The following is a 70,820-nucleotide window of genomic DNA, read 5'->3' as shown; positions in this document are numbered from 1 at the left end:
GTTTGTTTTGTTTTGAAAACCTTAAATAATGGCCTTAAAAGAACTGTATAACTGAGCAAAGCTCTGTCATTTTTTCATGGCACATTTGCCAATGGAAGGTTAGCCTGTCAATAAAAACTGCATTTCATGTGCATATAGGTAGCGTCAAATTTGCTACCCAACTCAAGGAGTCCCCCTGTAGCCCAGTGGTTACATTTCCGCGCTTCGGTTCGGAAGGGCATGGCGTTCAGCCGCAGAGGGACTCCAAATTTTTTTTTTTGTCCACTTTTTTTTTTTCTTAAACGTTATCAGTTTGTTTTGTTTTGAAAACCTTAAATAATGGCCTTAAAAGAACTGTATAACTGAGCAAAGCTCTGTCATTTTTTCATGGCACATTTGCCAATGGAAGGTTAGCCTGTCAATAAAAACTGCATTTCATGTGCATATAGGTAGCGTCAAATTTGCTACCCAACTCAAGGAGTCCCCCTGTAGCCCAGTGGTTACATTTCCGCGCTTCGGTTCGGAAGGGCATGGCGTTCAGCCGCAGAGGGACTCCAAATTTTTTTTTTTGTCCACTTTTTTTTTTTCTTAAACGTTATCAGTTTGTTTTGTTTTGAAAACCTTAAATAATGGCCTTAAAAGAACTGTATAACTGAGCAAAGCTCTGTCATTTTTTCATGGCACATTTGCCAATGGAAGGTTAGCCTGTCAATAAAAACTGCATTTCATGTGCATATAGGTAGCGTCAAATTTGCTACCCAACTCAAGGAGTCCCCCTGTAGCCCAGTGGTTACATTTCCGCGCTTCGGTTCGGAAGGGCATGGCGTTCAGCCGCAGAGGGACTCCAAATTTTTTTTTTTTGTCCACTTTTTTTTTTTCTTAAACGTTATCAGTTTGTTTTGTTTTGAAAACCTTAAATAATGGCCTTAAAAGAACTGTATAACTGAGCAAAGCTCTGTCATTTTTTCATGGCACATTTGTCAATGGAAGGTTAGCCTGTCAATAAAAACTGCATTTCATGTGCATATAGGTAGCGTCAAATTTGCTACCCAACTCAAGGAGTCCCCCTGTAGCCCAGTGGTTACATTTCCGCGCTTCGGTTCGGAAGGGCATGGCGTTCAGCCGCAGAGGGACTCCAAATTTTTTTTTTTGTCCACTTTTTTTTTTTCTTAAACGTTATCAGTTTGTTTTGTTTTGAAAACCTTAAATAATGGCCTTAAAAGAACTGTATAACTGAGCAAAGCTCTGTCATTTTTTCATGGCACATTTGCCAATGGAAGGTTAGCCTGTCAATAAAAACTGCATTTCATGTGCATATAGGTAGCGTCAAATTTGCTACCCAACTCAAGGAGTCCCCCTGTAGCCCAGTGGTTACATTTCCGCGCTTCGGTTCGGAAGGGCATGGCGTTCAGCCGCAGAGGGACTCCAAATTTTTTTTTTTGTCCACTTTTTTTTTTTCTTAAACGTTATCAGTTTGTTTTGTTTTGAAAACCTTAAATAATGGCCTTAAAAGAACTGTATAACTGAGCAAAGCTCTGTCATTTTTTCATGGCACATTTGCCAATGGAAGGTTAGCCTGTCAATAAAAACTGCATTTCATGTGCATATAGGTAGCGTCAAATTTGCTACCCAACTCAAGGAGTCCCCCTGTAGCCCAGTGGTTACATTTCCGCGCTTCGGTTCGGAAGGGCATGGCGTTCAGCCGCAGAGGGACTCCAAATTTTTTTTTTTGTCCACTTTTTTTTTTTCTTAAACGTTATCAGTTTGTTTTGTTTTGAAAACCTTAAATAATGGCCTTAAAAGAACTGTATAACTGAGCAAAGCTCTGTCATTTTTTCATGGCACATTTGCCAATGGAAGGTTAGCCTGTCAATAAAAACTGCATTTCATGTGCATATAGGTAGCGGCAAATTTGCTACCCAACTCAAGGAGTCCCCCTGTAGCCCAGTGGTTACATTTCCGCGCTTCGGTTCGGAAGGGCATGGCGTTCAGCCGCAGAGGGACTCCAAATTTTTTTTTTTGTCCACTTTTTTTTTTTCTTAAACGTTATCAGTTTGTTTTGTTTTGAAAACCTTAAATAATGGCCTTAAAAGAACTGTATAACTGAGCAAAGCTCTGTCATTTTTTCATGGCACATTTGCCAATGGAAGGTTAGCCTGTCAATAAAAACTGCATTTCATGTGCATATAGGTAGCGTCAAATTTGCTACCCAACTCAAGGAGTCCCCCTGTAGCCCAGTGGTTACATTTCCGCGCTTCGGTTCGGAAGGGCATGGCGTTCAGCCGCAGAGGGACTCCAAATTTTTTTTTTTGTCCACTTTTTTTTTTTCTTAAACGTTATCAGTTTGTTTTGTTTTGAAAACCTTAAATAATGGCCTTAAAAGAACTGTATAACTGAGCAAAGCTCTGTCATTTTTTCATGGCACATTTGCCAATGGAAGGTTAGCCTGTCAATAAAAACTGCATTTCATGTGCATATAGGTAGCGTCAAATTTGCTACCCAACTCAAGGAGTCCCCCTGTAGCCCAGTGGTTACATTTCCGCGCTTCGGTTCGGAAGGGCATGGCGTTCAGCCGCAGAGGGACTCCAAATTTTTTTTTTTGTCCACTTTTTTTTTTTCTTAAACGTTATCAGTTTGTTTTGTTTTGAAAACCTTAAATAATGGCCTTAAAAGAACTGTATAACTGAGCAAAGCTCTGTCATTTTTTCATGGCACATTTGCCAATGGAAGGTTAGCCTGTCAATAAAAACTGCATTTCATGTGCATATAGGTAGCGTCAAATTTGCTACCCAACTCAAGGAGTCCCCCTGTAGCCCAGTGGTTACATTTCCGCGCTTCGGTTCGGAAGGGCATGGCGTTCAGCCGCAGAGGGACTCCAAAGTTTTTTTTTTGTCCACTTTTTTTTTTTCTTAAACGTTATCAGTTTGTTTTGTTTTGAAAACCTTAAATAATGGCCTTAAAAGAACTGTATAACTGAGCAAAGCTCTGTCATTTTTTCATGGCACATTTGCCAATGGAAGGTTAGCCTGTCAATAAAAACTGCATTTCATGTGCATATAGGTAGCGTCAAATTTGCTACCCAACTCAAGGAGTCCCCCTGTAGCCCAGTGGTTACATTTCCGCGCTTCGGTTCGGAAGGGCATGGCGTTCAGCCGCAGAGGGACTCCAAATTTTTTTTTTTGTCCACTTTTTTTTTTTCTTAAACGTTATCAGTTTGTTTTGTTTTGAAAACCTTAAATAATGGCCTTAAAAGAACTGTATAACTGAGCAAAGCTCTGTCATTTTTTCATGGCACATTTGCCAATGGAAGGTTAGCCTGTCAATAAAAACTGCATTTCATGTGCATATAGGTAGCGGCAAATTTGCTACCCAACTCAAGGAGTCCCCCTGTAGCCCAGTGGTTACATTTCCGCGCTTCGGTTCGGAAGGGCATGGCGTTCAGCCGCAGAGGGACTCCAAATTTTTTTTTTTGTCCACTTTTTTTTTTTCTTAAACGTTATCAGTTTGTTTTGTTTTGAAAACCTTAAATAATGGCCTTAAAAGAACTGTATAACTGAGCAAAGCTCTGTCATTTTTTCATGGCACATTTGCCAATGGAAGGTTAGCCTGTCAATAAAAACTGCATTTCATGTGCATATAGGTAGCGTCAAATTTGCTACCCAACTCAAGGAGTCCCCCTGTAGCCCAGTGGTTACATTTCCGCGCTTCGGTTCGGAAGGGCATGGCGTTCAGCCGCAGAGGGACTCCAAATTTTTTTTTTTGTCCACTTTTTTTTTTTCTTAAACGTTATCAGTTTGTTTTGTTTTGAAAACCTTAAATAATGGCCTTAAAAGAACTGTATAACTGAGCAAAGCTCTGTCATTTTTTCATGGCACATTTGCCAATGGAAGGTTAGCCTGTCAATAAAAACTGCATTTCATGTGCATATAGGTAGCGGCAAATTTGCTACCCAACTCAAGGAGTCCCCCTGTAGCCCAGTGGTTACATTTCCGCGCTTCGGTTCGGAAGGGCATGGCGTTCAGCCGCAGAGGGACTCCAAATTTTTTTTTTTGTCCACTTTTTTTTTTTCTTAAACGTTATCAGTTTGTTTTGTTTTGAAAACCTTAAATAATGGCCTTAAAAGAACTGTATAACTGAGCAAAGCTCTGTCATTTTTTCATGGCACATTTGCCAATGGAAGGTTAGCCTGTCAATAAAAACTGCATTTCATGTGCATATAGGTAGCGGCAAATTTGCTACCCAACTCAAGGAGTCCCCCTGTAGCCCAGTGGTTACATTTCCGCGCTTCGGTTCGGAAGGGCATGGCGTTCAGCCGCAGAGGGACTCCAAATTTTTTTTTTTGTCCACTTTTTTTTTTTCTTAAACGTTATCAGTTTGTTTTGTTTTGAAAACCTTAAATAATGGCCTTAAAAGAACTGTATAACTGAGCAAAGCTCTGTCATTTTTTCATGGCACATTTGCCAATGGAAGGTTAGCCTGTCAATAAAAACTGCATTTCATGTGCATATAGGTAGCGTCAAATTTGCTACCCAACTCAAGGAGTCCCCCTGTAGCCCAGTGGTTACATTTCCGCGCTTCGGTTCGGAAGGGCATGGCGTTCAGCCGCAGAGGGACTCCAAATTTTTTTTTTTGTCCACTTTTTTTTTTTCTTAAACGTTATCAGTTTGTTTTGTTTTGAAAACCTTAAATAATGGCCTTAAAAGAACTGTATAACTGAGCAAAGCTCTGTCATTTTTTCATGGCACATTTGCCAATGGAAGGTTAGCCTGTCAATAAAAACTGCATTTCATGTGCATATAGGTAGCGTCAAATTTGCTACCCAACTCAAGGAGTCCCCCTGTAGCCCAGTGGTTACATTTCCGCGCTTCGGTTCGGAAGGGCATGGCGTTCAGCCGCAGAGGGACTCCAAATTTTTTTTTTTGTCCACTTTTTTTTTTTCTTAAACGTTATCAGTTTGTTTTGTTTTGAAAACCTTAAATAATGGCCTTAAAAGAACTGTATAACTGAGCAAAGCTCTGTCATTTTTTCATGGCACATTTGCCAATGGAAGGTTAGCCTGTCAATAAAAACTGCATTTCATGTGCATATAGGTAGCGTCAAATTTGCTACCCAACTCAAGGAGTCCCCCTGTAGCCCAGTGGTTACATTTCCGCGCTTCGGTTCGGAAGGGCATGGCGTTCAGCCGCAGAGGGACTCCAAATTTTTTTTTTTGTCCACTTTTTTTTTTTCTTAAACGTTATCAGTTTGTTTTGTTTTGAAAACCTTAAATAATGGCCTTAAAAGAACTGTATAACTGAGCAAAGCTCTGTCATTTTTTCATGGCACATTTGCCAATGGAAGGTTAGCCTGTCAATAAAAACTGCATTTCATGTGCATATAGGTAGCGTCAAATTTGCTACCCAACTCAAGGAGTCCCCCTGTAGCCCAGTGGTTACATTTCCGCGCTTCGGTTCGGAAGGGCATGGCGTTCAGCCGCAGAGGGACTCCAAATTTTTTTTTTTGTCCACTTTTTTTTTTTCTTAAACGTTATCAGTTTGTTTTGTTTTGAAAACCTTAAATAATGGCCTTAAAAGAACTGTATAACTGAGCAAAGCTCTGTCATTTTTTCATGGCACATTTGCCAATGGAAGGTTAGCCTGTCAATAAAAACTGCATTTCATGTGCATATAGGTAGCGTCAAATTTGCTACCCAACTCAAGGAGTCCCCCTGTAGCCCAGTGGTTACATTTCCGCGCTTCGGTTCGGAAGGGCATGGCGTTCAGCCGCAGAGGGACTCCAAATTTTTTTTTTTGTCCACTTTTTTTTTTTCTTAAACGTTATCAGTTTGTTTTGTTTTGAAAACCTCAAATAATGGCCTTAAAAGAACTGTATAACTGAGCAAAGCTCTGTCATTTTTTCATGGCACATTTGCCAATGGAAGGTTAGCCTGTCAATAAAAACTGCATTTCATGTGCATATAGGTAGCGTCAAATTTGCTACCCAACTCAAGGAGTCCCCCTGTAGCCCAGTGGTTACATTTCCGCGCTTCGGTTCGGAAGGGCATGGCGTTCAGCCGCAGAGGGACTCCAAATTTTTTTTTTTGTCCACTTTTTTTTTTTCTTAAACGTTATCAGTTTGTTTTGTTTTGAAAACCTTAAATAATGGCCTTAAAAGAACTGTATAACTGAGCAAAGCTCTGTCATTTTTTCATGGCACATTTGCCAATGGAAGGTTAGCCTGTCAATAAAAACTGCATTTCATGTGCATATAGGTAGCGTCAAATTTGCTACCCAACTCAAGGAGTCCCCCTGTAGCCCAGTGGTTACATTTCCGCGCTTCGGTTCGGAAGGGCATGGCGTTCAGCCGCAGAGGGACTCCAAATTTTTTTTTTTGTCCACTTTTTTTTTTTCTTAAACGTTATCAGTTTGTTTTGTTTTGAAAACCTTAAATAATGGCCTTAAAAGAACTGTATAACTGAGCAAAGCTCTGTCATTTTTTCATGGCACATTTGCCAATGGAAGGTTAGCCTGTCAATAAAAACTGCATTTCATGTGCATATAGGTAGCGTCAAATTTGCTACCCAACTCAAGGAGTCTCCCTGTAGCCCAGTGGTTACATTTCCGCGCTTCGGTTCGGAAGGGCATGGCGTTCAGCCGCAGAGGGACTCCAAATTTTTTTTTTTGTCCACTTTTTTTTTTTCTTAAACGTTATCAGTTTGTTTTGTTTTGAAAACCTTAAATAATGGCCTTAAAAGAACTGTATAACTGAGCAAAGCTCTGTCATTTTTTCATGGCACATTTGCCAATGGAAGGTTAGCCTGTCAATAAAAACTGCATTTCATGTGCATATAGGTAGCGTCAAATTTGCTACCCAACTCAAGGAGTCTCCCTGTAGCCCAGTGGTTACATTTCCGCGCTTCGGTTCGGAAGGGCATGGCGTTCAGCCGCAGAGGGACTCCAAATTTTTTTTTTTGTCCACTTTTTTTTTTTCTTAAACGTTATCAGTTTGTTTTGTTTTGAAAACCTTAAATAATGGCCTTAAAAGAACTGTATAACTGAGCAAAGCTCTGTCATTTTTTCATGGCACATTTGCCAATGGAAGGTTAGCCTGTCAATAAAAACTGCATTTCATGTGCATATAGGTAGCGTCAAATTTGCTACCCAACTCAAGGAGTCCCCCTGTAGCCCAGTGGTTACATTTCCGCGCTTCGGTTCGGAAGGGCATGGCGTTCAGCCGCAGAGGGACTCCAAATTTTTTTTTTTGTCCACTTTTTTTTTTTCTTAAACGTTATCAGTTTGTTTTGTTTTGAAAACCTTAAATAATGGCCTTAAAAGAACTGTATAACTGAGCAAAGCTCTGTCATTTTTTCATGGCACATTTGCCAATGGAAGGTTAGCCTGTCAATAAAAACTGCATTTCATGTGCATATAGGTAGCGTCAAATTTGCTACCCAACTCAAGGAGTCCCCCTGTAGCCCAGTGGTTACATTTCCGCGCTTCGGTTCGGAAGGGCATGGCGTTCAGCCGCAGAGGGACTCCAAATTTTTTTTTTTGTCCACTTTTTTTTTTTCTTAAACGTTATCAGTTTGTTTTGTTTTGAAAACCTTAAATAATGGCCTTAAAAGAACTGTATAACTGAGCAAAGCTCTGTCATTTTTTCATGGCACATTTGCCAATGGAAGGTTAGCCTGTCAATAAAAACTGCATTTCATGTGCATATAGGTAGGGTCAAATTTGCTACCCAACTCAAGGAGTCCCCCTGTAGCCCAGTGGTTACATTTCCGCGCTTCGGTTCGGAAGGGCATGGCGTTCAGCCGCAGAGGGACTCCAAATTTTTTTTTTTGTCCACTTTTTTTTTTTCTTAAACGTTATCAGTTTGTTTTGTTTTGAAAACCTTAAATAATGGCCTTAAAAGAACTGTATAACTGAGCAAAGCTCTGTCATTTTTTCATGGCACATTTGCCAATGGAAGGTTAGCCTGTCAATAAAAACTGCATTTCATGTGCATATAGGTAGCGTCAAATTTGCTACCCAACTCAAGGAGTCCCCCTGTAGCCCAGTGGTTACATTTCCGCGCTTCGGTTCGGAAGGGCATGGCGTTCAGCCGCAGAGGGACTCCAAATTTTTTTTTTTGTCCACTTTTTTTTTTTCTTAAACGTTATCAGTTTGTTTTGTTTTGAAAACCTTAAATAATGGCCTTAAAAGAACTGTATAACTGAGCAAAGCTCTGTCATTTTTTCATGGCACATTTGCCAATGGAAGGTTAGCCTGTCAATAAAAACTGCATTTCATGTGCATATAGGTAGCGTCAAATTTGCTACCCAACTCAAGGAGTCCCCCTGTAGCCCAGTGGTTACATTTCCGCGCTTCGGTTCGGAAGGGCATGGCGTTCAGCCGCAGAGGGACTCCAAATTTTTTTTTTTGTCCACTTTTTTTTTTTCTTAAACGTTATCAGTTTGTTTTGTTTTGAAAACCTTAAATAATGGCCTTAAAAGAACTGTATAACTGAGCAAAGCTCTGTCATTTTTTCATGGCACATTTGCCAATGGAAGGTTAGCCTGTCAATAAAAACTGCATTTCATGTGCATATAGGTAGCGTCAAATTTGCTACCCAACTCAAGGAGTCTCCCTGTAGCCCAGTGGTTACATTTCCGCGCTTCGGTTCGGAAGGGCATGGCGTTCAGCCGCAGAGGGACTCCAAATTTTTTTTTTTGTCCACTTTTTTTTTTTCTTAAACGTTATCAGTTTGTTTTGTTTTGAAAACCTTAAATAATGGCCTTAAAAGAACTGTATAACTGAGCAAAGCTCTGTCATTTTTTCATGGCACATTTGCCAATGGAAGGTTAGCCTGTCAATAAAAACTGCATTTCATGTGCATATAGGTAGCGTCAAATTTGCTACCCAACTCAAGGAGTCTCCCTGTAGCCCAGTGGTTACATTTCCGCGCTTCGGTTCGGAAGGGCATGGCGTTCAGCCGCAGAGGGACTCCAAATTTTTTTTTTTGTCCACTTTTTTTTTTTCTTAAACGTTATCAGTTTGTTTTGTTTTGAAAACCTTAAATAATGGCCTTAAAAGAACTGTATAACTGAGCAAAGCTCTGTCATTTTTTCATGGCACATTTGCCAATGGAAGGTTAGCCTGTCAATAAAAACTGCATTTCATGTGCATATAGGTAGCGTCAAATTTGCTACCCAACTCAAGGAGTCCCCCTGTAGCCCAGTGGTTACATTTCCGCGCTTCGGTTCGGAAGGGCATGGCGTTCAGCCGCAGAGGGACTCCAAATTTTTTTTTTTGTCCACTTTTTTTTTTTCTTAAACGTTATCAGTTTGTTTTGTTTTGAAAACCTTAAATAATGGCCTTAAAAGAACTGTATAACTGAGCAAAGCTCTGTCATTTTTTCATGGCACATTTGCCAATGGAAGGTTAGCCTGTCAATAAAAACTGCATTTCATGTGCATATAGGTAGCGTCAAATTTGCTACCCAACTCAAGGAGTCCCCCTGTAGCCCAGTGGTTACATTTCCGCGCTTCGGTTCGGAAGGGCATGGCGTTCAGCCGCAGAGGGACTCCAAATTTTTTTTTTTGTCCACTTTTTTTTTTTCTTAAACGTTATCAGTTTGTTTTGTTTTGAAAACCTTAAATAATGGCCTTAAAAGAACTGTATAACTGAGCAAAGCTCTGTCATTTTTTCATGGCACATTTGCCAATGGAAGGTTAGCCTGTCAATAAAAACTGCATTTCATGTGCATATAGGTAGCGTCAAATTTGCTACCCAACTCAAGGAGTCCCCCTGTAGCCCAGTGGTTACATTTCCGCGCTTCGGTTTGGAAGGGCATGGCGTTGATCCCCCGGTAGCGGGACTGGTTTTTTGTTTTTTGTTTTTTTTTTTGTTTTTTTTTTTTATTTTTATTTTTTGGTGAACGTTATTTTTGTTTTGTTTTGAAAAGATTAAATAATGGACTTAATTGGGCTATAATGGACTTAATTACTTGATTCGGGATTTGCAACCAGTATTAAATGAAAATGTTGGCTGTGAGAAAGTTCTTCTTAGCTAGGCAATTTTGTTTTTTTTTTTTTCAGGAGATTTTAAGTCTGTTTATTTCATTTATATCCATTGTCATTTCTTTCCTTATTAGGTATCGGTTTTCCTTATTAGGTACTAGTCTTCTCGTTTAAATTTTTGTGATGGAGGAAACCGTTTTATACTTCTGATGATGTATGTAGAAGGATACGAGACGTCAAGTTTTCAAATCAAGGTTTTTACAACATGTGTTGTTTTGTTACGTTTTTGACCGCAGTTTGTTTTTTATTATTCTTGAAAGTAAGCGGTATTTAGAAAAACGAACCCCAAAACCTTTTAAAACTCATAAATACCTCTCTATAAACTCGAAACAAAGGTAAGTTAAATTTTGACCGTGGCCACGCTTTGATTGACGTTTCTGGGCATTTCCTCTTAATGCGTCCCTCCACTACCCCCCCCCCCCCCCCACCTCTGCCGTCCTTTTGCGTAATTAAATAAACTGAACAGTCACGTAAAGCATTTTGGAGAAGTATGATCTTGATTAAACGCTAGGCACCGAATAACGCCAGGTCACTAAGGTAGAATTATAAATGGAGAGCCCGAAGTACTTATTCGAAGTGTAATTAACCCTAGGTGCATATGGTTGTCAAAATAATGAATTTTGAGATAAAGCTCTGCAGGAGTCCAATCAATGCCGGGTATACCAGGCTAAATTAAAGTTTTAACCAATAAAAGGCCGGAAGGTACGTTGTGATTAAAAAAGGTTCTAGTTCTTGACAGTGATGGCTGTGGCTGTAACTAATCGCATCCTATTTCTTTACATGTTCTTTTTTTCTTTTCACTGTTCTTTTTATTCTGCCGTTCGCATTTGTCACAGGAAAAGAAGAACATGACTGTGAATATTTCTTGGATGAAAGGTTGTTTTCACAAGCTGTTGAAAATAATAAAAAAATAATCAATAAAGTATAGCATACCGGTAAAAACGCTAAACATTCGCTGTGAGCGAAATCTTTTTTATCCTATTCTCCTTGTTGCAGAGACAGAAATAATCTTTCTTTCTTACCAAGTTCAATTCCGCGGAAACTTATTGCAGCTGCTTATTGATGTTGATTTTTGTATGGGTAATCTAATGTGAGGAGTGAAATAAGGAAATATTATCGCGCACGTTTTGTCATGATTCTGATAAATTCCCGAGGGCTTTCCGGAGCCGTTAGGCGAGATTTTGACAAAGTTGTCATTCGCTAGCGTACCGAGGATAAAGTCAACTCCTTGACCCCACCCTGGAAAGGAATAATTATGTTTGACGCGGTTCCTAAGCAACTTGGATACGTGAAGGAATATTGTCAAAAATACAACTTAAAAATCGCTTGTCGTTCTCTTCCTTCGCACACTATTTTGTCATTCCATTCAAATGAAGGATTTTATCTTGCTGCTAAGATAATAATTTATATAACCGCGGCAAACGGGATATAACCGCGACAACCGACTCAAACTATAAAAGAGTTGAACAGCAAACATCGAACATGGAGGAAAAACAAATGTTCGGCATAAACGGTATGGAACAAAATGATGCTGGAGCGTTAACACCAGAGCAACAGCAAAAGCTTAATGACTTTAAGGTAACCTTGTTGTCGTTCTTCGTTAGTGCGAAATAGGAGTGAACCGAGACGTATGTTAATAAGGCTACAATTTACACTACTGTAGTAGACCTAGCCTATCGATCAACATTGAGCCTAAGCTTAATAATTATTCTTTGACACCTTCTCAGATCAACACGAGATTTGCAAATGAAAAATACTTGAGAGGACACCCGGAGGTCTCCTGTCTTCTGACGGGGTTTTTAGGGTGAGTGCTTTTTAAAACTAATGGGGCGGTGGAAGTTAAGAAATTTTGATAATTTTTTAGTTTAACCTCATTCATATATAAACTCCCGGATAGACTGGGGAAAATCAGAGATGAAATAAGATCCTTGGGTCTCCTTATAACCCAGTTTAACTTCCTTACATTTCTTTGATAAACTTGTAAAAGCTCGAAGAAAATAAATGGCGCATCTACTTTCACCTGTGTGTAAAATAAGTCACAGTCACTCAACTAATACCCAACTATCAGACTCGGTATCAGGCTCGGCCCTTCCCTTGGCCGTTCTGTTTGAAAAGAGAGCTCTGTTTACTTGGGCTGATAGTTGGATTGCTGGTTGGGCTTTGCATGTATACAATAATATATGAAGACCCTAAAAATAGGGAGGCAAAGTGGCCTCGTGGTTAGTGTGCTCATCTCCGGATTGAGCGGCCTGGGTTTGAGCTTTGGCCATTGGGCAAGACACTTTACTCTCACAGTGCCTCTCTCCACTCAGGTGTATAAATGGGTAATGGCAAACTTAATGTTGGGAGTAGCCCTGCAATGGACTAGCATCCCGTCCAGGGGGGAGTAGAAATACTCCTAGTCACTTCACACTACAGAAACTGGGATAAGCTCCAGCCTGATGGGCCACTTGTCTCGTATACAGACTACCTCCCCCTTTAAAAATAGATGTAGATGGACATTCCCATGGGGCTGAGTCATTTACGTATTATTGTTTCTGACTGAATTTGATTCACAGGAGTATCTTGCGAGAGAGACCAGAAAATGTTAGAGAATTTGCATCAAGTAAGTGTCTGGGCTTGTACAGGAATTACTGTAGTATCTTTTACAATCCTTGTAAGTGACAACACTGGCTGTATAACGAGGGTTACTATAGACCTTCTGCAATCCCAAGACTTCTAGTCCCCAAGAAGGTGTCACAAAATACATTTGATGGAAATACCGGTAAAATTTGGTTCACATTTCTGTGAGACTGGTGTTTTTTGAAAGACTATTTGCCAACCTTTAAAAAACTGTAACTGCTAACAACATTTTTTACGTATTGTTATTACTTTTATAGAATACTTTTCAGATCCAGAATTGAACAGCAAGGTGGAAGCACAAGTTGCAGAGTTGAACAGCAGAATCAAAAAGACAAACAGACCATAAAGTTAGAATAATTTTACAGAAAACCCATGCATGCCAGAGCCTATAAGATAAGTTTTTAAGACTCACTGATGATAAGAAGTTGATAATATAATTTGTAGCCTGGTTGTTTGCAACTCTTCGGTCTGCAACTCTCAGGACATGATAGAAAACAAATAATTTCTTAGTTTTCTATTCTACCTGTTATACTATAAACTAGCTTTATTTATTTATTTGTTTTTGCATTCAGTTGTAAATATTAAATAAATAGATGTGACTCAGGCTGTACATGTATGAATAAAAAAATGAACAGTATTCATTTAGTTTTGTTACCACTGTATCTGTTGTAAATTATGTAGACAATGTGAAGTTGCTGTTCTAATAGTAGGGGTCAATGTCTCCCCATAATCATGTTAAGGATGATGCTTCCGTTTGTTAGTAAACACGCGTTTGGCAAAGCTATTTTTTAAGGGCAAGTTCCTGTGGGAAACCCTAGTCTGTCCACAGACCCTGTATCTTGTCTACAGTATGTCGAGATCACAAGAAAAATGATATATAGATTTAGCCAAGCCTAAAAGCAGAGCTCCTGATTAAATAATTAACCATAAATGAAAAGAGGACATTTTTTCCTGGGATCAGAAACTCAAAATATGATCAATTGTGAGCATATCATTGTTCAGTGTGAGGTTTCAGTATTTTTTCTAGTTACATTTTAACAAACGATACCTAATGAGTGTACCCAAGATTGTAGATGTATCAAGAGACGATTGTGCAAGGAATATATCGGAAGGAAATTCAACAATGTGTCAGAGTTTAATTTGCGCCAAAATTGCATGTACTCCCTCCCTCTTCCCCAGAGTAATAACTTGGCTTGAGCCTGTGACCCAATCGAAAACCCAGTACCTGGTCAGCGGTCAACAAAAACACACAACCTCGATGAGCTCTTGGTCAGCAGATACCTTGTTTTGACAGCTGTCAATTAACTATAACATGGATGTCCAGTATCAAAGATGTACCTATGGTAATGGTGCTACTCTCTTGTTTTTCAAGGTATGGGGCATTGGGGCTTGGCATATGGACGTACGTACGGACAGTTGCGTGACAACCAAAATTTCTGAGATTGATGGGTTACCAAATTTTGTAAGGTATGGGGCTCCGCTTGCATGGATTTGGCATGCAGGAGCTCAGCTATTTAACCATTGAGGATATGAATGAGTCAAACCCTAAGGCAGGTGTGTGTGTGTGTGTGTGTGTGTGAGGGGGGGGGGGGGGTGGCGTCCAGAGAAAGACAAAAGTAGACATTTTCTCCCATGCTTGAAGAAAAATAACAAGCAGAAAAAAAAAACGCTCTGGACAAACTAGGGAAAGTTGGGGTCTTACATTTAAAGTTTTCATGATGTAGTTCAGACTAAAAGCTGGGTTTATGCATCAGTCAATTTCAGCAGTGCCCATGCCCCCTCCCCGGGCTAACTCCCAGGCATTAGCATTTTTTTTTTTAAAAATTGGGTAAATTCCCCTAGGTGGGAACACATAAGCTGTCCAAATGCCCTGGGGCGGGGACGAAGAAAGAGGGCAAATGCCCCGCCCCCGGGATCGTCGCTTTCCAACACTGCAGTTTTTTTTTATTAATCAGTGAATAAAACGTTCAACTGTTCAGTATTTTAATGCAACGGTAAGACTTCAAGGACAACAATACGTGAATTCGTACTGCTCTAAAACCTATTTCAAAGTCTTTTAACGACGAAAAAGTCAGGAAGCTTTTGGACAATTTATTATAATATTATAAAACCGCGCTGAAATTCCGGCGGACGTGCCCCCAGCCGCGAGCCATGATAAGTGCCTGTATTCGCAGGCTACTTTTTCTGTGAAGAATCAACGCATTTTAGTGATCATGCATTGTATTTTAAGCTCGCAAGATCTGTCTTGAAGATCGCACCATTTGAATTCGCAAACCTTAACTCCACTTTTAACTCCACTTTCATGAATTTAAAAAATGCTAGGCTAGTTTTGAATGCGAAATGCAGCGAAATAGTCGTGTTCACGTCAGTGATTGTTTGTGATGAACAAAATATAGTTCACCTTGTACGTCATACACCTTGTCGCTTATATTTATATGCTTACAAGTAATGAAGAAAAATCTAAAATTGAGAAAACATACCTTTAAAAACATCTACAAGTTTCTCTAGTCCCTGACGGACAAGCTATTGTTCGACAAACTCCTCGTCTTTATCCAGGGCACTCTCGAAAACACGTGTGTCAAATGCCCGGGGCTCGCCCCGGGGTACGCAAATGCCCAGCCCCCGGGCCGCGATAAAATTGTGAATGCCCCACCCCCGGGACTGATAACGTGAGCAAATGCCCCGCGGTTGCCCGGGAGGGGATGGGCACTGCTGGAATTGACTCTGTGTTAAATTTGTGATGTCACTTCACTGTCAGAGATCGATCTAAGCGTCACACTTATTATCAGTCATGCAATGCTGTATTTTGAAACTTTTGACAGTTCAGTGAAGTCATAGTCTCCTCCATTACTATTACTAAGCTAAATAGAAAGATCAACATGGAGACATTCAGGAAATTTTAAAAACAAAAGAAAAAATGGGGGAAACCAGGGGCTCCCGCAGAAACAAAATGCTCAGTAGTTCAAACCAGGCAAAGAATTGTTATCTTCACACCACTGACAGAGTTTAACAGAAAAATTGTCTGATGATCTGGAACAGAACTTATTTTAGACAAAAAAAAAAAAAACCGTGACCCCACCCCTATACTTCTACACCCCAAAATGGATGAGAGGTGAAGAGAGACTGGGTCTAATGAAATGACCGCTTACCCGTAACAACACGTGCTCGGTCGAAGATGTTCAGCATTCGTGAAAACCAGTGAGAACTCGTGAGCGTAGCGAATCGTTGGAACCTTTGTGGGCACGCACTACAACAAAAGCTTGTGAATTTTTGTTATTTATTGAGAAAAAAAATATGTGGGAGAACGTCCCTGATTTTCTGGAGCTGTTCAGGAACTTTCCTGTCTCCTTATCAGTCCTGTTTGTGGTGCCAGTTGTTCTTCTTAGTGGGCCCTCATCACCTGTCATGGCGGCGCACGAGTTTCCCGTGTTTAGAATGCAGCAATTTGACCTACACCAGACTCAAAGTGGTGAGTTATTCACCATAGAATGATAAAGTTATTTTTAGTGCATTTAATAACTAGTCATAGAGTGCCTGAATTTTGCTCAAAGACGCACTTCTCCTTTAATAGTACGTAAGTCTGAGTGAATGTCACATTATATGGCAGTAATTGCCATGAAATAAATAAACAATAGCCTCCATTTGGCTCGAAAATATGTTAGGATATTTGTCCGTGGACATCATCTGTTCTGAGAATCAAACATTTTTGCGAGAGTGTAGCTTGAGGAAAACTATGAGCTTTGAGGAACAGATAATGTCCAAGGACAAATATCCGAGCATATTTTCGCCCCAAATGGAGGCTATTGTGTTTATTATTCTTCAAATCTTTTTCGCAACGCATGCAGTTTTGAAAATTGGGGAATATTCTTGAATATTCCCCAGTTTTAGCTGTGGAAGATTCAGTCACTTGACGTGTTTAGACTAATCAGGCGTGAGAAAAATATTTGATGGATTGTAATTATTATTAGCCCCCTAGTTCAAACAGTGGTGGTGTTCCAGTAAAACCTCCCGGTATGGCCAAAGAGATGCCAACAAAAAAATAATTGAAATCTGGGAGATGGCCAATTTTACCTTTTCCACCCTAAAAACAGTTGTTCAAAGCAGAGCTCCATAAATTCAAACCCAAAAATGCGTCGAAATATCGCAAAGCTTCCCAAAAAACTGGCCAAAATATACGTGAAAAATTATTTTATGCTTGCTTGGGACACTTGTTGAGTGGTACACAAGACTGAGAGCTTACATACATGTAGGTCTATATCCAGGAGACTTGGCATAGATGTAGTACCCACCTCTCCTGTGTGACTACATCCCGTAAATGACCACTTTCTCAAAGTCCTGTAAATGACCGCTTTTCACAAATTATGCTAAATTTTGTCAAATCACTGTAGTTAGAACCTCTCATTGACAACCACACTGCAGCTAATGTTAGGGCTGATGATTTGAGGTGAATTGGGCCTTGGAAATGACTACATGCTATGACCCAAAATTTAAAGCCCCTATTGTCGTACTTGTCGTAAGAAACCATTTACTATGAGTGACCCTACAGCATTTGGGATGGTAACTTGCAAAGGGTTGTCTCTGTTTTATTTTATAGGGGAAATTTTTTGAAAACCAGAACTTGTCAAAACTCAATTTTGAAACTTGCTAACTTACTCTAGAAAAATTTAATGGAAGGATAAAAGCGGCTTCAAGTAAACTGTCTATCAATATGAGAACATTGTTGCACAAATTTGCAGAGTTCCCTTCAAAACAACAGCTGGGTTGACTGAATTCATAAACTATCAATTATTATACTAAATCGATTGACATGGATTTCTCTTCCAGGCTCTCGTAGTTCATTGGTGAACATGGAGGCACGACCCATGACCTCTGACATGTTAACAAGACGCTGTGTGGTGACAAGGTTGTCAGACCTAACTATTGAGAGATTTAAAGAAGCTGTTCAATCCTTAGGGGCAGGAGCCATGCTAATACTGCTTCCAAAGAACACATCTGTTGCTTCCCTCGAACAAATGGAGGTAAAAAACACTTTTAAAGATGCAACAATTGGTTTATAAACAGAATTGCTGTACCGAAGTTGGCAACAGTGCTAAGTTTTGTAATGTACTGATTCAAACTTGAGGAAAAAGATAAGAGTTTGAATTTCATGTTATCAACCTGAATTCCTTTCTCCATGAATTGCACTCAGTTCGGTAACACTGTACCTTACTAGAGCCGAGAGGAGAAAGGAGACTAACAGCTTTGTCAAAAGCCACTCTTGATTGCAGATTTGTTGCCTTGAGTGGAAGAGAACGTTGCTACAATTTTATCACATTATATATGTACATGCAGTTAGAAAATGGCATGATTTGTTACATTTTTAAAGGCCTTGTCTATAATGTGATCTCTAGTTAGGTAGATCTCTGTGATGATATACTGTAATAATCTTAACACTTCTGATTCAGTAGGTGGCTATTTACATGCGACTTGCCATATCAGCTACACTTTTTTAATTGAGCAATTTGACCAAATCTGCCACAATGGCAGAAATATAATCCGAAAAGTGGACCTTCCATTTTTTTTTTAATAAAATGGAAGGCCTAGCCTCGACCCTGCACCCCCCCCCCCCCACCCCTTCCCGGTTACAGACATCTGTCCTTAATAACCCAGAGAAATCATAAATGTTTATTATGAGTTCTCTTTTGTTTGGATCTGTTATCGCTCTTTATAAAAGTCAAGGTACCGGTATATTTTTGCAATTCTCTCAGTACTCAGTACTGTTACAGTGCATGTACATGTACCTGTAGGTTGTGGTTATTACTTGGCTTACATGTCTGTCCTGGATAAATACAAACAGTCTTTGTCAACATGTAATGTTGGTATTGTATAGGAGTGGCAGCAGCTGGAGAGAGATCTTTTAACTGTTGAGGTGCCTGTAGCTGTATATTTTGCTTATGAAGACAAAGAGCTAACTGAAATTTATGATGATATCAAAACAGCTGTCACTAGTGACCAGGCTGGGTCAGCATTTGAAGGTATGCACAAATATTTAGCATGCTCATTTTACGGTGTGTTTCATTCAGAGGAGATGCTTATCATTTAAAGGATGACAGTTTGTGTCACGATAGCACTTTGCAAGAGCTTAATTAATTTGCAACATAAGTTACATGTAGTCTGTTACAGTTATTATTATGACTGTACATGTAGCTGTGAAACAATTGGAATTATCATTTGATGTATTTTTTTCTTCCTTTTCATTGACCAAGAGCTCACCACATGATTTGTCAGTGTCTCTCTCACAGATCAATTATTTGCCTTGGCCTTTGGCTTTGGCAAATAATTATTAATCTGCTCACCACTTCCAAATCACAATGTTTTGCTCAACTTTGTCCAGTGATATTGGTAAATTCATTCACAAATTAAGAGCAGCTTCGCCTAAATATCAACTACACTCGGAAATAGCGAAAAAATCGAATTTCTTCAAACTCGCCCAGAATGAAGCCCTACGGGCACTAGTTACAAAAATATCGTTTTAAGTTCGATAAATCAAAAATTATTTTTTTCCACAATTTTTTCGTTTCGATGCCCCAAATCGGCCGAAATCCATCGAAAATGAACGGCATATTCAGAGGCTCGTAAACTCAAAAGCAAAAATCTTCATTACAAACTGTTTGCACGTCGTATTTGTACTTCCTTTCTTGTCTATTTAGAGCTAAATAGATCGTGATTTGATTTGCACTTAAATATTTGACGAATTTTTTAAGTTAACGACCCAAGACAGCTTTACAAGAGGTCTACATTTAGCCTATTTTCAAATGCTAAAAAGGCGTTCTGGTACACGGCTTTTCCCAAAACGACTAGTTTGGTCTGAAAGAGCATTGTTTCTTCTTCAAATTAGTGAAATAAAATTTTTGGGTAAATAAAATCGCGAGCGCTGAGATAGCGAACTAAATGCAGCACTTCGTCCTGAAAACGTGACCTTTGACCCGAGGGTAATGAAACCGATTACTGCAAGAAAACCCGGAAGAAAAGCAAACGCTTCGTTATTTTGAAACAATTTCTAGTGATATCTCTCCAAAACCATGATTGCAAGAAACTATTTCCAGATATGAAATCTTGCAGGGTCAAAGACGGGGCTAAAGGGCGCATTTTGACACAATAACTTTGTTTGCTGAGAATTGAATTGCAGTCAATTCCAGTGAAATTTGCAAACTTGACGCATGTTAGCCGATACTTACCTGAATATTTATATTAATAGAAGAGTCGTCTTCTTGGATTAACCTTCAAAAGAAGCTGGATCCAGATTTGGAAACCTCTAAAAGAAGAAATGGTTAATGTTCCGTGACCTGCCCGCTGCTATAAATTAGCTTAAATTCCATGCACATGCCGACCGCATGTTTGTCGTAAAACTCACTTAACTCCACTGACAGTTTCCATGGGTAACCCCACAATAAACAATCCCCAAAAATGTAAAGTGAAATTGGCTGTCTTCATGAACAGTTGAAACCTAGAGTCAAGTTCCATTACCCTTTAAAAGTGCTTGATTCTACTTTGTTCACTCAGTAGTTACTGTCACGTTCGAATACCGCATAGTATCGGTCATGCCAAAACACTGCAGACCGTACAGACTGAGTAAGTTTCCCATACAAAGTCTTGTACGCATTTGTCTATTGAATCAAAAGTCAAATACTGCGCTTGTGCAGACTGTGGCTAAATGACACACTTTCAGATATATTTAACACTATTTTGTAACTAGACCCAAAAAAAGGAGTCACAATGAAAAGCCCAAACAAGTGTCTGCAGTCTGCACGGTCTGCACCGTTTTGGCGTGACCGATTCGCGGCATTCGAATGTGAGAGTAGTGAACAAAGTCGACGCAAACAAATAAAATCAAGCACTTTTTAAAGGTAATGGAACTTGACTCTAGCTTCTAACTGTTCATCAAGACAGCCAATTTCACTTTACATTTTTGGGGATTGTTTATTTTGGGGTTGCCCATGGAAACTGTCAGTGGAGTTCAGTTGATTTTACGACAAACATGCGGTTGGCATGTGCATGGAATCTATAGCATCGGGTAGGTTACGGAATATTACACATTTCTTCTTTTAGAGGTTTCCCAATCGGGGTCCAGCTTCTTTTGAAGGTTAATCCTAGAAGACGACTCTTCTATAAATATAAATATAAATATTCAGGTAAGTATCGGCTAACATGCGTCAAGTTTGCAAATTTCACTGGAATTGACTGCAATTCAATTCTCAGCAAACAAAGTTATTGTGTCAAAATGCGCCCTTTAGCCCCATCTTTGACCCTGCAAGATTTCATATCTGGAAATAGTTTCTTGCAATCATGGTTTCGGAGAGATATCACTAGAAATTGTTTCAAAATAACGAAGCGTTTATTTCACTAATTTGAAGAAGAAACAATGCTCTTTCAGACCAAACTAGTCGTTTTGGGAAAAGCCGTGTACCAGAACGCCTTTTTAGCATTTGAAAATAGGCTAAATGTAGACCTCTTGTAAAGCTGTCTTGGGTCGTTAACTTAAAAAATTCGTCAAATATTTAAGTGCAAATCAAATCACGATCTATTTAGCTTTAAATAGACAAGAAAGGAAGTACAAATACGACGTGCAATCAGTTTGTAATGAAGATTTTTGCTTTTGAGTTTACAAGCCTCTGAATATGCCGCTCATTTTCGATGGATTTTGGCCGATTTGGGGCATCGAAACGAAAAAATTGTGGAAAAAAATAATTTTTGATTTATCGAACTCAAAACGATCTTTTTGTAACTAGTGCCCATAGGGCTTCATTCTGGGCGAGTTTGAAGAAATTCGATTTTTTCGCTATTTCCAAGTCTAGTTGATATTTAGGCGAAGCTGCTCTTAATCATTTTGATCAGTGTTTCAACAAGTTTAACTGTCATTATTTTATAACTTCCTGACATTAAAGGTGTAACCACACCCTGTCAAAAATACACCTCCCCTGTGTTTACTGTTACAAGAGTTATGCTACTTTTAATTCTTTTTTTTAATCTAGCTTTACTTGGAGTGGCTTCTGCAAGTGGTTATCAAATGGTTGTGAGTGTGGGAGAAGCCAAACAGATTAAAGATATGGCTATTACAAGTCTACAGGTATTGATAATGTCTGCAGTTTTTGATGTGATATTATTGTATGTATTGGTATGGGTTAGAGAAGTGCATGAGACCCCCACATAAGTGTAGCCATGTGCCATCCATAGAGTTTTCATGTAGTTTACAAGCATTTTAGGCCATAACAGACATGTACATGCATACACATATTTATATAGTAGTTTGGGTTTTTATTTTGGTCTGTTTACCCTTGTATGTGTACCTGTCAAGAGACTTATTAATTAAAGATAATTATTAATTAAAGATAATTTCTGAGGAGAAGGGTAGATTGTTGCAAACAAGGTTGCCCACTACCAGAGTGAAGTCCTTAATGAAACCCCTGGTCCTGTGCTTGGGAAGTGGTTCTTTTTTAACCTTGTTTTGGTCTGACCAGAAGTTCTTTTCCATCAAAGTGTCAGTCACATCTGCAGGAATTTTGTAATTTACCCATAAGAATATGTTATTAAATCCCTTTCTCCATGAATCACACTCAGTTTGGTTACACTGTACCTCACCTGAGCCGAGAGTAGAAAGGAGATTAACAGCTCTGTCAAAAAGCCACTCTTTCAGATTTGTTGCATAGAGTGGAAGAGAACTTTGCAACATTTTTTCACTGTACAACATACTTTTGGTATAGTGCATCTCACCCTCTGAGGAAAATTCTGATCCACAATCCAGGTCAAAAGTCCTCGGGCACGCATTATTTTGAAGTGGGAAGTCATTATTTAATTTGCCAACCGCCCCCCCCCCCCCCACCCCCCCACCAAATGTTGGATTAGTGGGTCTAATATGGATGAATCAACATCAACATTGTGTTGGGGGGTGGGAGAGAGAGGTGGACAGAAAGACCATACATTGGCAAAAGTGCAAACTGTCCCAATACTTTTAACCAGGGCTGTAGTCCATTGAACACAATTCACTCTGATGAAACTTATGAAAGTATGAAACTAGGGAGTGCTCTTATAAGAAGCTGAATAAAAGTAAAAGACCAAATGACATATTCAATAGGAAGTCTGTGCTACCTGGTAGGTGACTGTATACATGTAGTGTGTAGCCACAGTGTTTACTTGTAAATTCCGTCTTTTTTTTAGGGGAAGTTGTCTGGAATTGGAATCGACGAGCAGCTTCCGACCATTGCCATTGTCACTCATTATGATGCGTTTGGGATGGCACCAGTAAGTGGAAACACAAGTCGTAATACCTGTATATATACTGGCTGTTTTTGTTAAATTTTGTTGAAATGACAAACAGTTTTCTTGCAAACAACAAAATAAAGATGGAGATTATAGATGTAAGGAGGAACAATGTGACCATAAAAAATTACATCAAGGGCCATAAAACTCGGCAAACTACAAGGCTGATTTAGCATCTGCCATGTTGGCCCCCTCTTGTAAGAGCAACGTAAGTACTATAGTAGCAGTCATGGGTTCCAGATAAGTTTTCAAGGCAGGGCGTCAATAACGAATTCCAACTGGTCAATTCCCACTGCTCCCCCAAATCATTATGAACTTTCTGTTAATTTGTTGAGTCACATAGCTGACCTTGTCAGGTTTTTGACCTGAGACCCTCACTCATCTGGAACACTGAATAAAGCAGACCTTTCAGTCTATACATTACAACTCCACGCTGCTGTAAGTGTGTCTTTCTCAAATGGCTTAAACTGCCAGATGTTGTACAGTAGCTTGAAGGCTTAGTTTATTCCTTTGGGCATTGCTTTTGGTAGTGTCCAAAAGTGTCTTGAATACGTTTGGTTTTATTCAGTTTTTAAAAAGGTGAGATATTTTGGAAGGAAACCTCAACAATGCTCAAGCAACTTCAAAAGACTTCACTAATAGCACAATTAGAGTGACCATGAGTGAACGACTTGTGAACGTATCCTTTTGTTCGTGATGTGTGAATGAACTCAAAGTAGTCATTGAAGTCATTTTATGGATTCAGTTTCTTTGCACTGTATGTAACTTAAGCTTATGTAACTGAGAATACAGATCATATTGAGAGCTTTAAAAAGAGATCTTGAAGGAGCTGTTTTGTTCACGGGACGCTAGCGGCAGCCATTGTTAATTCAAATGGGACCACATTTGGAATCATGCATCAGGATTGTTTTTCAATGCATGGTGAATGTCCAGGTCACTTAATGGATTTGAAATTTTCCTTTAACTACTGCTGGTAGTTAAGCACGATGCTTGTAAGCTATTTAAAACTTTTAAAAGACTTCATTGAGAGCATAGATATTGACCAATGTTTCTGGTCATTCTGTGGTGAAAATCCACTGAAACAAAATCTCTCTCTATCGATAAAAATATCTGGTTTGTTTCTGTATTCAATTTATTTTAACACACTTGTAATGTGTTGCAAAGCTGTTTTTAAATAATTTTCCCTGCCGTCAGGCAAGCTTCCTTTGGGAGCTTATGCGAAAAGGCAGTCTGCTGTTTTGGCAAAAATGGTGGCACCAGCTGTGGCGCACATCCTATGAATTTAAAATCTATCAAGCAGACATTATCATATGTAGTCCTTAGGGTTTTATTTCTTCTCTGTGAAATAAAAGAAAATGTCTCACCTACATCAAAGAGTTCGCAGTCTTCGGAAACATGCCATGTTTTTGGCAGAACTTCGTTATGAATAAGTGATGAGTAAGAACAATAGACGGATTATATGAATACTCAACGACCGCAGAATTTGCAGTACACACTTAAAGCAGTGTGAAGTTGTCATTATTTATAGATTTCTCTCATGAAATTATTAACATACAGTTTCTGTTACATGTATGTTATTACATGTAAACATCACATTTAGCAAGGTCTGAAATGCAAGTTACACCACCTCCTCTCTAAGTTTTGTCCATAATAGCTGGCAGTACATCATCAGAAAGAAGATTAATTTAAGCATGTAAATGTTACATTCTCACTCCTTGTGTAACCTGTATGCAAACTTATTATATTTTTGTAGAGTCTTTCATTTGGATCAGATGACAATGGTAGTGGAGTTGTTGCTCTTCTGGAATTAGCAAGATTGTTTTCAAGGTCAATGAGAAATTTCAATCATGACAAGTAGTCAAGAATGTTTTATTCAACTTATCACTATAGTGCACAATCTTTCTCCATGAACTGTGCTCAGTTTAGTAACACTGTACCTCACTTGAGCCAAGTGGAGAAGGGAGATTAAACAGCTTTGTCAAAAGCCACTCTTGTGCCATGTGTTGTCTTGAGTGGAAGAGAACTTTGCAAAATTAACTGCAAAAGATAGAATGGTTTTCAAAGGGAAATCTTTGTTTGGAATATTTTCCTCATTAGTAGAAGCAATTCAGTCTGTTCAAGCTAGAGAAATTAAATCAGTTCTGAGTACTGAAGGACTTGGCATGTTTAACTGTTTCAAAGAATTTTGTGTTGGCTGTATTAGATACTTTTGGTGGCATGCAGGTTTAAAAACTGAAACTGTTACCCAGGTATGGGCTCATTAGTGCTTTTGACACCCCAAAAGTGCCATTTTTGAGGGGTAATATCTCCTACAATGTGACATTTGAAGAGTTAAAACGTTCACTTATCACTAAGTTTAACAAGCTCTTTATAAAATAACTGTTTGGAGTCAATATATGCTGTATATTTCATGATGCCCTTTGTACACACAGTTATATGCTAATCAGGCAAAATGTAGATAGTGATGTCAGCAACGATTGCCATATAATTGTTTTAATTTTTGTGGTGTTGCACATATACACTGTACATGTACATGTATTTCTAATCCAATCTGTCAAATTCAGCTGAACTCCATAGAGTGATTGATATTTAAATCTCTTCCAATATCAGTGTTTTTAACGTCAGTGCAGTTGGTAACAAATAAACAAACAATACGGACTTTCTGAACTTATCCTGTCCACTGTCCATAAAATATGATTGTGACGTAGTTAGTATTATCATCTAATCCTCTTTGTCCCATTGGTGACATTTCTGCATAACAAGATAAGTTTGGAAAATAACTAATGTAGAAAGGATGGATAATCTGAAAACAAAGCTGCGTTAAAGTTTTTGACATTGCCTTTTGTTTGTAGGTCTTGTTTCCTTGAAATTCTTGCATTTGTTAATGACCTTTACTTTCAATTTTCAGATTGTACTCAGATCCTAGAATGCAAGCAAGGTATCCTTTTTAAGGACACATTTAATTCGTACATGTAATACATTATTTATTCGTGCTTGATACTTTTTCATACTTAATCAGATAACTGTTGTGAACAGAAATGTTAATTTAATGTAGGATTTCTGGAATACAGTCAGTGAAAATCCAGGGCTGTTGATAAGGGCCGTAACCTTTAACAGCTGCTACAGCTGAGTATGTTTGATGGGCCCTTGATGTTAAGGGTGAACTTGCTGGTAGTGTATACAATTCACCCAAAAGAAACAAGTTTGCTATGGGTGTGAAGATCAAGGCTACAGGTGAATTGAAAGTTAATGGCAATCCTGAAAATCTTTTTTAATACCAAAGTGGTGCTTACTACATGTAGGTACCAGAGCTTTTTCCACTGTCTGTGCCATAATGTGACCATGCAGGAGTATGAGAACCTTCCTAAGTGGGACCCCAGTCTATCATTGGTTATCCATCAACAGAATTTTATCACAAGTATAATATAGTTATTTCTGTTTTGTATTTATTAATTCAATCTTGACAACAAACAGATACAATTTGGTGTTCTTTCTTTCTGGTGGTGGAAAATTTAATTACCAAGGTACTAAGAGATGGCTTGAAGACAATCTGGACAATCCTGGTTAGTGCACTAGTTTACTTTCTCCCACCTTGTAGTTTGTAACATTCTCTAATACTTTATTTCCCACTTTTGTAGATGCAAAGTAGCATTGCTTAGACCCATAAGGTGATAAACTATTTTTTTTTACTAACTACTAATCCATGTTAAAAGAAGCAATGATACAAATAAATACTGGTAAATCATCTCAAGAGAATTTTTTAATATTCATCTGTGCTTCCATTTAGCACATGTATGTCTACTTGTAAAGCCTGGGCCAAAATATGAACAACACTTGTCATGAGTTCATACTCTCACTCTCAGGTGGCTTGATGCTCTCTTGGGGTCACAGCTTCTCTTTTTGAATCCAGTGTGTTATCATCAAATGTAAACCTTCTATTGACAAACATTTTCTTTAGAGTTGTAAAGAGCGTGCACTCATTTGATCCACTTTTTTGTGAGCAACTGCAAGAAGTGAAGGTGACATGGCTGAGTACATGTAGTTTGGAGTGTTGGATTTGAAAGCTGGAGGTTCCTGGTTCAAATCCTCCACCCTACCACTATAAGAATTCATTTCTCAGTAGCCCTGAGTTCAACTCCTTGACTGCATCATGTAAATAGCCAAATAGTCAGCCTCCCTTCAGTTAGGATTCATAATATTATGTTCTATTTGTAATGTTTGTGTATTTATATTTTACATGGTCCCCAGTTAGTACACCAGTGCTAAATACAGTTAACTTTAAGTAAAGAAATTTATATATTTTAATTAACCTTTGTCCTTAAACCCTTGACTCAAGCTCATTCTCATTTTGCCAGTAAATGCTCAACTTCAATACATGTACATGTAAGTACAAATCAATGAGCAAAACAAACAGTGCAACACTCAAAGGAATAGCAACGTACCGATCACTGAGCTAAGCCTTGCCCTACAAAGAGTTAACATGTTGTGAAAAGGAGCACTCAGACACCTTTTCAAAATTATCTGGCACTTCAAGCATTAGGTAACTTACAAAGGCACAAACAAAGTTGTTTGCTTTCTTAGTCAAGTGTCTAGATAATGCTTGTTGTCAGTAGCTGTGATAGCCCTAACCTGTTTATATTCTTGTTTCTCAACAGAGACAAGTGTGCTCAGTGATGTGGACTATGTGTTATGTCTGGATAGTATTGCAAACACAGATCAGTTGTTTCTGCATGTCTCCAAACCTCCAAAGGAAGGAACTCCTGCATTTGCCTTAGTTGAGGTACAGTGTAAACTTGTGAAGATACATGTATGATTGATCATTGCAGTTATGCACACAACTCAAGCAGTTGTGAAATTAAAGCCTGAATGAGATTTGAACCCATGACCTCTGTGATATCCGTGCAGTGCTCTACCAATTGAGCTATCAAGCTAACTGGGAGCTGGCCACTTTGTGAGTTTGTAATATACCCGTAGAAGGTGAAGAATACAAGTGAATATATGAAAGTTCATATATTTGAACTACAGAGAATGATAAGAAGATACAGTTGTGTAAACTTATATTGAACATACTAGCTACACTACGTGTTGTCTGTTGCATTATCATTTTGGCGCATATTGAAGTGGTCCTTTATGATGCAGGTGGAGATGCATTGGCCTCATGGCTAGTACGCTTGACTTCAGATTGAATGGTCCAGGTTCAAGCCCTGGCCAGGGACACTGTGTTGCATTCCTGAGCAAGACACTTAACACTCACAGTGCCTCTCTCCACCCAGGTGTATTAATGGGGACCAGCGAATTTAATGCTGCCCAGGGTAACCCTGCGATGGCCTAGGACCCCATCCAGGGGGGAGTAGAAATACCCTTAGTTGCTTTATGCTACAGAAACTAGGATAAGTTGTGGCCTGGTGGGCGACTTGGCTCATGTGCAGACATAACCTTTATGATGCAGAACAAAGCTTTTAAAAATGGCATTGCTTTTACTAATAAGGCATTACTCTTATTCATTTCACAGGAATTCAAAACGGTAAGAGAGACTGATGCAGATGCTGTGATTTATTGTGTTAATACCGGCATATTTTTAAAGAAATCTCTGTTGTTGCTTTTTTATGTGACTGTGTAGAGTTTACAGTGTAAATATTTAAAATGAAACTTTCTAATTTCATTACTAGGTAGCAGAAGCTATTTTCAAAGAAGTAAACTTTACTATGATACACAAGAAAATCAATTTGGCTGAAGAAACATTGTCATGGGAGCATGAGAGGTTTTCACTTCACACGCAGCGTCTTCCTGCTGGAACTCTGTCTCACTTTGAAGACCCTCAAGTCTTAGGAAGATCATCAATCTTTGATGTTAGGTGGGGTTTATTGACATGGCCTCTTGCCTACATTTAATTTCTAAAGTTCATAATTGGAGAACATCACCCAATTTCATTTTCAAAATATTAAAAAGAGAAAACTCAAAATGACCTTCCTGCTAAGTACATGAAACTTTCATTTGAATGTGACATACTGAACCAGGATTTTAATCATTTTGGCATACAGAATAATACCACATGAAACTATGGTGGAATCCTGATTTCTTGAACCCTCCATTTCTCAAACCTCATAGTGGCTCAAACCTACATGTAGTTTGTCCACACACCCTCTTTTTTGTCTTTAGTTTGTCAGGATTGCAAACAGAAGTATCAACTGCAGGGGATTTGAAAAAGTCTGAATGCAAGGGGTGGCCCTAGAGTTTAAATTTTTTGCATCTGCTTGGTGGCTGCCTTCGCATTTTGCGCTCGATCTTGCACACTTGAAGAAAAATAACTTGTAGCCAAAATAAAGTCTGTGGACAGACTACCAACCTACAGTTGTTTCCCCTGGATTTGTTTTGACAAGATTTTACTTCCATTTTCCTGTGGGCTTCACTTTCTACATAGTAGTATAATAAACAGTACCTCATACATTGTAAGGCTACTGCTCTGTGGGTTTTGTGTGCTCACACACTGAGAATTTAAGAACAGACTGAAAAGTAACAATCATCTTCACAGTACAATAAAGAGTAACATGTGAACATGAAAGCATGGTCACACAGAACTTAATGATTATTGAAACTCTATTTTTGGTTTTAACATTATGGCATCCGTGTGTGTGTGTATCAAAAGTCTTTTCTATCCATCTTGTTTCAGGTCATCTGAGAATGATAACAAATTAGAGCGCAATATAGAATTCATTGCTGAAGTTCTTGCTAGGCATATTTTTAATTTAACAACAAAGGTGAGCCCCCTATGCCTTAGGTGAATGAATTCTGATTACTGTTTTCTTGTTATTAACTTTGGCAGTCACATGCACTTGTAAGTTTCAATGTTCCTTTCTCCATGAATTGCACTCAGTTTGGAAACATGGTACCTCATCTGAGCCGAGGGGAGAAAGGAGATCAACAGCTTTGTCAAAAGCCACTCTTGTACAGATTTGTAGTCTTGAGTGGAAGAGAACTTTGCAATAATTTAACTTATGTGACACTTCTTTGAAGGACTGATTTTGTATCTTGCAAGCTGTTGTAAGGTCACCAGCCCATAGAGTTGCATTATAATAATTGAAGGACTGGTTGATAACTTCTTCTTTTTTCTTCTTCTTTTAATTTTCTTATTTGGTTTGAATGATTATACTTCAAGCACACTAGAAACACACCAATAAGAACCCGGCGATTTAGATTGTGTAGGCTAGAATTAAATTACTGTTGATAATTGAAACCCGCACTATATAAGATATTGTAGAAGCTAGAACTTGAGACAAGTATTTTTTTGTATCAGGCATGAATGTGGGTGATCTGAGCTGGGTTAATTTTGTTGACGTGAGAAGAACCCTAAAATCAATCAGGGTATCCAAAGCAGAGTGTGTGCAGTATTTCCTTACTCTTAGACATAATTATATTTTTCTTGTACATAAGAGTAAATATTAACCCCCTTTGCCTCTAAGAAAATAAGTACCTTTGTAAGAAGCTACATGTCAATAGCTTAAATTCTCAGTAGTGACCTACATTTATTATATGGTTTGGTCTGTGAGTGGACAAGATGAACCGAATCCTGTGCTGTGATTACCCAGGTGGGCAAGAAGGTACTATCTTGCTGCAAGAAATTAGTGTTCTCTTTCAGTAACAATAAATCCTTTATTGACTAAGCTTATTCAGTCAATATGGCTGGATATTGGCCTCATTTTTTTTGCATGTTTATGGTCCTCGACTCCTTCTCGGTCTATAAATATGCACAAAAAGAACTTGGCCAATTTCCAGCCTTCTTGACGTCACACTTGGTCAATAACCCATATACACATCTAATTCTATAAGAACCTTTCTAGCCTAACCTGGACAAATCTTTGCTCTTGAAGAGAGGGGTTTTTACCGTAACACAGATGTGACTTTTACTTGATGCTTACCGAATGTTTTTAGGAGTATGAAGTAGAGTCTAAACCTACACAGTATCTGGTAACATTCCTTTGTATGTTTTGTAGGGTTTTCCAAAGAATATGAGAATCTTTAGTGCTTCTATGGTGAGTAGAAGGAATCCTCTACTGTTGGAAAGTATGTTGCCATGAAATGGTGGCACGGATGGCACAGTGGTGAGAGCATTTGCTTCCCTCCAAAGTAGCGTGGGTCTGATTCTGGCCCAGTGTCATATGTGGGCTAAGTTTGTTGTTGGTTTTTGCCTTGCTCCAATGGTTTTCTCCAGGTTCTGTGGTTTCCTCCCTCCACAAAAACCAACTTCTCTAAATTCCAATTTGACCAGGATAGAGGACCCGCATGAAACCAGCTAAGTTTGATGTGGCTTCCTCTCTAAATATTGTAATAATATTATTTATTTATTTATTTATTTATTTAGTTTACTTAATGAATTATCTTTGCCTTCCTTGAAAGCACTAACGTCTTTATTTGTTATGCCATGTTGAAACCTCAGTAGTCTGCAGTTTTTGTCCACAATGTGGTCATTTATTGGTATTTTACTAGTTCATTTGTCACTCTAAACTTCCTTATTACCATGTTTTACCTTATTACCAATTTTTTTAAAATTTATTTTGAGGTACACATATTTTTGTGATAACGCTAGTTGTTTTCCTTAGGCTGTAGATTCACATTTTGTTAAAACCTGGATGGATTACCTAGGCTCACAAGCACGTGCGGCTCAGTTGTTTCATAAGGATCATCCATTTCTTACAGGACTAGAACAGGTATAAAAGTTGATTTGATCTTTCAGCTGCCAGACTTTGTGTTGAGACATGATTGATACATGCATTTTGAAATTAATTTTTGCTCAACGTTGGCCAATATATATTGTAAGTTGGAGTTGAAAGTGTTTGCAAGTCTAGAGTGTAAATTTCCTTTACTAATTGCCGTACATTTCTTTTGTTACTACTGAGAGGTTGGCACTAAATGGTGATAATTCTACCTCTACTTGTGAATTTGCTTAAAAAGTTTTCATATTTTATTAATTTCATCAACACCTCATTGCATCCACTTTTGGCAATACAGTGGCCACTTTGAATTGTAATTCCTTTTCAAATGGCTATTATGGGATACTCAGGGGGCAAATACTTACTAATTTGCTCTCTGAGCATCCCATAATAGTTACTTGAAACAACAGAATTCAAAATGACTGCTGTATTGCCAAAAAGGTCCATTGAAATCATAGATGTAGAGTTGCAAGGTTTTTTGAGGGGCTACCACCAGAGCATTGTGCTTATTTTGTTTTGAAATCCAGCAGCACCTTTTCAATTTTGCTTTTTTTTCTGTACTTAAAATTTGTTTATTTATGTTAACAGAGTTTCTCAAAATATGTCAAGGATGTAAAGAGGGTCTCAGCTAAAGCTGATAAAAGGTGAGGACTGTAGTGTTGAAAAAAACAATAAGTAGTGATAATGATGTTGCCGTCAATGTCACTTACTTGTGGTTTTCCCATCAATGAAAGTGTACAATGCAAAACCCTAAAACTCTTAAAAAATTTCAAAGTTTATGTACCCAACTTTTGCAGGGACCCTGAATTTGTGTTTTATGACAGGCCAGACACGACCATGTTTGCCTATAGGTAAGAACTGATCATTACGTCTTTGGCAAATAGCATACCTTCAAATAGGACACTATTCTAAATTTAGGTGTGTTCCTGGGCTGACTAGAGGTGACTTTGTGTACAAAACTAGCCATAAAAGTAGTTAAAAACTGAATTTGGTGCTTTTTGTCAAATTCATTCTCTTGGGTAGGTGTTTCCACCGCTCCCACAAGACTGGTCTTCAGGAAGGAGCGAGTCTCCTTTCCTTCACAGCAGCTACGAATCACACCTAAGCACTTGTGGGCTAGGGGGAAATAGGAAAAGAGTATGGCTGGGAGGTGGAGGGGTGCACAACCGGTCATAACCCCTCAGGGTGGTTTTGTACCTAAACCTGTGCCATAAAATGTGAAGCGTGATAGGAACTTGTAATACCAGAAACAGGACCAGAAATGTATTATTTTGATCTCCATCAGTGTGAATGAAAAAGCCAGAGGTACTTTTTTTTATGGAATAACATCATCTACTTTGTAGTTCTAACACAATTATTGCGTTGTCAGCCACTCGTTCAACATATGTGTAGGCATGTTTTGCTTTGTTTTATGTTTTTTTTTCAGTCATAACCTTTCATGATATTTTTCAGGTTATTTGCAAGGAATCAAATTTAAGCATGGTGCCTTTTCATTGTGAAGCATCGAAGTGAACATCTTGTGATTTTGTTGTAGGGTGAAGCCAGCCATATTTGACTTGTTTCTTGCCCTTGGCATTGCATCGTATCTTGGTGTGTTCTATCTGGCCCTTGTGGTAAGTGTGTTCTTATTTCTTATAATAAGTATGGTTTACGACCATTCCTTGCCATCCATCCACGCAAATCTTCTTGACTTTACCGATAAATGCAGTGCATAGCTCTTGCACTTCGTCGGAGTAGCCCTTTGGACGCTTCGGAGGCCTATGGATAATTTTCTTTGGTATGACAGGCATGCAGAGCGTGCAGAAAACGCAATTTTGCCAAAGCTCTTTCTAATTAACAAGGTCACCGAGATTTTCTTTATTGTTTTTGATACAGAACTTCTCCATTTTAACCGAAATTCTGCCAAGACCAGTATCGAATTTAAAGCCTAAACAGCAGTGACCATGTGAGCAGGGATGGAGAAGTCAAAGCCAGTGTACTATCATGAGTGGACTGCTTTTACATCTGCCAATTATGGTGTGGTTTCTTTTGGTGTCGTTTCATGATGTAAAGTTGAAGCCGTGGCATGAAGTCTGGTTATACTGCACGGTCGGCCAAATTTTTAGTACCCTTTTTTGCAGAGTAGATGGAATAAATGTGTCAAGCACAGAGGTTTCTTGTCTTGTTTTCAAATTTGCCTGGCATGATATTTAGTGTCACACATCGGTACGCAATAGTTGCCATTCAGTTGCAACTCCTTTACCAACAGCAACAAAGAAAGAAAACGAACTTAACGGGAATTATCTTATCAACTTTTGACAAACATGACAAACTGTAGTAAGCCTTTTTACGAGGAAGCAGACGCTCGAAAACTCTTAAGAGGTTAATTCTCAAAAGAAAAACAGATACAGGACGTTGTTGACTCACTGTCATAGTATGGGAGATTGACTTTCCAAGTAATCAACTCTTTAGTTCTTAGTGGCTTCTGTTCTTAGTGACATTCATACCCCAGAGAGCGACCACCTTAGCCGCCTTTTTAAACTTTTTTTTCATGGGAGCAAGGTTACACGGTCGTTTTATTTTGGTAGCGTTTCTCATTATTGTCCCGGCACAACGTTCGGACATTATTTACTAGTGCTTCCCAACAGAACCCTACCCTGGGTCCAAGTGGGCACATTCTTCAGTATCCCATATAGGTTTTCGAGCGGGTCACAGCAGCTGAAAGACCTGGGGGGTACCGTATTCCCTCGTGTAGGCTATATAGGTATGTGCGGCCCCAAAGTGTAGAGTTTTTCAGCCGTTTTGGTCATAAATAGGGTATGATTTTAGCACTCTAGTCTTGAATTGGGTATGATTCTTAGAAGAGGCTACTTTTAATCATTATCAATAAGACCGTCAGCAAAAGCCCTTCTAACTTATGTTCAGGGCAACTGTGCCAGCCGCAACGGTCATAGATAGGGTATCGAATTTTTGGTCAGGTCATAAATAGGGTAGCAAAAATCGCAGATTTTGGTCATTAACAAGGTAAGGATTTTGGGAAGTGGGCCGCATACCCCCACCCAACTTCTCTGGGAGTAACCCCTTCAGGCTGAGAGACTTGAACGAGACCGGGAAAAACGCGCAAGAAAAGGTTGTGGCATCCAGGGCATAGTTTCCTCAGTTTTCCCCCATTGGTCTCGGGCTTATTTTCGAAGATGTAGCCTTAAGGGTGCGTTTCTTTGGGAAACTCCTAGATTGGATTCTTGAATCCGAAAACTGAGTTTGCGTTTCAAGATCACGCAGATCATGGTGCATTAAAGGAACCGAAGAATCCACTCTGGGCAAGGATTCTTCAATTTCTCTGATGCATCGTGATCCGAGTGATCTTTGATCAATCTGTTTAGTAAAGAAATACAAAATCCGGTTTCGGATTTAAGAATCCAGTCTTGAATTTTACCGGCAAAGAAACTCACCCTTACATGTTTGCAGTGAACTGGTAAATCTTGCTGTGTTTTTTTAATTATCAGACATACAATTCAAGTCTTAGCGTTTATTAATCACACTATGTACAAGTTGAATCACAAAGCAGTTAAAGCAGTACTTTTCAAATGTGCAGTCCTATATCTTACTTATTGCCACTTAGTCTGGCACTTTCCCCAAATCTGGTGACTTAAGAAAACTTGAAAGACTACAGGAGAGGGGACTAAGGGCAGTATTTAGAGACAAGAATGCTAGTTACGAACAACTACTAGAGAGGGCAGAACTGCCAACATTATTAAACCGGTGTCAACGGGATTTAAGTATTCTCATGTGTAAAGTAAAACACAAACTGTGTCCTGCTTACATCAGCAATATCTTCAGTGAACATAACTCTAACTACAATTTAAGGCAGCGTGACTTTTCCATTTGTAGATATCAGACGATAACTTATGGTAAACGCTTTCTAAAGTACTTAGGACCCAAGTTATGGGGAAAACTCCCCCAAAGTAGTAGAGCAGCCACATCTTTAAGATCGTTCAAACAGAACATAAAATTAAATGTTCGTCAACTTATAGATGATGGATGCAAAGGCTGCAGCCTCTGCTAATTTAGACTATTTTGTCAAGCTTTTGGAATAATGATTTACACATTTGTGCAAATAATTCGATAACCGTGTTATTTATTGAATCGGAAAAAGAATTAGCATTATGTTGGTTTAATTTTTTTTTAGGATCTAGACATGCATATAATTGTACGTAGCATTAACTTTAAACTCTTAGATCATTTTAATTACTTACTATTTTTTTTGTGCCCCCATATTAGTATGGAAGATTCTCCCAAGCTAGGCGGCATCGACTCTTAAATAAGGTCTCTATCTATCCATCCATCTAGAGACTGGTTTTCGGGCAAGAAAAGCTTTGGATAATAACTTCTTAATAGTGTTAATATACATTTTAGGATGCGTTTCTTTGGGAAACTCCACGATTGAATTCTGAAACTCAAAAAAGATTTGCATTTCATTACTAAATAGATTAATCCAAGATCACTCGGATCATGGTGCATCAAAAGAACCGAAGAATCCACTCTGAGCAAGAATTCTTTGGTTGCTTTGATGCACCATGATCCCAGCACCATGATCTTGGATCACTGATCCAGATCCAGATCCAGATCCAGATCCAGATCCAGATCACCCCAACGGACGCACCCTAAGGTTGTGATGTCGCTGTTTAATAGTTTTGCCAGGCATTTTTATGTTACCGGCCTCTCGTGCTCCTAAAACTAAAACAAGACTCGTTAAATGTCTCGGCGTTCTTGCAAGTTACATCCAGTGCCACTTGGTCTAACATATTGCTACATCTACGTGTATACTTTATTTTGAGTAGTGTTGCTAAGCTCGCTTGGGTTAGTAGTCAATGATAGGCACTGCAGTTCTATAAAGTAGGAGGTGTTACTGTTTTTGGCAGGCTTGTTGGGCTCCAGTTTCAGCGTGTGGCCTCGTCGTCTGAAAATGCTGCGCGCCTTGGTTCTGCGTATGTCCGGGACTTTACATGGACATCTTTTTAAAGCTTGTAACATCTCCTTGAATGCCGCCTTGAAAGGCTTGCTTTTTAAAGCGCAGATCAAAGGGTTTAAGCTTATCGCCAATAAATACAGAATTTTAAGGCTAGGAAATAGTATATACTTGATGTTAAATTGAGTGGAGTCTAGCCTTCTATCGCTTGGCGGCTCAAGTATCATCATGGAAGTCACCACAATAAGAGGCGCGAAGCACGCTAACGCCGAAAACACCGTGATAGCCGCCGTCTTGGCGGCGCGCATTTCAGTGACACGTCTTTGTAGCACGGCCTCCTCCAGAGTTCTGATTCGTTTGTAATGTCTGAAGGAGATAATGAAAATCCACGCATGCGAAATAAGCATAATTCCGCTGGGCAAGAAGACCGTCAGTGTCATGAAAACTAGAAAGTGAGGCACGACTTCTTGTGAGTGTTTTTCTAGTAGGATTTTGTTATTTTGAATGCAACCATGCATCATCATGAGTAGTGCTTTACCCTGGTTGTTTTGAATTCTCTGAATCAAGTCTGGCGTAACTCCTTCTAATACTCCCACAAACCACAGAGCACCTATTGATATCAGTGTGCGCGTTGTTGTTATCATGGTTGGGTATCTGTTGAAGAATGGAAAAAGAAAACATGGGAAAAATTTTTAATCAGTCAATGTACAACGTTAATGGGAAAGTTTCCACTAACCTTAGACACAAAATTGATCCACAATGGAAGATCTAAACTTAAGGTATTGGTAACTGAATTACAGATTTTCTTTGCACATAAGAACCAGGGGTACGTAACGTAAACAGTAGCCCCTCCCAAATCTTTACGTGGAACTCAAAAAAATCTCTCGGCCGTAAAACCTGCCACCCCCCTCGGGGGGTACTCTGTAAATCTTTGGGTGGGGGAGTGCCGCTGGGACAATAACCCTAACCCTAACCCTATACCAGGCAACAATCAGCTTCATATAAACTCTTGGTCTTCGGCCATCGTAGCTTGATTAAAAATGTAACACGAACAGCAGTAATAAACATTTTAAAAACATGCATTTTATGAACTTGGCGTTTCGTATGCTAGTCAACATATTTATACTGTATCAATGGGGGTCTGGAACCCAGACAGAAAACATCTGCAGTAGAAATTTAAATACAGACAAATATCTTTTCAAAATTTTTAACTGTTATACTTTTGAAAATGTATGTTGACTAGCATACGAAACGTCTAGTTCATAAAATGCATGTTATTAAAATGTTTATCACCGCTGTTTGTGTTATATTAATAATCAAACAATCAGCTTGAGTTTCCAACCCTATTCTAGACTACACACCAAAACCCCTACCATGTCCCAGACTAGCTATTTTCCATGCAGAAAGTTTATCACTTTCGTAGTCTAACATGCGCAAACTAAACCAATATCTTTTCAAGTCACTCCCAAGTTTCGATTTTTATTGTAGAACCCCGGGTAAAGAACCCTGTTCCAGGTTAAATTATTTACTGCACCGGTAACTTTCCCAGCAAATTATACCCTATTCTAGACCAAACCTGTCTGATTTCTATACCCTGTCCCAGACTAAACTGTCTGAAAACCATGTCCTTCACAGCGGCACATACCCACATAGCGTGTATAGACTATATATGGGGGTAACCCTCAGGGTGTGTAGGCACTTGTAAGACGGGTTTCATAACGTACCTCATAGGCATTTTTATGGTCACAAGTCGATCCAAAGATATGAGAAGTAGATGAAGTATGACAACGCAAAACAAAACAAGATCCAAGTGTGAAGACCACTTGCACAGTATCTTTGTCATTGGTTGACACTCGCTCATCGTCAGAGAGATGGCATAGCTTATTAATACTGGGACATACATAAGGCTTGCCAAAGACAGGCTGACAAGAAGATAGTTAGCAGACGTTCTTAGAGCCCCCTTCTTATATACAGCTACGCAAATGAGTGTGTTTCCCACGGCTGCTGTTAGTATTCCAGTTACAGAAAGCGTGAGAAAGATTCCTGTCAAATATTGCGGTGGAACGGACGCATTGCATTTGGAGTTTCTATCCATCGTTTCAGTACCCAGTTTTTCTTTCATTATTTCCAGTCTGATATCGTCGCGTTCAACTAAAGAGAAAAGTCACTCAGGGTTAATAGATGGCTTTTACCAAGGGGAGGTATTCAACCAATCTTTTCATTAATCAACCGCTGATGGGATTGTTTATGACTAAAGATATGAATATTCAGTAGAGACTGACTGTAGGATGACAAAGCAAGCACCCCTTCAAGTTCTTACATGCTGTTCCAACAGCCCAGTTCAATTAATTTATTACCATCATTCAGCATTTTTAAGCTTTAGAAAAAAGCCTTGTAACCGCGCTGAAAAAGTAGCAAAACATAGCATGCACCAAAGAAGATTTCCATTTCGAACTGGTTCATCCAACCTTTCCTTTCTCTCTCATATTCGCGCTGATGTCCTTCAGTACTGAAATCTACGTTGTAGAAGCGTTTAAGTCTCTGAGATAATCGATAAATACCTGTTACGTTGTGTTTATAGTTGCTGATACTAATATTATCGTAAACTCACGCAGCCAGGAAACTATATTAGATGCTTGAGGTAACGTGACTAAATCAGTGCCAGGAAAACAAGATTTTTCTTCTAAAAGGCCGACGGAAATATTGCTGTGAAATCCATAACGGAGAAAAAGTGTATTCTCCTCATATACGTTTCCTTGGTTTCGCAGAGGTAAAGGGCGTCGTTCGTTCGGCCGTTGTTTCTTAGGGAGCTAAAGCAATGACGACGTCGAACCCGAGGACAACGCCTGGTAAAAAATGAATTTATATTTTATCTTCGAATTTCGCAATTTTCTAGATCTGTTCAGTGCGGCTATCGGTCTTAAAACTTGCTCAGGTTAATTATGTAACGCCAGCGTTCAGTTCCAAATAAAAAATACGAAAAATTAGCCGCCGTCGTTCGCGTCCTCCAAAATACGCATCGCGTTTCTATCGGTGAAATTTCGTAAAATTTGGCAGACTGGTAGTAACTAACTGGTATTTTAGTCGGAGGTTGTTTTTCAGGGAAATCTATCGGACCAGTTTCCCGCAGCGGTAAAAGATATAAATTCGTAAAAATCGAAAAAAAATGACTGTACAAACCCTTCTGTTGTGTTTAAAATTCGTGTCCTCCCAGATGCGATGTACTGTGAAAATTTTGGAATATTTCACTTAGGGCCGGGTCGCACTAGTGCGAATTCAAATATTTCCAATTTTTGGCGTGGAAAAAAATTGGCAAAAATTTCACTAGTTCCAAATTTTGGCAGTGGTCGCATTAGACCAACATGTTTGAACCAAAACGTTACTGATTGAAATATACGTCACAAGATCTATATTTCTCAATTAAGTATTTTATTAGATTCCATGCGAGAGTTTAACTCTTCGCAGATTTTTCTCAACGCTGCATGTTCTTGACTCTCCGCTCTCCAGCAACTCGTGATTTTTGGCCCATAATTGAACGAGTAGATTTCGCTAGGCTTGCGTTTGTGTTGTTGCTTGCGCCACTTGCGATCGAAGAAGATTGTCTCGCCAGTAATCCAGGGTACGAGTCACAAGAATTTGAATAAAAACACTGCTCATATTCCTTGTTTGCATTGAAATAACTGTAAAAAGCGTCAGATTGAATAGGTGAAAAATGATTTTGGCCGGCCATGGCACGCGCTAAACTGGACTAGCCGTCAAAGTTATTTTCTCGCCGTAATTTTATCCAGACATGTTTTAAAAAATATGACAGTTAAATGGTTAAAAGAAAGCAAAATTGTTTGCTTTGCCAAAATTTGGAAGCCTCAGCATTTCGGCTTCTTTGAGGATTGGCGAAATTTTGGCAATCCGCAAAAAATTGGCTACTTTTTGAAACTGAGGGTGGCACTTATTTTACGCTACTCGGTGACAGATTTAGTACTTATACAAACAAAATTGGCTCAAATTGGCTCTAGTGCTACATTTTTCACATAAAAACAGTGGAAAACGCATTTATTTGGGCATTTATAGTTCTGGGCTAAATGCCAAAATTTTAACAGAGATGATAGTCGAGCACTATTTCATCATTGCTTAGAGCTAATACATGTAATACGTTTGAGAGGACTGGGTGTATGCAAAAACAGCATTCACGCATTCAAAACAAAACACTAGCGTGCTCAACACTATATAAATGATTTACCTATGGAGCAACCTGTGATCCCTGCGATAATGTCTGACTCAAATGCCGTTCGTTATGTTTTGAAATGTCTTTTGTCGTTATCCTTGCGATGAACGAAAGAAGGGAGGCTAAAACAGTGTATTTTAATACCACAGCCAATCTATTTGGTTTTCAGTGGAATTGCGTCACGAAAAAGGTCCCAGTTGCCTGGGTGTTTTCAGTGGAGCCCGTCGTCATAGCATTTTTCAGTTCGCAATCAAGCTATCGCAAACTGCTTGATGACGTGTTTCAAAATATCAATTACCTCGTTTATGTAAAGAACAGCTTTTTGAGGAAACTTTTTATCACTTAGGAATTGGTGAACAGCATGTAAATTATAGTTAATGAATACAGTCGAGAACCTCCGGTTGCGACCGCCTCTCGTAAGCGACCACCTCTCCTCAGCGACCAGTTTTCCAAAATACCAAAGGTTTCCCAGTCACATCACTATATTTGCAACGTCTTGTAAGCGACCACCTCTCGTAAGCGACCGCGACCACTTTTAGAGCTAAAAGTTTGAAATTTTCTTTTGTTTTTAACCTCCCGTAAGCGACCACTTGATGAAAATAGAGCAGAAATTCGGCAGAAATTGGATAATAAGGTGTTGTAACATTATCGCATTCCTGGCTAGTACAAAAGACGGAAATTTCTCATTGGGAAGTACCGGAGTTTTTTCGAAATTGACTTTTTACTTGAATGAACATTTAAAAATTTAAAGAAAAAGGCACATACACTGTACTCTATCAGTTTTAGAAGAGACGATCTTTGCAAAATTAGAACTGATTTAGTTTATGTTCAGTTCCCCCTAACATTTGAACAACATTAGAGATTCAATTTGTAACTATCGTACGACTTTTTCCGTTCGACTTATTAGGTAGTATAGCAGAGTGATACTCTGAATAAATACTTTGGAAAGCTTCAATATTTTTGTGGCCGCTAAAAGTTATTACATGGGTTAGATGAGCATTGGCACATGGGGTAAGTCTCTGCAATTACCATATGCTAATGAGGCACAATTTTGTCCCAGTATGGTCTAAGCTCTCGCGAGCGACCACCTCCCGAAAGCGCTTACGTCAGGTTCGACTGTGCTACGTTTTGTAACTTTCAACTTTACATAATTTTTCCTGAATTTCTATCTAAAACTGGCGTCTCATCATCATTCCTCATCGCGCCATCGGACGCATAAGGCCTGGAAAAAAAAAAAAAAAACTTGCGTCTCACTGTACCAAATTTTAATTCTTTTAAAAAAAATTAACTATGAGGATGATCATGCTCGCTTGTTATGAACAACATAGCGCAAGATTTTGTTCTTTTAAACCAACAGTAATTCATCAGTTTCTGGGTGAACCACTGAAAGAATAGGAAACAAGGAAGATTCCTTAATTTACATAAAATGATTAAAAACACTGGAAGATTAAGTTTGCCTGAATATATTTGATAAAAGGACTTCACTTAAATCAGTTAAACAAAAGCAAATATATTTGTATCTTTTGTAGAAACAAGGGTGAACGAAATGCGCACTCACAATGCATCCACTTATGAGGGATCATCGCCGCCAAAATCCTGTTTGAAATTCTGTTGTGTGGAACCTGCGTAGTTCTAACATACTCTTCTGAGCTACGTGACCTACGTAGGTTAAACTTAGAAATCTATCTTAGAATACTTCCGACAAATTCGGAATATTAACAAAACCTGGCCATGGAAAGTGTTCTAGTTATCAAAAGTTCCAGATCTTAATCTGTTAAAGGATAATAACTGATCTGAAGGTCTGATATAGACCTGACAAAGCCGCTTTAATGAAACAACTTCACCCATGCCACGGTCAGTCACGTAAGAACAACGGAACACGCAGAATATCTTCATCTTTAGGCTGTTTGCTACTGACACAAAGAGATAGTCACGAACCGGCACTTTAGAATTTCGACAGTCAGTGCCTTGATTTTCTGAATGCGACATTAATATCAAGGGGAAAAGCACTTTGCGGAAAGAGTCGAACGGCTTTCAACCGTTTATTTTTTGTTGTCGACGGAGCAGTTCGGAGAGAGCTAAAAAGTAAAACATTCTCCTCAACTGAATTATTTGCCTTGAGAAGTAAATCAACGTGATTCAATCGATTGTTTTTCTTAGACGTCGACTGAGCCGTTTGGAGAGACTTAGAAAGAGGAAAGATTCCGTTCGAAGTACTGGCCTTGAAAAGTAAACCAATTACTTCCTTAAATAAGCCATTTCTTTAACGCAAACGACTTTGCTCAGTTTTTTTTTTTTTTTTCACCTAAGGGATTTGTTTTGGTTTGTGTTTTTTTTTTTACTTTACTTTTCCCCTCCACTTCGACTTTCGGAGGCATCGAAATATGTCAATTATCTAAGCATTTCAGCTATCCCTATCTTCAAACCATTTTAGGCAAAAATGATACAACAAGAGAACAAAGTTAGCTTTCATAGGTACCTACATTTGTTAGTTTTCCCTCATGATCAGTTTCCCTCAACCGATTCGCTTCATTCGCCTTGGTAATCTGAAAGAAGTAACTTGGAGTTCGTAGGCAGCTGTTCCAGGTTTATAGAACTTCCTTTCTGTCAGAAAAGTGATTTGTGTGTTGATTGACGCGGTGTGATGTTGAATATTTACTTAACTTAAGAATACCTTTGATGGGTTTTAAGGTCCAAGAAATTACTAATTTAGCTTGTGAAACGTTTTGTCTTAGAGAAAAACCGAAAGAATACTTTAGGCATGAAATATTTAGATTTCGTCATCGAGGAAACGCAGTATTCCTCAACGGCTAACATATGACTGTAAGTTTGAGTCACTAAAATTTTAATTAAAATGATAATGCACTTTGCGGATAACTTTGTATTTAAACAGCTGAAGTAGAATGTGTTCAACTGTTGTTCGTAAGAATATGATAACTGACTTGTAAATGAGTATCTGACTTTTTGACAGGTAGTGATACACAGCAGAAGCGTATCACCTAGCTAGGTGATATGCTTCTGTTAACAGAGATATTTCATTTTTCATATTTTCTGTACCCCATGCCAAAATAATGACTGCAATTGCTAGACCTCGGCAACACTATACAGCTTGCCCCAATGCAAGTCACAATAAATCATATGATCTCTGCTGAAACGAGGACTTTCATCAGCAAATTCAAACATTGCTGTATAGATCAAACAAAAACCTGTCACTAAATAATTTCACGTTTTTGCGAGAATGCCACGACCAGCCGCTCGGGCAATGTTTTTTCGCACCTGACTCGTCCCCATTAATCCTCTCATACCACACACGGCAAGGAATGTTGCAAGGAGTGTAAAGAAAGTTGACTGAAAAAGACTGGGGACGATTAAGTTCTCGGACAGTAACCCTCATAAAAAAAATTCTACTAATATGCTAATGCAAATGCTGCGATCTGATTGGCTGAGCTACTCGTATGCTATTTAAGAAATAGAAGACATCTACTGTGCTTCTATCGAGTTTTAGTATAAATCTACTAGCGTTCTATCACCAATGCCGTCTCTGATTGGCTACGCTACTCACTATCTATTCTGTGTTATATAATAACCCAAATTATTCTCCCATTTTGATTGGTTCTCGCCTATGATCTATTAGAGGACAGACATCAGTGACACACTCGGCTATCGCCTCGTGTGCCACTTTTTTGTTCTTACCACATTTTGACGTCATCTGTGATCTATTACTGAACAGACGCACGGCAACATGGACTCTATTTGTTAAATAGTTGACGAGGGCGCAGCTTACGGAGTCTGTCCTTGAGCTGGACCTCTGTGTCGACATCTTCCGGATGAACTTTTACACTTCCCATCCGGAGGCTCGTGCCCGGTTTACCCTGCCAGACGCAGACAGTCCAGTGGAATTCCTTCTTGACGTCCCCCCTTCCCCCTTTGTGTCTAATTAGACTTCGTAGGAGTGTGGTCTGTGAGCCTCTTCTCCTGTGTGGCTGATGCAAGTGTCTGTCCTGTTTCAGTTGTGTGGTCTCTTTGCATTCGGTGTCCTTAGTTGGTCTACTACGCAGGAGTCCCTTGAGTCCGTCACGTGCCCTTTGGCAATTTTTGAGGTTTCTTTTGTTTGTCTTAATTTTTGGAGGGGAGGTTCGATCCCTTGGCGAAGTTGGCGGCTTGGCGCCCCTCCGTTTCTGGCGAACCCCTTCTGAGGCATTGCACCCCTCAGCTTCGGTGGGGGAATAGATGTTACTTCTGAGAGCCATTGCACTCGCCCTTCTGGGGGGGGCTGCTCATTCGCCTAGTTACAAAAAAAGAAAGTACTATCGTGAAAGTTTTTTGTATTTAAGGCGGTACGATGGACGCAGTGCAATGTCCACCTACCATAGAGGCATAGATGAAAGGACAAAAAAAGTACCGCAAAGGAGGGGGAGCACCCTCATACGAGGCCGGCTCGCCAACTTCGCCGGGGAGTCGAACCCCGCCCCACCATAAAGAGACAAAAGACAATAGGCAAGGTTTTAAAACAGTATCCCATGCAATAAAAGCGAAGAAACGAAAGACTAGTTAAAAATACACTAGCTCAGTACGTCGTAGGGAAAGAGACCAAAGACTTCAATACATGTGATAAAAACGAAAAATCCCGAAGAAGCAGTTAAAAACGCTAACCCAGTGCAACCAATAAAGGCGACCAGGACTAGGAAAGACGGACAAAAAATTCTAGATAAAACCAAGCACTCAAAAAGCTAGTTTAAAGGAACCGCCGGAGACACGGCCAACGACGCCATTAGCACCCCATTGTCGTTGGAAGAGGCGACGACGACGCTTAAAAAATAAGAACGTTCTCTTGTTGGAAAAGTTTGAAAACATCAGCTTTCGGCTATGAGTCTATATCCTTAAACGAATAAAAAATGTTAGTGCGCGAATGGAAATATATACAAAAAGAGTGAAAACGCAATTCCATAGTAAAAAAAAAGAAGAAGAAAGAACTGGTTTTAAACCCAAAAAGGTCCTATTCTTAAAGAAAGGTGAAAATGTCTCACCACTTTCAACTCCTTTGATCCATTTCCCCTTTTTTCCTGCCTTCCAGTTTTTTTTCCTAGACACAAAAACTTTTCCTTTTTTTTCACTGTGTAAGTTTCTTTATTTCAATTTAAACCAGGTCAATAAGTTTCACTTAATCAAAACTCAATACACCATACGCAATAGAACTACATTGTCTTCAAGAACATTTCATTTTAATGAAGCGTCGAGGTAAAATATCTGGTCAGAGGACTACAGTTGCCTTTGCTAGGAAGGATGGGAGACTGTAAACGTCCTGTAAATCCTGTAGGAAAGTAGAAGAGAATTACTTGCAAAAAGGGGGTTGCTTTCCCAACCAACTGAATATTCTATCAGTTCCAAAAATGCTCATGATGTTCAGAGATCAGGTATTATTTTAATATTTCTTACTGAGACCAGGAGTCCTGCATGTTTTTTTTTTTTTTACTATAGGTTTTCAGTGACCAAATCTCAGGTATAGCCACAACCTAAGCAACTTGGGGAACACAAATATGCATAGAATGTTGTAAGAAACAAGAACTGTTTTAATTAACATTGAAAATGCAAGGCCATAAGTATGGAGAACTAATATTTTAAACTTGGATGTACTTTAAGTGATAAATTATACCAACCTGAATGTGAAGCACAGATGTCTTCATGGGTAAGGCGGTCTGATGTATGGAATTTGTTAAGCAACCTTCAACCACAAACTCAAATGGTCTGGTTTCGCACCAAGAAGACAAGAAATGTACTCCTTCAAGATCAGCTTCAAAGAAAAGAAAAAAATCAGAATTCAGCTCCAGCTGTCTCAAGTGATTCCCATGTTGTGTCAGCCTCCACGTCGGATATTCCTCATGGGTGTGACTTTTTGTTTGGATTTCTCGCATTGTCAAGCCACCATGACCTCAGATGACTTCAGAGGTCTGGCTGAGCTCCACTATCTGGAACGGAGGCTTACGCTTAACAGAGGCTTGGAACTAAAAGCTAGACATTATTTTTAAACAATTCCTGTACTTACCATTCATAAGCAAATAATATAATTATATTTATATTTAGAAGTTTTGGGACTACCCCATAATCTGCGATGTCCACCCCAAACAGATATCTGTCCCGTAGTTTTCCTATTATTCATTATGTTAGGGCTCTCTGTCCCTCTTAAGGACGTTTCTGCGCATCCTTACTGCGCATGCATATTTACACGCCTCGTCATGTACGAGAGCGCACGCTAAGTGATAAAATGAACAATGATAGGGCAGATGGCCAATGCTATAGCTTTGCCTAGATTTAACGACCTTGGACGTTCGGTAACCCCTACTTTTCTTTCCAGAAACAGATTTTATTTACAATTATCTCCACATTGTCCAAAAATGAACAAAAACTCAATGTGGGAAGTTAAAAAAAATTCAAGGTTATACTCTAATCACCCTGAAACGATTATAAAATATTTTGTAACTAATCTTAATAAACACAAACACAGCACCAGGGGCGGGCATCTCGTTTACGGATGCCCGCTTTCATGTGTGTCTTGTCTGAAGCGAGGCACTTGTTGGGTAAGGACTTGTCTGAATATAGTGTATATCGATTTACATGTAAGAATCAGGTTTGAAAAAGAGTAGGTAAAATAGCGTTGCTTGGTTTAGAAGTGTCGATGCACCGCACACCCCCACCCAAATGTTCGTGGAACACCCCCTTCCGGGAGAGATAACCGACTTTGTTAGTGCGTGTCAGTGACCAACACGAAAGCCTATGCTACTTTGGTCACTGAGCACATTTCATTTTGGCTATTTACTGTTATATTTCTTTTCTCTTCTTAATTAATGTAATTTCTGTAAATACTGTTTAGGTTATAATTTTTGTAAATAGTGCAAAACAATAAAAATCTAAATCTAATCTTGTTAGCGCGAGATGACAAAACGCCATTACAACCAGGTTGGAGAGTTTTAGCAGTGCGATAGAGTTCTTCGTTCTTACAGCTTTCTTCAATTCCGGGTTAGCCGTGAGAGGAACTCTCGCGCGTTTTGCCCTCGCGTGCTAACAAACTCAAGTTATTATTATTTGTAAAAATGCCTGATATAATGGCTGACTACCTAACTACCTATAAATCTCCTTCCAGGCCTTTCTAAGCAAGAGGGTAGGAGTAGGGGGTTGTTTCCTCCTCCTGCCTCCTACCTCCGGGTGTTTTCTCCTCCTACCCCGCGAGTGAGAAAGGCCTGATACTTAGGCTATGCCAGAAGGTACGAGGAGGGAGGTTCGAACCAGTCACAACAGACTTCAACTAAAATATCAATCCCCGAAGACATGAATGAAAGTGAATCAAAATATTCCTGGGGAGGGGTTCTCCCTCAAGCCTACCTGGGACACTGTCACGGCATATGTGAACATTTATCGTCGAATGATAATCTGTCCCAGGCATTGACTGCCGGCTTGCCTGCGAAGTTAAGCAGGCAAGCCGGCGGTTGTCGGCGATTGTCGGCGATGAAAATATTTTATGTGAACATCATCTGCGGACCAGAACAAAAGCTGACGTCATTAGCTCGAGCAGGAGGTCGTGAGTACAGACCGAAGGCAGTGAGGTCTGTGCACACGACCGAGGTCAAGATTCTCCCATGCAGACCGACTAAGCTCGGTTAATAAGATGTTTATTATATGTATGGCAAACGAGATACATGTAAATTTAATTCGTTTAATGTAACTGGTTTGTACCAGCTGACATTTTGCTTGCGAGCGGCAATGAGCTGATTTTAATTCTGCAAAGTCTGCTCATCCTCTTTACTTTTCTTTTTTCATCAGGCTTTTTGGCACTTTCATAAATAAACATTGTGAGAAGAAAAAAGTCAATATTTTTTAGTTTGCAACTTTTTCACCGCAAAACATTACCGGTCTAGATGGGAAAATCTAGACAGCTAGCGCTTTCAATATTGATTTCAGGCCATCAAATTCGTGAATTCGGTAGTTCACAGTCCTCGTAACTCGCGCGGGTAACGCGCGAGATGAGTGAACGCTCCCAACATTCTTTGCAACAATAGTCCGTCCATGTTGTTGAACCGCGAAAGGGGGCTGGAAAAAGGGGGACTAAACTAAAAGGATAATTTGTTCTTATTCACTGTGTATTTAGTACCTTTCCTTGTAATGCTTTCATGCTTTGTTCGTATGGAGGACTTTCTCCTTATCAGTGTACCTGTTGTATATTCAGGGAAGAACTTCGCTTGGAGCTGGAGAGTTGGCGAGCGATTGAACTCGGATTGCAGGTAAGCTTTTTGGATAAACAAAATATATTTGATTTATTTACACTGTAGTATTATGTATTATTTCCCCTTTTGATCGCGTTTCAGCTTGATTCTAAGTTAGCTTCGTTCTGCATGAAACATCATCATGTATGTCGCCCCCCCGGCCCCCTGCCATATGTGTATTTTCGTGAGTGATGCTCCCCTCCCCCCACCAGCGGTAACTTCAGTATTCTCGCGAGTGTTGCCCCCCCCCCCCCCCCCCCCCCCACACACACACACAGCAGACAAGATCAAAAAAATAGAATGGCTATATCTGCCTTAGAAGGTGAATAATTTTATCGCAGATGAATTATTTGTATTTGTTTAATCGTAACGAGATATTTTAGAGTAATTTATCTGGAATGAGACAAAACATGGCAATTAAGCTTATGTGTAAACTGCCATATGTTTTGGAAGTTAATTTGATTGAAATGGTTTTACTTGTAATGTACTTATTTGTATCAGTTAATTTAAAACCACCACGTCCCCTTCCGATGCATACAGGGGAGGGGGTACTCCCAGAAAAATTGGGTGGGGGCACTTTCGAAAACCCTCACCCTATTTAAGAGCAAAATCGATTTTTTTTTTGCAAGGATTTTTCCTATCCTATTAATGCCCTTACCAAAATTCTGATACCCTATTTAAGTACTGACCCTTAAATCAATACCCTAGCTGTTTCAGACCTGGTAACATTTAAGAGCCACTGCTTGTAAATATGGAGAATCCAATGACAGGCCGTAAAATTCAGATTTTCTTTTATTGTGTCAAAAAGACCCTTTTGGTGAAGTATTTTCAGAAATATACTTTCAAAGTTCCAGCAACTTCACATTTTTGTGAAATCTGGGAAAGTTCGAAATACTGCTTAATCAACCAAGATGGCTGATGAAATTTATGCAAACTTGCACATTTTCAACAGGCCAGTACAGAAAGAAGGGAACTTGAATGGATTTCATATTCACACAGTTTGTAATTTACACTTTGATCAATCCTCTGAGCTAAAAGTCATCTTGAACTAAATATGTTTTGTCTACTTCTTGGCCGTTTGAGAAATACAACTATTGCAATTTAATTTACATGTAAAACTTCAACTGATTTTAGAGGGTCCTAACTCTTCTAGTATATGAATCTCTCAACAAATAAAAGGTTCTAAAGGATGAGCTATGCTATAGGTATACCATATTTAAATGGCTAGTTTGGCCCGTGAAAATTAAGCATGCTAGACGAAAAACTATAAAGGGTATTTTGACCAATTGCACCTTTTTTGGACGAGCGAGCAAGAACTTCGATTTCGCTGTCATCTATTCTTTATGAACATAATTCGACATGGAAATCACATTATTCTATTCTATTCCTATCTTGGCAATTGTTTGTGTTCGTTTCACTAGCAATGCAGAAATATTCAAAACGATTGTTGACAGGTACAATTTATATCTATTTCAAGTTTTGATTCCTGTTGTTTACATATCTCGTTTCTAAAACAAAACTAAGATTATACGCACATCACCAGCCACTATTCCTGCTTGACATGGCTTGTGCTTGACATGATTGGACAGTAAATCTCTCGCGAAAAGTAGATCTACACAGTCTCTTGGATGCTAATTTGTCTATCCATCACTCAAATTTTAGGGCATATTTACTTGGTTATGGATGCTGACTTGTATACCATTCATGAAGAAATGCTCACTCTGGTTGAACTGCATAGAACACAGAAGAAATGTAGTGTGAAGAGCAACAAAATTAAAAGACAAAGCAATTTGAATTTTTTGCTTCAAGTAAGTTTATTTGAAAGTACAAAATATTTAAGTCACAGGTTTCAAATTTAAGATACAAGCACTGCCAGAATTTCAATGTGTACATAAAAATACAGTACAGAAACAGGCTACCTTAGGCTTACCTTGGACTCTTGACCCTACCCCATTAATACGGTCAACCCGTTAATATGGCCAAATTTTCATGGCCCTTTGGTGACTGTATTAATGGGGTTCCACTGTAGGTTGCTGGTATCCATTTATAATCCTTGGTGAAGTAAGTTACTGTTTGAGTAAGATGCTGTGTTCAAGTTCATAACTCAAGGACTTTGGGAAGGCTTCTCTATCTGGGGACCATTTCACCTGGTGTTATGCCACTACACCATAAACATTTATACAGTATCTAAATTTTCTATTTCTCCCTTTGAACAGCTGAAGACAAAGTACCTGAGGACAAGACGGGAGGAGGACATTATCCACAAGCTTATTCTAGAATGATGATGATTTTTTTTTTTTTTGCAATCCAGGATCGGGTAAACACTTGTGTTCTTATGCAATGATCAAATCAAAACTTAACGTGGTTCTTTCAGGGGAATCCCCCAAAAGCATCCCAAGTCATCAAATTCTACAGCAGAAAAAGTATTAAAATACACATTTTTTAAAATATCAAATACATTTTTTAATTAATGCACTATTATTATAGGATCCAAAATAGTCACGGATATTTTCATTTTTCAAAATCAGGGAAAGTTCAGGGAACAAATGGATAAAATGGGAAGGTTCCCTTTTGTACTGTACCTCTGAAAAAAACAAAAACTAAACCAAACTACTGAACTAACTCCATTCAAATTAAAACCTATAGTACAACACACTTTCAATAAGTGACCACCAAACTAACTAAGAACAGACACTGCTCAACTTATACCAACAACTACTCGCCCCTACAGTAGTCACTATGGTATTTCTTGACCTCAAGAGAACTCACATGATGTTCTTCAACCAGCCTCAACACAAACTTCACAAAAGTAAACCAGTTGAATCAGACCATAACTGATCAGTTACTGATTATTACCTTTTCATAATGGCTTGACGGGTTCTCAAAGCGTCGCTGCTTTCACACTAGACAAACTAGTTAATGATGCTTTTCCACTTTTTTCCTTTGTGATTGGCAACTTGGCAGTTGTTCCTTTGGGCACCTCAGAATTGGACATAGTGAACTCCTTAATCCCCCTCCCACACCCCCACACCCCACTCTCTAACCTTGTCTTGATTCACTATTATTTCCCAGGGTTCCCCAGGTTAAGAATTAGTTTTGAGTTGATCATTGCATTCCTTGATGTAAACCAAGTTCTGCTTTTAATTTGGAAATACCACAGACATGTAAATAATTTAAAATGCTTTCATTGGCTCAGTAAGTAAATTAGTTTTAAAGTGGATAACATTTCATTTGGTTATATTTTATGTTTTTACTGTATTTCCTCCTTTAAACCCCTGTTGGACTTCCTGATTTTTGCCCATACATGTATGTACAAAGGCGAAGCTCTTTGGAAGAAGGGCTTAATAGTAATATCAAATATCAAAACTGCAAATTGTAGGTTGAAAAGGAGATTTGAAAAGACTTCCTCATTAGAATGGAGATTCAATATAATCAATACTTCCAATTTAAAGTTCTGGGATTGTACAAAACAATCATGTATAAATGTATAAATGTAACGTTGACACCACCAGGAAATTCTGTCCTTTTTGACCTCAACTGGAAGGGCTTAGAAATTTATGGCTGAAATAGTGCTGAGCTGCCGGTTCACTACTACACTGTAATACGTGTATGACCACCCATCATATGGATCAAAACAGGCAGAAGAAAGAGATTGGGGCTAATTAAAAGGGATGCTGGATAGAAGGAGTTGAAAGGAAATTCTGACTAAAATTCATCATTTAACACTCCCCTCCCCCTTCCTTCTCCCCTTCCAAAAACATCAAGCAAACTGCAGTTTTTCACCATTGTTGAAAAATTGTACTGGACTAGGGTTTGGGTTGGTGTCCTTATTTAGATGGGCCTGAGGATCAGTGGAAGAGATTGTTCTGTGATAACGTGAGAAATACGTGTACATGTACCCTTGATTGGTTTCACATTCTGGACAACACCTTGCCATTTAGATCATTAGAATCAAAAATAGATTGGCATAGGAGTAATTAGGGGGAGGGGAGAAGCATACTACAACATGGCAATCTTGCCAGTTCACAGGTACATGTAACAAAGTACACCTGAGATTTCTTATAGCTGAAGGGTTGCAGATAAACTTTAAGGCAGGTTGTCAAGAAGGAATACCATGGATTTGTCAATAAATCCTTGACACAGAGATGGAGAGAATATTTTTTTGGGGGGAGCATGGGGGGGCTGGAGGGTATAATTCTGCTTTTACCCCTGATAGGGTTACTGAACAACAAGTGAAAATAAATGGACAGGTTGGACTCTTTACAGAGGGAAGGGGCCAATTGAGGAAATACAGTAATTTTTCAGGAGGGTGAGAACATTTCTGAATGTAGATGACTTATCATTTCATTCATTCTTGTTCTACATGTGTATGTATATTTTAAAATATTTCTGCAGTCCAATTGTAAAGAAAATTTTTTTCCAAAAATTTCCTTTCTAGCTAGTAAAAAATGAAACTCAGCATCAGAAGTCAAGGGATTTTTTTCAACTTAAAAAAGTCACTCCACAAAGCCTACTTTTTTTGTAAATTGCAAGTAAACATTCAAGTTTTTCTTGCCACCGAAGTTTCAGCCTCTGAAGTGCCTAATATCTTGAAAAACTTTGTCTTGAAAGAAACAACTTCAGAGGCCGCCATCTTGAAACTGTACTTAGCAGCCAGGCCGTGTTTATGTGACGTCATTCCATCCGACTTGAAATTGGCAGGAAGGAGAAAAACCTGCAACTGACTTGCATCAATTTTTTTTCCAAACAATTATCTGCTTTACATACTTCAGTGCTATCATTTCTGAGTCTGGAGCACATTTGTCGCAAAATAATATGGCTCAAGAGCAGCCATAACCTAGAGTTATAGTTGAAAGACTTGCTGGAAGCCATTTGGACAAAATCTCTTGGACGGAATGACGCAACAGAAATGCAGCCTGGCTGCTGAGTACTGTTCAAAATGGCAGCAACAATGTCAAATTTTGGGCTTCCTTGTGGACAAATTTCATAAGGAAAACCTGCACTTTAGAGGCTGAAACTTCAGCGAGTGGCTAAATCTAGTGCAAGGTTTTTATTACCGTTGACAAAAAATATATGTTTATTTACCTGTTTTGGAGTGGCCGTCTCCTTTAACCGTTTCAAAACAACAAACAACAAGAGACTTCATTTTGTAGTCCAATGAATTTTTATTGACATGCTGAACAAAAACTCTGCTGTTGTGGCCACAGTGTCTTGATAAATTAACTGCTAAGAAAGTGAATATAATTTGGCAAATTGATAATTGAGTAACTGCTAAATTGAAGACTCCTTATCAAAACATGTTAAGGACTGATTGATTTTAACAGTGGTTGTTACAGTTGACAACTAGAATATAATTATTGAGTAACTAATATCATTACTCTCTGAAAAGTTGTCTTAGAATTCAGTGGCTTGCCTTTAATTTTTTTTGGAAGAATTCTTTGGATATGTTTATTCACATTATTATTCACATTCTTCTGTGAGGTGTTATCCACTTTCATCAATTTTATTTAGAATGCATGTTATTGTTTGCGATGTCTGTTAGTTTTCTTTTGACCTCTGTTTGGCTATGCATGTCTGTGGTATTTGTAGTTACTGTACAGTGGCCCATTGGTACAAATATGACTTCACCATTCAATTTTGTATCTTAACACTTATCCCTTCAGCATGAGTTTGAAAACAATACATTTTGCAAGTTACTCAAATCTGCAAAATACTTGGAAATATGACGACTGGCAATGAAAAAGTCGAAATATTTTGCTTTGTTCAATCTGTTAATCACCAGTTAAGTGCAATGTGCAAGTGTTAAAGTGAAGTGTTGAGGAAGTAAAAAAAGGCAATAATAGTAACTGTACTTTGGTATTCAAAAGTTCTACAGGGCAGGGGGACGAGTGTTTTCAAGTTCCAAAATGTTAATTGTGTATCACATCAATCAAAGAGATTTAGTTTCGATTTCTACTGAATTTCAATTACTTTGACAATAAGGTTTCATCAAAACGAATCACTGATCAGTAGGAAATGAAAATGGTGATTCCACTTTGCTGTTCGGTGGTTTTATTGCTGGTTTCTTTATGGAGTTCAAAAACGTTGCGAGTTTTCAAAAAGATATAATTTTGATGTCTGCCAAACCCTCATTACTTTGACTATGCAGATTTATTACAATGCATTATTGATGAATTTAGAAATCAAAATTGGGATTTCACTCTGTAACTCAGATATGTTATTTCTTTTTAAAACTAAACTCTCATAACTTCGTTTGAACTTTTGCTGAAGTGATAAGTACAAAACAGATGTGAATAACCTGTTCTATTTATTAATCCCTTTGAAACTGGGCTATGAAGTCTTGGCTGTTTTATGATCCAGAACTCGCGGAAAATCCATGAAAATAATTACACTCCATTTGGGTTGTTTTTTAAACTGAAGTCACTTGACAAAACAATATGGGCCATTGTAAAGTCAGTGATGTGAGGGTACAAGAAAATCGCTGCTCAAATGCAATGTATGTTATAAAGCTCTCAGAACCACAAAGACGCACTACTTGAGGATATAGCTGTCGTTACATTTCGATACAACATAATCTCGAAGTCATATTTACAGATTCTCTTGAAATATTGCAAAATTCTTTATTGTAAATTTACACTTACAGAGAAAAAATTTAAGAAGGCACTTAATTTTCTTGAGGATTTAGCCATCACTAAACTTGGATACAATTTAATTCGTAATTCATGTTAAAATATTTTCTTGAAATACTTGAAAGTTCTTAAAATTATTTGAAAATTTGCAATTACAAAGAAAGTTAAAAACGTGCGTTTAATTTCCTTGAGCATGTAGCCGTCTCCAAAGTTGAATACTATTTTAATCTTTAATTCATATTTTACAAAACTAATTGTCTTGAAATATTGCAAAATTCTTAAAATTATTTGGAAATTTGCTATCAAAATTTACAGTTGTTTTAAATTATCCAGTCGTTCTTTTTTTTAATACCGTTTATAGTGCGTCTTTGTGTTTACTACCTCATTTCGTTGCTGTATTTGTGAGACACAAAATGTGCTTAGTTGCTCAGTTTGGAAAATGTCTTTTTTCGGCACCAAGGCTTTTGGCGTCAACATTGGGCAAAAAAGTCATTGTCGCGTCCCGTACGTTTTTACATAATTAGAATTTTCTTTTACATGCTGAAATTTGATCGCAGATTTTCAAGGAGCTACAGTCAGTTACAGGTTCATATCTGGAAAATTCGAGGGGATTTTCAATCGCCCGTGCTTCAGCCTAATTGGAGTTTACGATGTTACGCATTTTTACGCCTGTGAATCGTCTAGATTTCTGTAGCCAAATTATAGCGTGACATACAAAGACTTGCGTCACGCTTACGTTGAAACGTTCTTTGACAGTTACGCAAAGTGTGAATAGGGAAGGGCAAACTTATTTTAAAGTCGACTTCTTGAGCAACTAAGTACAGTTTGCAACTCGCAAATACTACAGCGAAAACGCGATAGAAGTGCAATGAGAGTTTTATGGCAGACATTTTTTTAAGTAGTGGTTTTCTTAAAAGCAGAACTTGGTTTGTGGTCCTCTTATTCAGTGTAATCTCTTATGCAACTAATCTCTTAATGTTTTCGATGGCGGCGTGACAAGTGCGTTGTATGAAACATTGGGTCGTTTATCATACCGTGTAACGGACAGAATTTATGCGAAACAGCTGCTACAGCGGTTGGAGAAAGTTGGAACTTAGTTTTACTTTCTGTAACCGTTGAAGCGACTTGTTTTGTAAACGTTTTCTCCGTTGCGCGTTGTGTTACACGGTTCAATGTTTCATTAACTTGTCACGCCGTTTTCGGGAAGATTGCGGGACAAGTTTCGTGACAGATTACACTGTATATCATGACTTAGTCATGGACACAAGTGTTTACCTGGTTAGTTACGATGGATTGCTGGTAAAAATGACAACACACAAAACTGTCTCTTTATCCCTTTATTTTTCGTTTTTATTGTGTAAAAAAAATGATAAAAAAAAAATGCAGCCGATCTTGTCCCTGCTTGTCAGGTTGTTTTCAGTCTGCCCCGAGTTGAAGTGTTTCTTCTGGTCCTCATTAATATTCCAACTTTAAAATCCTGGTTTGTTTATTTGCTCCGCCATCTTTGATGTCGACACTTGACCACTTTAATGATATGGCCGTTTGCTCTCAAGTGGAGATGGCATAATGAGGGAGGTGAGAGTTTGCTCCCCATGCCTCCTCGGTTTCACTCAACTACGTCATAATGCCACACCATTTGAATTGGAATTTTTATTAGCTTTGAGAGCCGTAAGTAATGCACGAAAAAATTAATGCCAAAATAGTAAAATTTAAGATGCGTGTTCCAAGCACTGTATCTAGAAATTTTCGTTGGAGGGACAAGGAAAACAGGAGCGCTAAAGAACAAGTCATGTTTAGTAATTTCCATGGATGCCAAGAAAAGAATCCAACGCAAAAAATCATTGATCTGACTTGCCGACCAAACCTCCTGCCGACTGTCCTCTCACAGACTTCACCAAAAGAACACAAGTCACTTGAAACTCTACGTCCAAGCTGATACAAGTTTTGGAATTTTCGCTTATGTTTAAATAAGATCAAAGTTAAAGCGATGAAAGATCAGTAATTTGTTTTCAGGTTTAAGCGTATTTTGCTAAAGTAAATAAATACTAATGCGAAAGCAAACGGGCGATTTTCGTCCGTTCACATCACCTAGAATTGCGTTAACTTTGTTTTAATATTTAATTTCAGTTATTTAAAATCGATCGAGTCTAATTTGTACAAAAAAATCCAAATATTTTTTGAAAGAATCGTAGTTTAAATATTCATAGTAAATCTTATTAAATATTCACAGTTAAAATCGTCTTAAAGAAAGGCAAACACGGTGGAATTTTGAAATTTATTTGTGCTTTTGTTATTGTTGATCTTGGCTTTGAATAACATTAATCAACGAAGAATCCTCGGAAAAAGGGCAGTTAGTCGGATGAGTCGACGTAAACCGAGCGGCAAAATCGACCCGACGAAAGGTTTTACCGCTCGGTTTACTTCGTCTCGTCACGATTAAATGCCGCTGCATCCCCGAGGATAACAACGAAGTTGAGCAAGTATTAGAAAAAGAAAAAAAAACTGCGAGAAACTTTTCCTAGGTTTAGTTTGTTTAAAACGTAAATATGAACAATTGGCCTACGAAATTAAAAAAAAAACGAAATATATGCTTGGTTTGAGAAGCTGAATTTATAGTTTTGGAATGCAATAATGATAATTCGCTTACAGTTATGTAATTAGTCAAAAAATAAATTTTCCTCGGTAAATCTCAGATTTTGGAGATCAAAATGAGAAATTGGCTAAAGTTAAGTGAAAAAAAAAAATTAAATACCAACTTCAAGATTAAGTTAGTTAAAGAATAAACCCTAGACGTACAAAATCCATATACAAAAAATGTTTACGAGGTTAGTTAAACGTTTTTCAAAATCAAAAGTCAAAAGTCAAAATGAACAATTGGCCTACGTTTTGAACTTTGATCACGGAAAATGTGACTATATGTTTAGTAGCTAAGATTAAAATTTTCCAAAAAGGAGCCTCCTTCATAGGCGTTATTTGTATCGTCACGCAACACTCCGGGAAGTGTTGCGTGACAACTCAAGTAACGCCAGCGCAGGAGACTGCTTTTGAGTTCGTTTAGCTTAACTAATTCCTGGAGTTAATCAGAAAAAAAAGCCAAAGTTGTAATAATAATAGATAATTTTAATTTATATTCTAAGCGGTTAATATTCTTAATTTTTCTTTGAACTGTGAACTGATAGTGTTAATAAATTCTGTTCTTAAGATAATTGTGACTAATTTATTTTTATTCGATACCTAATTTTTTTTTATTTTCAGAATTTAAACGAAGAGAAAATTATTATTTTTAATTAAGAAAAGCCCTAAACGAGGATCAGCTCTTTCAGAAGAATCCCAGATGACTATCAGCTCAATCTAGTGTCGCTTGTGAAATTCCAGTCAAGCCAGATCAGTGACCTTAATTGTTCAAAACTAACCCCAACATCCTGGAAATGCACTACCCATGACCTGCACTTAAGCACTACTGTTTTACGTCCTCAACAACAGAAAAATTCTAGAAACACTGATTGAAAACAAACATCTTTCAAGCCAATTGGAGTGAAGGTGTGGTTTTCTGATGTAATCAAGTAAAGCCAAAAAGACATGAAAAGGAAACCCTCACCTTCCCTCATGCTGCCTTCTCCACTTGAGAGCAAACGACCACACCATCAAAGTGTCCAAGCACCTCCATCAAAAAATGAGCGGAACAGATAAACTCACCAACATTTCTCAGTTGGAATATTGCAGAGGAACATCAGAAACACAGTCCTCAGAGCAAGAGTTTCCACAACCCTGCAGGGACATCGATCGGCTAGATTTAAATCTGACCATTTGTGTTGTGTGCGGGTGTATGGGCCATCTCAGTTCCTGAAAATAATCTAAAATATACAAAGTTTAGTGGAAAATATCGAATCCACCAAGAAAAAAAACTAACAAGCTCATTAGCACAGTAAAAAGAACTATTCACTTGAGTTAAAAAAAAACTTATACCCTAACTACCTAGTTCTGCTATTGAATTGATACTTAAGTATTAATAATACTTAGACATACTCAATCTGCCTTAGTTAACACTTTTTGGAGAAAAGTAGGATTAATAAGCCCAATTCACTACGTGGTTTTGAACTACTGAAAACTACTGCATCGAAACCCTAACGAAAATAACCATAAGGATTATTTTTCTCTCTATTATACATGTACTATGATGCCAATATTTAATATGGCTGACTAGGAACGCCCACTAGATCTGAAGGGTCTGTTCTACACCCCTGTTCTTCTGACTATCCCCACGTTTGGCCTATTTTTGACATGTTAGTGTCAATGCTAATATGAAGGCCTTATGACACCAAAATTTGTAGTGCTTTCTTAGCTGAGTTACTTAGTAATTGTTTACTTCTGTGCTAATGAGCTTGCTGTTGCACCTTTAAACAAAGGAGACAAAGAAATTATTTTAGAAAAAAAATTCGATTTTTAAAAACTGATCGAGTTAGAAACAATAATTTTGTATGACAATAAATGCATGTAAGTTGCATTGCATTGATTTCATAATTTCTTAATCCTACAACTGAATATACTTTAAATGCATTATTTTGGAAAAACGTAGCTCAGAATTTTTTATATTACTGATCGAGTAATAAATAGCAATTTTGTATAACACTTAAGTAAATTGAATAAATTTGTGAAAAGCAGCAGATTGGTATTGCATTCAATTAATAATCTCTTGATCAGCCAATCGAATTTACTTGCATTACCACAAAAGGGTAGTTTTAGGAAGTTCCTTTGTTCAAAGGTGATAAAAAACAATGCTATAGTTTCAAGCACCACCATGCTATTGATCTGAACAAAAAAAACCTCAGTGACAAAAATGAAAATGTTGCTCACTCAAAGAAAATAATTGTGATCAGTGAAAACTGAATTAGCCAATGATTTTAGAGCATGATGCATGTTGAAACTACAAAAAAAAGTAAAATATTTTCTTCAATACAAGTTCCCTATTGAGCAGCTACTTTCCCAAAACAAGTTTATTTCGATCACAAAGATGTATTTTATTTCTGAAAGTAAATACAGGAAAAAGTTTTCTCAAGAAAACCAAATAGCTTAGCATTCTGGCAATGGTATTTCAGCTACAACATACATGTATATTTTTTTCAAAATCAGACATAAAAATGAAGAGAACCTTAATTGGTTTCTTATGTTGATGTTTGACAAAAGATACTGCTTTTCAGCTCCAAACTCAATTTAAGATTTCCGAGGAAAACCAATGGAAGTGAACAGATTTCACCATAAAGCTGCTCAATAGGAATCTTGTGAGAAGGAGAAACTAGGTTTTCATGAGCAAATAAGTGGCTTCTGATAAATCAAATTTGCTGTAATGATTACATCCTGCTGTCTGACTTGTTTAGTGGTACACCAAAATGCCTGTACATATATCAAAAAAGTGTAGCTTCAATTTCTTTTTAGGAACTGAAATAAATTGTGGTTAGACCTCAATAGGAATATTTTTAGCTTTGCATTTAAGAGCATCCTAGAATTTAAAAATGAGAATTATTAATGAACACTCAAAATGTCTGTACACCTGTAAAAAATAAATAAAATGGTAAATAAGTTTTGACTGTATTTTCCAGCAATGGAGGCTTTGGACAAACAATTACGAAAAAAAAATCAGCAATAATAATTTTGAATGATGTTTCGATGATTCATTCATCATTTTCAAATTTGAAAAACTTAAAGTCAGATTCTTATGAGCTCTTTATATACTAAGAATGCACGTGAAAGTCTTGTTGCATCTGATTAAAAACACTACAATGTAGAATGTAGAGAGTATTAATTAAGAACTAAATAGTTTTGCTTTGATTGAGTCAGATTGAGTGTTCAGTTTAGGTTTCTTTTCTTGGATAAAGAGCATTTCATAAATTATTTCTAACTGAAATATATTTTGGTTTATTTTCTGCGTGGGTTTTTGAAATTTCATTGTCCATTTCTGAATTTGACAATAATAATTGCAAAAATTTACCTTTTAAGGCAATTTTGAACAAAATGTTGGCTCTTTTTTTGTTTTATGTCTGTATGCATGAAAATACAACAAGAATTACCAAACTTTTAATTCACAGAAACAGATTAAACCAGAGTTTCAGTTAATTTTTAGTGATAATTGCTATTGGCATAATTCCCAGCTCTGATATAATGTATTGTATTGAAAATGTGACAAGCAAGCCACTTATTTGCAAATGAACGACACCCACACAACACACTGGTCAGTTCAATACTCTGTTTACATAGGTACTAGTTACATGTGCATCAAAGTGGTATTGGAATACAATCTTAAAGATCTTCAAATTGCAACTAGATAAATTTAAAGGTTGGTAATTTGCTATTTTAGTTAGCTGCATATCCTGGGCTTTCTATCTAACTATTAATTGAGTTACTGAGTGATTTTTTGATTGATCAAATTATTGATTGATTGATTGATTGATTGATTGCCTCGGGAATTTTCCTTTACCAATATTTAAAAAAGAGATCTTTGAAAAAGACAGAAAAAAAATAAAGCTTCTTCCCAAATCGCTCGTTGACTAAAATAACAGCTACAAAGGAGACTGCAAAACCACATGTGCACATGTAACTAGGAAATAAACAGAGAGTAATAAATTGGTATTACATTGCAAACCAATTAATGTTTACCTTGGGTAATCAAAGAATTTTTCATCTCAATTGGCCCACAGCAATGTGTCGCAAATTTTGTTAAATTGAAATTTGGAAATATTAGTTTTTCAGGAGCGAGGGAAACCGGAGTACCCGGAGAAGAACCCTCAGGGCAAGGTGCACAGTCCCATCTCTGCTACTGGTAATTTGGAAATGTTGGTTTTTCAGCAGTGAGGGAAACCGGAGCACCCGGAGAAAAACCCTCAGGGCCAGGTGCACCATGCCATCTCTGTTACTGGTAATATCTCATATACCTTAATATATCTATAATTCAACTTCTGATAGTTCGCATCCAAGGTGTCATCCCCTGTCCTTGATCCCCAGTTGTCAATCCTTGGTCCTCAGTCCTCAGTCCTATCCTTACTCCTTGATGCTCTGTCCTGAGACCTGGGTCCTCCGTTCTGGGTCCTCTGTCCTGGGTCCTCTGTCCTGGGTCCTCTGTCCTGGGTCCTCTGTCCTGGGTCCTCCGTCCTGGGTCCATGGTCCTTGATCTTGTGCTATGTCTCTAGCAACTTGCCTGAAAATCCAATATGTATGTAGTAAGTATTTTGTACAGGACTTTTGCTAAACTTGCATAAAAAACAATGTGGAAATATTTTCTCTAAAAATTTTGCTTTAGGAGTCTTGAGAATTTCACAAGTTCCTAAAGGATTACCCAAACATTTCTACTCCAACAAAACAAACTAATTCCATAAACAATTAATCAATGTTTTTGCAGCAGAATGTTAGCCATGAGACTGCAGGCAATGATGTTCCTTGATGGGATGAATGATTCTGAACCAGACATTAACTCTGAAACCAGAGGCAAGAAATTCTCAGTGATTCTGAGGAATGCATCTTAATGAAAGACTCTGCTCTGCTCGTCAGTCTCCTTATTATGACAACATAAAAATAAATACTTTCCATATACATTCCTTGCAAAAAATTTCAGACAACTTTAATTTTGGACAACAAAGTGTCCAGAAATATAACCATCCTAAATTTGTGAGTGCCTGAAATTTTAAGCATCCAAAATATTTACAGTACAGTATAAGGTACATAGTTTCTTCTTGGACAGCACCATCACAGGCATGATGAAGCAAGAACTTGAATTAGGATTTGCTTGTTCTTTTTATCACCTGAAAGGAAAATTTTTGTTTCTTTTATGACAACATACATGTAATGCAGATCAATCCCACAAATTTTCCAGTCTGACTCAAGTTTTGTAGGTGAAAATTTAACTAAGCTATGTTCTAGAAAAGCATCCCAAAATTAAGCGTCCAAAATTTTTGAAAGTAATATACCTTTGCCAATTATTAAAAAAATCAATGTTTATCAAAAAGATATCACTGTTAAGCCTGCAAATAACAGTTGGTCATCGGACAATTGTCTTGTAAGTTTGAGGTTTGAAAGGTAAAAGCTTAGCCTGGTCGGAGATCTGACCAGGCATTTCTGCTACAAAGAAAGCTAGTAAGTAATTGTAGATTAAAGAGTGTGTTTGAGTTTTGGTAAGTTTGGTACGTCAAAAAAGCAAAAATTCTAGGAACCGCATTTTGTGCCTGAGTTGTTGTGTAGACGTAAAATTGGCCTCCCTTCAGCGGGGGTGAAAACAAATAAATTGATCGCAAAGCACATGCACAAGAGAGTGTTTGTTCTTGTTTATACATGTACATGTATGATGTAAAATTAGTTACGACCGGTCAGTAAAAAACACGGACTGCAGTCGGTAGGCCACGTTCAGTCCACAATCCGTGTTTTATACCTGAGTCTTTGTTTTATACCCAGTCCATAATGCTTAGTCAGCATTTTATACCTAAGTCCATAGTCTGCAGTCCGTAGTCTGCAGTCCGTAGTCCATATTTATACTAACTGTGTAATGGTACATTTTGCTGACCCCTAGTCCATGGACTACCCCGATGGACCTGGTCCATGGACTACTTGAATGCACTACCCATGTACCACCCCAAATGGACCACCGTGAAATTTGTGGCAAACATAAATTTCACGATGCTAGAACCCGAACAAAAAGATTTAACGATCATGGCCAGGTTGTTCGGAAGGCGGTTAATGCTAATCCAGGATTAAAAGTTAACCGAAGTAAATTTTTTTCTTGTATACAAATGTTTTTCACTGCTTATGTTTAGTGTATTTTGAGATTATTCAAACTCAAAACAGAAGGCCAAACAATGTAATAAAAACAGAAAATCTCACCGCAAAGTTACAAAACTCAAATCAAAATTCCCGCTTATCCTGGGTTAGCTTAATGGGGCATTGAACAGCCTGGCCCAGAGCTTCGCTTTTAGCCTTGGCTAAATCTATATTAACGTACACCACGTGTACGGTTATGCGAAACACAAAAAAACGGACTGCTGTACCTTATTCCTCCAACTACGTTGAAAATGTCCCAAGAACTATTGATTCCCAAAAGACTAACCCTGTGTTCGAAAGTTTATAGGTTCAGTTTCAAAACTTCACTTCCTCGGTAGTATCAGTAGGCTGGAGCTACCTAATTAGCTGTCGCATACAAAATTCCCGCGAGTCCGCCATCTTTGCTTCTTCTCAGTTCCAGCCCAACTCGGTCGTACTATGTTGCGGGCAACCCACCCCTCGATGGGGATTTTCTGCTACCTTAGTTTTACCACTGTAGAACGCCCGGAGCCCAGAACCAGAATTAATTTGGAATGCGGTGGTTTTGGTAGAATCAGTATGATTAGCTTATTACTAGCATGCTTTGAAGACGAAGGAAAAAACTGAGAACAACACAAAAATCATGTAACTGGAATGAACAGCGCAATAGCGTCAACATAGGAGAATTTTTTGCGCCTCGTGTTTACCTTGAAGAAGTGGATCATGTATCTTATGGGGGAACCTCGACCGATACATCGGTCGACACATCGATCGAGATATCGGTCGATGTCTCGATCGATACTCGACCGATACTCGGTCCATACATGGTAGATATGTCGACCGAGTGTCGGTCGAGTATCGATCAAGACTCGGTCGACAATAAACCGCTATATCGGCCGACATATCGGCCGATATGTCTGTACACACATGTCGGCCGCTATAGCTGATACTTCACCGATACTTCACCGATACTTTGCCGATACTTCATCGTCACATCCCCGAGTATATCGGTCGATATATCGGTTGCCACTCGGTCGATACCTCGATCGGTACTCTACCGATACGACATATTACCGATACATAGACAGCGGCCGATAGTCGCCGATATCTCGATCAATTCCGAACGAGTATCGGTCGATGCCTCGATCGATACTCCGTTGACAAAGAACCGCTATAATTACAACAAAATATGCGCGGACGTTATTTGTTCTGAGAAGCGAACTTTTTTCCGAGAGCGAAGCTCGAGAAAAACTGTTAGCTTATTATCCTTTAAATATTTTTACACAAGGCTGCATTTAGGAGACCTTTTATTCTGTCGCTGCTCGAAATGTTAGTCTATTCAAAATGTTTAGTTCTATTCATTTTAACAATTTTCCGGGGACGAGAAACTAAAACGCAAATTTCGACAACTGGGAATCATCACTTGGGGAATATCCATATACCACACAGGTGAATAGTGGTTTCCGCGCGCGCTGATTGGTTAACTCGGAGGTGATTAGCAAGGTACTATTCACCTCCACTTCTGTGAATAATTTTTAAATTTTCGGCTGCATCAGTTTTTCATGCGTCTGCCCTGTTATTGGTCATGAATTTCGTCATAACATTTTTCAAAGTAGCTGTGTATCCATGAGGCATGAAAAACTGACGTCAATTTCTCTTTTGCAATTGACTAGACTTTCTTTAAGTAAAAGTGCGAGTGAAATGCTTGAACGAAAACGATCCCGAAACGTACGGCGTCATAAATTTCAAACTACATTCAATAACTCCAAAACAGAATGCAGAGACAGAAGTTCTATAGCTAACCTTTATTCCATTCGGAAATTCTTGAAAGCCCGCTGAATTATTAACAAGTTCAGTCCGCTTGTTTTACTTTGAACACGGAAAAATTAAACAGATTCCATCCAATCTGAACAAAAATTCACCTTAAAAACAATTTCGATAATTTTCTCTTTAAAGTTGTTTCGTTTGGTTGCAATTTGTAGTTTACTTTCGAGAATTAAACAGCGCTGAACTGTAAATACTGAGTTTGGCGAAGTTTTCAAGATCCCCGCGCAAGTGCGGTATCCATAGCGATTCATGTCACGCCTGATGATAAAAATTTGCCAATCAGCGCGCGAAAATTCACTCAGTTATTGTAAAAAAATATTTGATGGATAATAAATGCCGATATAGTTGAGAGCGCACCGATACTTCATGAATATCAGTTGCTACTTGTTTATTTATTTATTTATTTATTTATTTTATTCCTCCAATTCCTGGCTGATACATAGATATGTAAATATAACGTAAAAAAGTAAATAGTAATCGATAGAGCTTTATAGGGAAGAAAAAACGCATAAAACAGGAATTACATCACTTAAATTGAATTACATTGTATATTAGGAGAGGAGAGTTGCTACTTGGTAAATACCTCGATCGATACTCGTCCCAAACGGCATATCACCGATACTTCATCGAGTACCGGGTAGGACGTGCTATAATATTGGTTATATTGGTTATTATTTTCGACTCTCGTTTATGCATTTCTTATTTATACTGTTCAGCAAACCTAAACTATACAGTGGTTGACAATCGAGTGTCGAAAGCAATTTCGCTTTTTATTTATTTAGTTTTGAATTACTACGCTCTGTGATTGCGCCAATTTCTCAACGAATCTGTGAGCGTTTTTTTTTTGGAGGCATTGCGTTGTTTTGCGTTTATTGTGATTTGCCCGATTATTACTTTGGTTTTGGTTTTACAAGCAACTGAAAACTGCTCTAATGGCACTTATACTACCATTAATTTTTTAAACTTTGTTTGAGTTTTGATTTGACCGTACAGCATATTCAGTACAGGCATTGATTTAATCACGGCTGATTTTATTGTGTGTTTTCCTGTATCCCTATGAGGCACCCACCCAACACAATAAATGTCAAAAACTGAGATGTGAGTTACTTTTTATTTACTAGACAATGTATCACAACTGATTCTTATATAGGTCTATATAATATTTTAAGTGATGTATGTAGTTTATGACTAGATGGCCTCGAATCTATTTTGGGGTTGAGATTATTCGCAAGAAAAAGAAGCTTTTCCGTCCTTCTAAGAGGTCATTCCCTTATCGAATTCCTATCAAACTGCTTAGATGTGCAATATAAATGGTAGTATCTAACATTTGAAACTGACAGGGGCTAGGTCATTCTCAAAAATTGCTGCAAAATGAAAGCAGCATTCAAAATTCGATAAAAAAACAAACACGGAATGCCATAAAATTTGATAGGCGACATTCGTTTCATTCCAGTGGTGTCACTGTAGTTTAGAGTGAAGGCTGTTAATTCTTTCTTGAGTAAACAGTACATGCCAAGATTTTTGGGTTCTACAAGCTATGACCTAACCCCGTATTTCATTTTCTTAATTCGTTACAACAGTTTCATCGAGGACGGCGAACTAGAAGTGAAAGATGGGTGCTTGGCCTCTTCGGCACGCAACATCAACCTGCACGACCTTATCTGCAGCTTGTTAGGAGAAGAAATGCTGCCACCCTTCTGCCAATAATTCGGCAAAGAGTAAGTCCTGGTACCATTGTTCACACTGATCAGTGGGCTGCTTATAACAGAATTCAGAGGGACCTGGCTTTAAACCACCAAACTGTAAATCACTCCGTTAATTTTGTGGACCCGGCAACGGGTGTGCATCAGTACAGAATGCAGAAAGCAACTGGAGTACTGCAAAGGAAAAGCTAAAAAAAATGAAGGGAAACAGTAATAGCAATTTTCTTCAAGAATATTTACAGGAATTCATGTGGAGACGTTGGTATGGAGAACCACACCCAAATGGTTGCTGTCAAAGAATCTTGCTAGACATCGCCGAACAATATCCCCTGTAATTACACTCTAGAGGCTACTATAAACCACGGTGCAATTGTGGTTTGCAGATTTTTATTGTCTGCTTTGCATATGATGTGTCAGAAACGATATTAGTGAGTGAGAAATGTTGCAAAGACACTGACGGTTTTTAAAAAGCTCAGACACAATATCGCAGAATTTAGGCAAATCTTAAGCTTTACTGTATTTCACGCCAGTTTATTGTTTTTGTTGTAATTTTATATAAAAAAATAATACATTTAAGTGTCATAATTGCGATTTAATTAGAATGCTTATCTACTTCAACTTTTTACAGGCTGATTCATGTCTTAAAATCTTGAAAAAATGTTGTTGCAATATGAAATTCGTTTTTTTTGTTAGAGTTTTTTAAGTCATTATTCCATTAATTTAGGGAAATGTTTCTCCATTTATAAACATTTTAAGTAAATACAATGTCTACCAAAAGCAGAAAATTAAGAGCGCAAAAATTAAAATGTCTATTTTTATTAAACAACTTGACTTTTCAAGTTAATGCGAATAACCCAGTCTCTCATATTTTTCCTCTCTCGTGCTTTCTTTATTGCTCTTGTAAATGACATATCGGCCGATATGTCGATCGAGGTACTGTAAAACTTATCCGACAAAGGTCGATAGTTCACTGACATGCGACCGATAGTTGACCGATAACCGACCGACACTATGGCGATCGATACTAGCGGTCGACACTCAGATGACAATTGAGCGTTATATAGGTGGTATGTCGACCGAGTATCGATCGAGACATCGACCGATATCTCGATCGATGTGTCGACCGATGTATCGGTCGAGGCCCCCCATAAGATACATGATCCGAAGAAGTTTTAATAAAAACGTCTGAGATGCAATATTCACCTTCTTTAGTATTCCTCATCTTTCTCTTAAGTGCGCAGTAAAAGTTAGATATCCCTCTTTAGTCGATGATCTCTGAACCCACTGTCGCATTAAAAAATAACGTGGATCGGATCTCCCATTTTGAGGGGCAGTTTTTTCTTCCCAGCAGATATGAATGTGAATTTTCGGAAGTTACAGGTTTTTTTTCAGCTGTTACCCACCCGTCAACTGCGTGGTGCGGTTTCTGCTCTTTACCGCGCACACCACTTCCGAGTCGACACCACTCTATGGAATGTCTGGTCCGCCATTTTACACGTCTAATTTTATCTGCTTTGTATCCCTCGTCAAACTGTTAATCTATGAAACATAATCGCAATTCATGCAAGGAAAGCCATTTATCCATAGGGTCAAATTTTCACGCAGCAGCCAAAGTGAGAGAAAACAAGTATTGAGACACTTGAGTATGAAAGACCTCTTTGTCTTGTTGCTAGTCAAAGCAGTGGCAAGCGAGACATCCCACAGAGCAGTGAATTGAAGTACAGCCAGCTTCCACCAAGATAACTCCTCGTCGATCTTTGATTAGAACCATGCCACAAACTGGAACAGCAATCTCGATGGCAATGAAGTCATTAGCGACCGTGTTTGTCGTCATGCTTTTTGGCGCCGTGAGCTTGAGTCAGATCACCAGTCCTTGTCCAAAGGAATGCGTCTGCGAGGAACAATATTTCTCTGAATCACAAGGCGTCGGAGCGAAAGTAAACTGCTCCGGAAAAAAGCTGAAGCGATTCCCCTGGCCTCTTCCACAAGTAACTACAACATTGTAAGTGAATGTCTTGTTCCTTATAATAACTCCTATTTGCAAAGACAAGCATGTAAGAGTATTGCACGTTTTTTAAAGCGATTACATTTAGCAGTCGGCAAGATTGGGTAACGAAAGTTGTCTTAATTAATTAATTGATTAATTGTTTCACAAATACACCGCTAATGAATTGCCCGAATTAACGATCAAGGCGAGTAAACTTGCTTTTGGATGTCCTCGATGAGCGACTTTTCAGCATAAAGAAATTTTAAGTGCATTCTTATATACGATGTATTACATGACATAAAACATTGCACTTCTATATCGCGGTAAAATAATAAGACTTGATGACAGAAATCCAAGCGTCCCAAATTAAGACACTTACCACATAAATGCTTATCATTATTTTTACAAACCCTTGGTTGTTTCTCTTCATAGCTTGCGAAGTATTTAATCTCTTGGCCTCTCCAGTCCATCAGATTATAGGGACAATACGTATGTTTTTCTAGCAGACGTCAAATTCCAGGGGGGTTAAAAGGGCTAGGTCATGTATAGAGCTAATGAAATGGTCTTAGAATTAACTGAAAGGCTTAAAAGAGTGAGAGCTAGTGAAAGAAAACCTCAAAAGAAACACAGAAAGTCCAAAAGGGGGCACGGGTGTTCAGAATTGAAGAAGATTAAAATGGATTGCATTTGGTCAAACATTAAAGACGTCGCCGTTTTTCAAGTTTGTCTCAGTTAGTATGATAATGCCATTTATGATGCTAATAGGGCCTCGCAAGTGTCTTATGATTAGTGGAGAGCTGAAACCAGCTCGAAACGCGAACGAAGAT

At 38.4% G+C, this 70,820-nt stretch overlaps 5 protein-coding genes across 7 annotated transcripts in view; 4 read left to right on the top strand and 1 right to left on the bottom strand.

The window, feature by feature from the left end:
- The first annotated feature begins 11,267 nt into the window (after window positions 1–11,267).
- LOC110065991 (RIIa domain-containing protein 1-like) lies at window positions 11,268–13,277 on the top strand. Its single transcript, XM_020773173.2, has 4 exons — window positions 11,268–11,596; window positions 11,746–11,822; window positions 12,577–12,623; window positions 12,898–13,277. Exons 1-4 carry the CDS (start codon window positions 11,501–11,503, stop codon window positions 12,984–12,986), a joined length of 309 nt encoding a protein of 102 aa, XP_020628832.1. The 5' UTR covers window positions 11,268–11,500; the 3' UTR covers window positions 12,987–13,277.
- Window positions 13,278–15,797: 2,520 nt separating this feature from the next.
- On the top strand, window positions 15,798–33,792 carry LOC110066053 (BOS complex subunit ncln-like). The gene is made up of 18 exons (XM_020773253.2): window positions 15,798–16,109; window positions 17,465–17,658; window positions 18,510–18,654; window positions 21,652–21,746; window positions 22,835–22,918; window positions 24,690–24,763; window positions 25,845–25,874; window positions 26,411–26,499; window positions 27,592–27,716; window positions 28,449–28,460; window positions 28,606–28,790; window positions 29,607–29,694; window positions 30,928–30,966; window positions 31,534–31,641; window positions 32,233–32,288; window positions 32,442–32,495; window positions 33,179–33,257; window positions 33,520–33,792. Exons 1-18 carry the CDS (start codon window positions 15,935–15,937, stop codon window positions 33,583–33,585), a joined length of 1,698 nt encoding a protein of 565 aa, XP_020628912.1. The 5' UTR covers window positions 15,798–15,934; the 3' UTR covers window positions 33,586–33,792.
- A 1,345-nt stretch (window positions 33,793–35,137) lies between these two features.
- Window positions 35,138–43,620, bottom strand: LOC110065992 (adenosine receptor A2b-like). Its single transcript, XM_020773175.2, has 3 exons — window positions 43,298–43,620; window positions 38,317–38,743; window positions 35,138–37,246 (listed from the first exon to the last, which is right to left on the bottom strand). Exons 2-3 carry the CDS (start codon window positions 38,712–38,714, stop codon window positions 36,439–36,441), a joined length of 1,206 nt encoding a protein of 401 aa, XP_020628834.2. The 5' UTR covers window positions 38,715–38,743; window positions 43,298–43,620; the 3' UTR covers window positions 35,138–36,438.
- A 5,017-nt stretch (window positions 43,621–48,637) lies between these two features.
- On the top strand, window positions 48,638–57,173 carry LOC149102485 (uncharacterized). 2 transcript variants are annotated; one of them, XM_089275033.1, is made up of 3 exons: window positions 48,638–49,087; window positions 50,732–50,877; window positions 51,286–57,173. In XM_089275033.1, the coding sequence occupies exons 2-3, from the start codon at window positions 50,749–50,751 to the stop codon at window positions 51,349–51,351; spliced, it is 195 nt and encodes a 64-aa protein (XP_089131159.1). In that variant the 5' UTR covers window positions 48,638–49,087; window positions 50,732–50,748; the 3' UTR covers window positions 51,352–57,173. The 2 variants fall into 2 exon arrangements, with proteins under 2 accessions (XP_089131159.1, XP_089131160.1); XM_089275034.1 differs by lacking the exon at window positions 50,732–50,877.
- Window positions 57,174–69,480: 12,307 nt separating this feature from the next.
- LOC110066043 (uncharacterized) overlaps window positions 69,481–70,820 on the top strand; it is a 15,349-nt gene continuing 14,009 nt past the window's right edge. The window contains exon 1 of one of the 2 annotated variants that reach the window (XM_089275354.1): window positions 69,481–70,008. In XM_089275354.1, coding sequence (XP_089131480.1) covers window positions 69,776–70,008 — 233 coding nt within the window. In that variant the 5' untranslated portion in view covers window positions 69,481–69,775. The remainder of the gene's footprint in view (window positions 70,009–70,820) is intronic. The other variant, XM_089275355.1, reaches the window with a different exon arrangement.

The sequence above is a fragment of the Orbicella faveolata genome, unplaced genomic scaffold, assembly GCF_042242905.1.
Source record: "Orbicella faveolata isolate gen_17 unplaced genomic scaffold, um_ofav_v1 contig_36, whole genome shotgun sequence".
NCBI classification, from domain to species: domain Eukaryota; kingdom Metazoa; phylum Cnidaria; class Anthozoa; order Scleractinia; family Merulinidae; genus Orbicella; species Orbicella faveolata.
Note: the sequence above shows the minus strand (reverse complement) of the source record. Positions and strands in the feature narration are given on the sequence as shown.

What these genes read in the sequence shown, in the direction of transcription:
- LOC110065991 (XM_020773173.2), top strand. Translation starts at nt 11,501, where the DNA reads ATGGAGGAAAAACAAATGTTCGGCATAAACGGTATGGAACAAAATGAT. An exon ending in AAAAGCTTAATGACTTTAAG is followed by an intron (nt 11,597 to 11,745) that starts GTAACCTTGTTG and finishes ACACCTTCTCAG; the next exon opens with ATCAACACGAGATTTGCAAA. An exon ending in CTTCTGACGGGGTTTTTAGG is followed by an intron (nt 11,823 to 12,576) that starts GTGAGTGCTTTT and finishes TTTGATTCACAG; the next exon opens with GAGTATCTTGCGAGAGAGAC.
- LOC110066053 (XM_020773253.2), top strand. Translation starts at nt 15,935, where the DNA reads ATGTGGGAGAACGTCCCTGATTTTCTGGAGCTGTTCAGGAACTTTCCT. An exon ending in GAATCTTTAGTGCTTCTATG is followed by an intron (nt 30,967 to 31,533) that starts GTGAGTAGAAGG and finishes TGTTTTCCTTAG; the next exon opens with GCTGTAGATTCACATTTTGT. An exon ending in TTCTTACAGGACTAGAACAG is followed by an intron (nt 31,642 to 32,232) that starts GTATAAAAGTTG and finishes TTATGTTAACAG; the next exon opens with AGTTTCTCAAAATATGTCAA.
- LOC110065992 (XM_020773175.2), bottom strand. Translation starts at nt 38,714, where the DNA reads ATGAAAGAAAAACTGGGTACTGAAACGATGGATAGAAACTCCAAATGC. An exon ending in ACCATAAAAATGCCTATGAG is followed by an intron (nt 37,247 to 38,316) that starts GTACGTTATGAA and finishes ATTCTTCAACAG; the next exon opens with ATACCCAACCATGATAACAA.
- LOC149102485 (XM_089275033.1), top strand. Translation starts at nt 50,749, where the DNA reads ATGGATGCTGACTTGTATACCATTCATGAAGAAATGCTCACTCTGGTT. An exon ending in ATTTGAATTTTTTGCTTCAA is followed by an intron (nt 50,878 to 51,285) that starts GTAAGTTTATTT and finishes CCCTTTGAACAG; the next exon opens with CTGAAGACAAAGTACCTGAG.